The sequence below is a fragment of the Neolamprologus brichardi genome, chromosome 11 (assembly GCF_056152115.1).
Source record: "Neolamprologus brichardi isolate AB-2024 chromosome 11, ASM5615211v1, whole genome shotgun sequence".
Lineage (NCBI taxonomy): Eukaryota > Metazoa > Chordata > Actinopteri > Cichliformes > Cichlidae > Neolamprologus > Neolamprologus brichardi.
Genome location: NC_142114.1, coordinates 23,982,795 through 24,048,015, shown reverse-complemented (window position 1 = coordinate 24,048,015; position 65,221 = coordinate 23,982,795). Strand labels below are relative to the sequence as shown.

General features: G+C 39.3%; 4 protein-coding genes and 1 pseudogene across 6 annotated transcripts; all 5 read right to left on the bottom strand.

Annotated features, from left to right (window-relative positions):
* Nucleotides 1–5,211: 5,211 nt before the first annotated feature.
* On the bottom strand, nucleotides 5,212–9,573 carry LOC148100567 (putative C-type lectin domain family 20 member A). Of its 2 annotated transcripts, none has more exons than XM_087847824.1 (5): nucleotides 9,501–9,573; nucleotides 8,328–8,687; nucleotides 7,914–8,240; nucleotides 5,734–5,834; nucleotides 5,212–5,349 (listed from the first exon to the last, which is right to left on the bottom strand). In XM_087847824.1, the coding sequence occupies exons 1-5, from the start codon at nucleotides 9,571–9,573 to the stop codon at nucleotides 5,212–5,214; spliced, it is 999 nt and encodes a 332-aa protein (XP_087703950.1). The 2 variants fall into 2 exon arrangements, with proteins under 2 accessions (XP_087703950.1, XP_087703951.1); XM_087847825.1 differs by having other exon boundaries at nucleotides 7,899–8,240; nucleotides 9,501–9,537.
* Nucleotides 9,574–15,173: 5,600 nt separating this feature from the next.
* On the bottom strand, nucleotides 15,174–26,781 carry LOC148100566 (C-type lectin domain family 10 member A-like). The gene is made up of 8 exons (XM_087848403.1): nucleotides 26,694–26,781; nucleotides 22,315–22,376; nucleotides 18,851–18,928; nucleotides 16,910–16,957; nucleotides 16,481–16,747; nucleotides 16,229–16,392; nucleotides 15,989–16,101; nucleotides 15,174–15,876 (listed from the first exon to the last, which is right to left on the bottom strand). The coding sequence occupies exons 2-8, from the start codon at nucleotides 22,355–22,357 to the stop codon at nucleotides 15,750–15,752; spliced, it is 840 nt and encodes a 279-aa protein (XP_087704529.1). The 5' UTR covers nucleotides 22,358–22,376; nucleotides 26,694–26,781; the 3' UTR covers nucleotides 15,174–15,749.
* Nucleotides 26,782–34,287: 7,506 nt separating this feature from the next.
* Nucleotides 34,288–40,946, bottom strand: LOC102783502 (uncharacterized; annotated as a pseudogene). The gene is made up of 7 exons (XR_015719785.1): nucleotides 40,714–40,946; nucleotides 39,744–39,818; nucleotides 36,932–37,045; nucleotides 35,606–35,944; nucleotides 35,354–35,517; nucleotides 35,114–35,226; nucleotides 34,288–35,001 (listed from the first exon to the last, which is right to left on the bottom strand). The product of XR_015719785.1 is annotated as an uncharacterized LOC102783502 (transcript).
* A 6,897-nt stretch (nucleotides 40,947–47,843) lies between these two features.
* Nucleotides 47,844–54,158, bottom strand: LOC102783217 (C-type lectin domain family 12 member B-like). The gene is made up of 8 exons (XM_087847823.1): nucleotides 54,092–54,158; nucleotides 49,659–49,736; nucleotides 49,309–49,407; nucleotides 48,839–48,925; nucleotides 48,598–48,762; nucleotides 48,303–48,466; nucleotides 48,096–48,208; nucleotides 47,844–47,979 (listed from the first exon to the last, which is right to left on the bottom strand). The coding sequence occupies exons 1-8, from the start codon at nucleotides 54,156–54,158 to the stop codon at nucleotides 47,862–47,864; spliced, it is 891 nt and encodes a 296-aa protein (XP_087703949.1). The 3' UTR covers nucleotides 47,844–47,861.
* A 7,020-nt stretch (nucleotides 54,159–61,178) lies between these two features.
* LOC102776283 (C-type lectin domain family 17, member A-like) lies at nucleotides 61,179–62,059 on the bottom strand. The gene is made up of 4 exons (XM_035904359.2): nucleotides 61,917–62,059; nucleotides 61,654–61,817; nucleotides 61,413–61,525; nucleotides 61,179–61,296 (listed from the first exon to the last, which is right to left on the bottom strand). Exons 1-4 carry the CDS (start codon nucleotides 61,984–61,986, stop codon nucleotides 61,179–61,181), a joined length of 465 nt encoding a protein of 154 aa, XP_035760252.2. The 5' UTR covers nucleotides 61,987–62,059.
* Between the last annotated feature and the right edge of the window lie 3,162 nt (nucleotides 62,060–65,221).

The following is a 65,221-nucleotide window of genomic DNA, read 5'->3' as shown; positions in this document are numbered from 1 at the left end:
ACATTTGGACTTTGTTAATCAGTCAGTGTCAACATAAGCTACAGAGCAGGAAGAACAGGACAGGGAAAGAAGGAAAAATAAGGGAACCACAGACAACTGTGATAATGCTTTGATTTATCCAGAATATATTTAGTTCAAATATTGTTTTCATCACAGTGGGATTTTGCTGGTTTCAGTGGGAAAAGTATGCAGCTCATTTAAATGCAAAGAGCTGTGAAAAGTTGTCCCATTCATAAAGTGTGTCAATATTTTAAAAGGATGTCATGTTTCTGTATCATCTCTCTCCTGTTAGAGCCTCTTACCCAAAAACCAGCCTGTTTAATGCTCTCATATCTTCAGTATCTTAAGTAGATTATACTGCACAGTTTTCTCATCAATAAAAGAATATTTACTGCATCAGTTTGTCTTCATTTCATCTGAAACACACAAGGATCAAATCTTTGACTTTATTTTGGGGATATTTTCCTTAAATATAACTAAAGCTTTCACACAGGGGTCATAAATACCTTGAATTTTGACTGAAATATCATATTTGATTCCACCACTGAGCTTTCTTTTTCCAAAAATGCTGTGTATATAGTAAAATATCAATAATGTCACTCCTGTTACATTTGTACCATCAAACTGAAATGAGACTAGTGTCAGCAGCTACACTAGCAAACTGTTTTACTTGCTAAACTTAGCATCATTGTTGTCTAAGGGGACTCAGCGCATGGCTGTAATGTTCTCCCATCACACAGAGCTGAAACGACAGTTTTCACATAGAAAACAGTTTAACTAAGAACTGGGTACTTTTCTGTTGAATCGTTTTCATGATGTTCGTTTGTCAGCTGCACTCAGACAGGATGGAAATAAAGGTTTAAAAAGACCTCGAGTCCTTTTTCATGTACTCATGGTGGCTGCAATTACTCAAACCTTCAAAACACAAAACTAAAATGTTGCCAACTGATTTGGTAAAGAGAATTATCCAAAGCAGACTTCAGATTTACCATCGCTTCTCATATTCTCTTGATCTTACACATAACCAGATACAGTGGGGCAAAAAAGTATTTAGTCAGCCACCGATTGTGCAAGTTCCCCCACTTAAAATGATGACAGAGGTCAGTAATTTGCACCAGAGGTACACTTCAACTGTGAGAGACAGAATGTGAAAAAAAAAAAAATCCATGAATTCACATGGTAGGATTTGTAAAGAATTTATTCGTAAATCAGGGTGGAAAATAAGTATTTGGTCAATAACAAAAATACAACTCAATACTTTGTAACATAACCTTTGTTGGCAATAACAGAGGTCAAACGTTTATTATAGGTCTTTACCAGGTTTGCACACACAGTAGCTGGTATTTTGGCCCATTCCTCCATGCAGATCTTTTAAGAGCAGTGATGTTTTGGGGCTGTCGCCGAGCAACACGGACTTTCAACTCCCGCCACAGATTTTCTATGGGGTTGAGGTCTGGAGACTGGCTAGGCCACTCCAGGACTTTCAAATGCTTCTTACGGAGCCACTCTTTTGTTGCCCGGGCGGTGTGTTTTGGATCATTGTCATGTTGGAAGACCCAGCCTCGTTTCATCTTCAAAGTTCTCACTGATGGAAGGAGGTTTTGGCTCAAAATCTCACGATACTTGGCCCCATTCATTCTATCCTTAACACGGATCAGTCGTCCTGTCCCCTTGGCAGAAAAACAGCCCCATAGCATGATGTTTCCACCCCCATGCTTCACAGTAGGTATGGTGTTCTTGGGATGCAACTCAGTATTCTTCTTCCTCCAAACACGACGAGTTGAGTTTATACCAAAAAGTTCTACTTTGGTTTCATCTGACCACATGACATTCTCCCAATCCTCTGCTGTATCATCCATGTGCTCTCTGGCAAACTTCAGACAGGCCTGGACATGCACTGGCTTCAGCAGCGGAACACGTCTGGCACTGCGGGATTTGATTCCCTGCCGTTGTAGTGTGTTACTGATGGTGACCTTTATTACTTTGGTCCCAGCTCTCTGCAGGTCATTCACCAGGTCCCCCTGTGTGGTTCTGGGATCTTTGCTCACCGTTCTCATGATCATTTTGACCCCACGGGATGAGATCTTGCGTGGAGCCCCAGATCGAGGGAGATTATCAGTGGTCTTGTATGTCTTCCATTTTCTGATGATTGCTCCCACAGTTGATTTTTTCACACCAAGCTGCTTGCCTATTGTAGATTCACTCTTCCCAGTCTGGTGCAGGTCTACAATTCTTTTCCTGGTGTCCTTTGAAAGCTCTTTGGTCTTGGCCATGGCGGAGTTTGGAGTCTGACTGGTTGAGGCTGTGGACAGGTGTCTTTTATACAGATGATGAGGTCAAACAGGTGCCATTCATACAGGTAACGAGTGGGGGACAGAAAAGCTTCTTACAGAAGACGTTACAGGTCTGTGAGAGCCAGGGATTTTCCTTGTTTGAGGTGACCAAATACTTATTTTCCACCCTGATTTACGAATAAATTCTTTACAAATCCTACCATGTGAATTCATGGATTCTTTTTTCACATTCTGTCTCTCACAGTTGAAGTGTACCTCTGGTGCAAATTACTGACCTCTGTCATCATTTTAAGTGGGGGAACTTGCACAATCGGTGGCTGACTAAATACTTTTTTGCCCCACTGTATGAGTCAGAGTGCTCTGTCATGTGGATAGTAAACTTTTCCAAGTCCTAACAAGAAGAAAATCTAAAGGTTTCCATCGAATGAAACTAAAAACTGAAAATAAATAGAGGAGCGCTCTCTCCTTCCTATGACGTCGAGCAGAACAAACCCACGCTGACACCTGGCAAAGGTGGACTTCTCCGTCAACATGGGCAACAAGCTCGCATCCGGCTGCCGTGGCAACACCGTTCACCGTGTGATCACTGGGACAGGTATGTCTTATATCAACATCATCACCTGTAGCACATCCAACATTTACTTACTTTCAGTGAAATTTAGTGGTGACTTTAAAATCATTTTATTTGTCTTGAGCCTCCATCTTTGGAACTGGTGCTGTGTGAGACTCTGAAAGCAAGTTTTGCACTTTTAGAGGAGATGCACTAAAACTGTAATATCATTTAAAAAAATACGCTGAAGCTAAACAAACAAAGAATAAAATAAAAACTATTTGTTCTCTATGATTGGAACTGACATGTGAAATGTGTCAGGTTGCGTCTTCATCATCACTGATTTGTTTGGAGGAGTCAAGCTTGAACCCTCTTTTGTTTGAATTATGATAATTACAACATTATTCAAATAACACTGAAGTGGTCGGGCAGAGAATCAGTGCTGTATCCATGCAAACACATGCACAGCAAGCAAACTCGCAAACCTCGACTTTGGATTTAAATGAAGACACAAACATTTCCAAGTGCGTCCATCTTTGCTGATGATGCAGCAGACACGCTGAACTCCAGTCAGGAGGAGAAACATGTTCTTCCACTCACAGAGACTGAAGCCTGAAACCAAACGGCCCGTTGCCTGTGTTTAACCTCAGTCCTAGTTTCATGATTCGACCCCTGTGACATTGTTTAGCTCCAATTCACAGCCCGTTCTGCCAGACGTTAGTCTGTTTGTATCTGTAATAACTTTGAATAAGTCAGCTTCAGTTAAATGACTCTGAGCATCTTTAATCAAATGCACTTTAATGAACACTGGGCTGCTTTCTCATTGTGTCAGGTATGTTATGCATATGTTTGTTTTGGTTTATTTGATAATCTCACACATTCATTATCTGGTATTCTAATAAACAAAATTATGATAATTGAATAAATCTCAGGGAGGCACACTGCCGTGAGTTCTCAGAATCAGCTCCTTGAGCACAAGAAACGACAACATCACAGAACGCAAGTATGGCGAAGCTCGCGGCTCTCCAACGGGGGATTGAGAGACCAGTGTTGGACTGTAGAACTGCTTTGAAATTCATATGAGCTGTTCGCACTAAAGTAAAAAGCACCATCACTTCATGCGGATACCCCTTTGGCGCCAGCTGTGGTCTCGAGGCTGGAGTTGAACAACAACACCCTGATAACGACTGTGTTTAGACTGTTCTTCCCATTCCATGCAAGGCCACCTGGGTTGGCTGGAAGACTGTTTACTTAGCCTAGCAGGGCGAAGGACACTGTCTCAGCTGAACTCTGGACACGCACACACATACATATACACTGATATGCACACACTCATCCCACCTCCCTTTCCAAACGCCTTCGACACTTATTCCCTTCCGATGCTGCACCATTTACCCACCCCTGTTGCTTGTCATGTGTTTCTTTGGTGTATTAAGAGTTTTTTCATGTGCAGAGGTGTTTTTTTCTGTTCTCAAACTGATCTCCCTGTTGGAGCTCAGTCTGGGGGGAGTTTTTTTTTCCTCCTTATCTTTCCTCATGTGGTGCATTTTCCATTGTTATACCTCTCTGACCTGTCTTCCCCATGTGATGTTTTGTGTAATGTATGTATGGTCGGAGGGTAAGATGGCGCCGCCATTGTGTGCATTAGGTCGGCAGCCTTATGAAATTTCCCCTTGTGGGACTAATAAAGGTATATGAAAATCAAAATCAAATAATCACAAAGAAAACTAAATCAGAAAACCTAAAGGCAAAACTAAAGCTAAACCTTGTTAAATGTAATACAGACCCCCAAAACTCAGAACACTATATGTACAGAAAAAGGCAAAAATGTAAATACAAAAAATCCAAACTCAGACAAAAAACTCAGGGTCAATGACAGCTTTTGTCATTTCTGTGTTTTGTATCTTTGTGGGAGATATTACATCTTTAAAAATGTTTGAAAAACCCTAAAATTCATAAACATGGTCAAAAACTTGTATTCCATTGTATAATATTTTTATTTATTTTCAGTCAAAAGTTACACAGTTTTAAACATTTAGTTACTTTGCATGGGTACATTTCTATTTTAAATGCTCTGTCCACAAATGGCCTTTGGTAAGAATTGCTTTACAAAGTCCAGGAACAGAGATGAACAAAAATATGACCTGCCCACCTGCAAACTTTAGCTTCACCAATCAGAAGAAACAAAGAGGCATAAAACAGCTCATCAGACACTCTTTGATCTGAGCTTAGGATAAATAAGGAATATTTCCAACTATCAGTCATGCAAAGCTACGTTATTATAGTCCAGCAGTCAGAGTATAGAGATGGAAATTAGTTGAATTACACAGCAGATCATGTGAGGAACATCAGCCAATAACGTTCAGACTAAACCGACCCACAGTCTTCCTTCTCACAGTAACCGGCTGTCTCCTCCTCTCTGTGGAAAATCTTCCCATCAGGCTGCGTCTTCCACCTCAGCTTCACCTCTTCTCTGATCCCTTGCTCCAGCAGCTTCTCCCTCACCTGAAACACAGTTTTCACACATTAACAGAAGCTCCTCATTAATCAGCCGTTGTTTCCGTAGTGAGCAGAAAATGTTGTTCTTGCTGTTTCTGGGGGAAATGTACTAAATGAACTGGCTGGTGATGAAACTGAAGTTTGTTATTAGGCCTCATTGCCTGTCATTGGGTCACTTTGTCTCCTCACAGTAATCTGACTTCTTCAAGTTAAGAATGAAAAAAGGTTAGATAACAAAAATCGATGGGATTCCATTAAATGAGCCCCGTATGTCTGCAGCTGTGTGCTGTCATGTGCCTGAACTTGGACTGCACAGACTCACTGCTCTCTATCATTTCACAGTAGTCATAGCAGTCTGTTCCTTGTATCGGGGCCTGTGTGTCCTCTGACCTGCTGCAGGATGGATTCTTGCACTGTGGGGTCGTTCAGGTCTGCAGATCCTGCCCTCAGCTGAACCTTCACTGACCTCAAGGCTCGAGAAGATTTGACATCTGCAGAGAAAGAAAAGGCAGAATTTCAATTCAATTTTATATATACAGCGCCAAATCACAACAACAGCCGCCGCAAGGCGTTTTAAACGGTAAGGTAGACCCTACAATAATACATATAGAGAAAAAAACAAGAAATCAAATGACCCCGTATGAGCAAGCACTTGGGAAGGAAAAACTCCCTTTTAACAGGAAGAAACCTCCAGTAGAACCAGGATCTGAATTAAGAAGCAGAAAGTTAGCGGCCATCCAGGTCTTTATGTCTTTAATACATTCCTGCAGTTTAACTAATTGGTGTGTGTTATCTGGCTTCATGGACAGAGAGAGTTGGGTGTTATCAGCATAGCAGTGAAAATGTATGCTATGTCTTCTGATGATACTGCCCGAGGGAAGCATGTATAATTTAAAAGTGCTATATACATAAAATTGATTTGATACTTTACTTAGGCCATCAAATTAAGATAGATTTTTTGTTGTTGGTTCTGAAGATCTGGATGGATATTTTAATGTATTCTTTATTTCTATTTTTCAAGACTTGGAGATTTGCCTTTTTTATATAACTTGGCCTACCCTTTTTAGTTTTGTTAATATTGGCAATAGTGAGAAGTACTATGGTTGGATTCTAATGTATTTAATATAGGGCATCTAATTAAGGTAAATGTCATGTAGGGTTATTTTATTTTATTATTTGTTATTTTGTTTTTCAGTTTTCCCCCTGAGTGATTACCACCTTAATGTGGTCGGGGGGGTTGCGTGACTCAGTGACACTAAGAGCTAAACCTGCAGAAGCTAAGCCTTCAGGGGGGACACCCAAGTTGGTCAGGTTTTAGGGTAGAGTTCTGACAAAGTGCAATCCAATTACATGACAAAAACAGTTATTCAGAGCACCCCACACAACCCTTACCCCTTTCTTGCCTCCGTTGCCACCATGTGCCCCCTTTACATTTCTGTCTGGAGGAGGAGAGGAGCTGCAGAAAGGCGTGTAAGCTCTGCTTCTTGGTCACACCTCTGGATAGTCATATTTTTGGGGGTTTAATAAATTTGTCCATATTTCTAGAAATGAGAGCTGCTCGATCTAAAGAGGGATGGATGCCGTCTCTCCTGACAAGACCAGGTTTCCTCCAGAAGGTTTGCCAATTATCTATGAAGCCCACATTGTCACTCCTGGTCTGATTGGGGAGGGGACCAGAGAAACTACAGAGTCCGACATTGTTTTGGCAAAGTTACACACCGATTCAATATTGATTTTAGTGACCTCCGATTGGCGTAACCGGGTGTCATTACTGCCGACGTGAATTATGATTTTACTTAATTTGCGTTTACCATTAGCCAGCAGTTTTAAATTTCCTTCAATGTCGCCTGCTCTGGCCCCTGGAAGACAACTGACTATGGTTGCCGGTGTCCCTAGCTTCACATGTCTGAGAACAGAATCACCAATTACCAGAGTTTGACCCCTGGCGGGTGTGTCGCCGAGTGGGGAAAAACGGTTAGACACATGAACAGGTTGGTGGTGTACCTGGGGCTTCTGTTTAACACTATGCTTCCTCCTCACTGTCACCCAGCCACTCTCTTTCCCCAGCTGCTTAGGGTCTGCCGGGGAATAGCTAGCGGGGCCTACACTATCTTCAGCTACACCGGCTACAGGGGCCTGGCTAGCTACGGGTGACTCCAGGGTGCGAAGCCGAGTCTCCAATTCAGTAATCCTGGCCTCCAGAGCTGCAAATATGCTACATTTGTTACAAGTATCACTACTGCTAAAGGAGGCCAAGGAGTAACTAAACATCTGACACAATGAGCAGGAAAGTGCACGAGGGACAGGTGAAGAGGCCATGCTGCACATGAAGATTATACTATGAAAACAGAAGTTATCTAAAGGTTTTTAATTAAATTGGTATGCAGATAAGCTATTCAACTACTACTTCCTGTTCCTGTGTTGGAACAGGAACAGGAAGTGATACTCTACCACAGAGAGAGCAAACACCAAATGACAGCGCCACCCAAAGGATCAACAGTGTTGTGCCAAGAGTGTCCAGATGAGCCCAGGAGGACCAGACCGTGCAGAAACACAGAGGACAGACTCACCTCTGGAGCAGAGGAAGGGGCGTTGTTCATTACAATTATGACTGTAGAAGGAGCCCGTTGATGCATTCATTGTGGCACAGTTTTGAGTGTCATCAGGCTGCCCAGGCGCCCACGGCAGGTTTGAGGCTGTGCTCGAGTTTGACCACGTCCAGTAATTTCTATACAGTCCAATCCAGGCTTGATTAGAAGATGTCAACATGTTAGTGGCCATGGTGTTTACATTTGAATCAATCATGCTGCTCAGGTCTATGTATGTCTGTCTGCAGTAAGACTGAGCATCAGGCCAGGTCATCAAGGTCGACACCGGGACGATAATGCCACTCATGCCTGAAAGAAAAAAGATCAGACGGATTCAGACCTGCAGCTCAAATGTTCAGTTTGTCAAACCCTGGTTCCAAAGTTCAAAACATTCACCATTAAAGCAGAAAAAGCTATGTTTTTCTGAGCACTGTCTTGTGGACCATGATCCATCACTAGATATTGTAACACACTCCCCAGTCCCTGGTTGTCCCGGGGACCAGGAATGAAACCAGGATGAATGAACTGGACCGAGGCGAGACCATTTCCAGCCGCTCTTGGAGAGTCCAATCCACACCTCTGTGCTCCCCGACCACTTCTGGGCTTCCTGGATGAGAGCTGAGCTGTTAACGGTGGCGAGGTCAATGTACTCATCTCTGCAGTATTGCTGAGCGTCGTTCCAGGACTTCTGCATGTCAACGAGGTGGAGCTGTCTGACTAACTGATCAGACTGAAAATGGCAGACCATCACGTAACCTGAGAGAGGACACAAGTCAGTCAGCGCGGTCACAGACTCATCTCAGCTTGATTTTACTCATCAGGAGAATTTACAGAGATTTGAACAGTGTTGTGGTCTGTTAATATATGTGTCCTTCAAAAGATCTGTAACTCGTATACTGGTTAAAATGTGTTTTACAATGCCTGTGGACACCTACACACTGGTTTCCCGCTCCAGGGCAAAACTCACACATCAGGTTAAAAAGCTGCTTTAACAGTGTTAAGTTTGTTTTTCACTCTGGCCTTATTGCACATGTATTTGGATGATTTTTCCTCTTCAGTGTGCACAATAAAGGAAAACAACGTGTTAGTTGTCGAGGCTCAAAGCTAAACAACATGTGCACACGGACATGATAAAAGCAGTCAGGATCTTTTTCAGCGAGCTGACGGCTTTGCAGCAGGCTTTCAGTCAGATTTCTACACATAAAATAAAATAAAGACGTGTTTTTCTCAGCAGTGCACACAAACAGAGCCACGTTCATGCACTCTCTCTTCCCTCCTGTCTTTCTTTTTTTACTCTTTTACTTCACTTTATACAAACTGTTACAAACTACCGACTATTAAACTGTCAATCAAACTTTTAACTGGACCCAAAGAAACCTTTAGAAGTTTAGTTGACATGACAAAGATCTTTGGAGATTGTACGAGTGTTTCTGTGACTGCTTGAAGCTTGTTTACAGACACCTTTAAAATAATCACTATGGAGCAGTTCAGTTTGTGCTTTCTTTGATTTTCTGATATCAAAAGTTTTATTCAAACTATAAATGAGGCGACTGAGATGAGTTTACAGACCTGAGAGCAGCAGGAGGATCAGTCCACACCCCTTCATGGCTGAGAGCTGAAAAACTGTGAAGAACGTCCTCATGAATCTCATCTGCAGCTGCTCTATCATTATTAATCATAACACTTAAACCAGCATCAACAAAGAGGCAGATGTCTCTGTCATTCACTTCATTTCTATCCTAATCTAATGATTCAAACAAAACTATCAAACATATATATCATTAGAAATGTTCAACTTTAAAAAATGTTGTCTTTATTCAATTATCATCATTTTGTTTATTAGAATACCAGATAACGAATGTGTGAGATTATCAAATAAACCAAAACAAACATATGCATAACATACCTGACACGATGAGACGTCTGTTAAGCTGTGACACAGTCAGAACTCTTCATCTGATATATATGTCATTCTCGCTCCTCCTCCCATGTCCATCAGAGACTTTGTAAAAGTGGTTTTAGAAAGCAGCCCAGTGTTCATTAAAGTGCATTTGATTAAAGATGCTCAGAATCATTTAACTGAAGATGACTTATTCAAAGTTATTACAGATGCAAACAGACTAACGTCTGGCAGAACGGGCTGTGAATTGGAGCTAAACAATGTCACAGGGGTCGAATCATGAAACTAGGACTGAGGTTAAACACAGGAAACGGGCCGTTTGGTTTCAGGCTTCAGTCTCTGTGAGTGGAAGAACACGCTTCTCCTCCTGACTGGAGTTCAGCGTGTCTGCTGCATCATCAGCAAAGATGGACGCACTTGGAAATGTTTGTGTCTTCATTTGAATCCAAAGCCGAGGTTTGTGAGTTTGCTTGCTGTGCATGTGTTTGCATGGATACAGCACTGATTCTCTGCCCGACCACTTCAGTGTTATTTGAATAATGTTGTAATTATCATAATTCAAACAAAAGAGGGTTCAAGCTTGACTCCTCCAAACAAATCAGTGATGATGAAGACGCAACCTGACACATTTCACATGTCAGTTCCAATCATAGAGAACAAATAGTTTTTATTTTATTCTTTGTTTGTTTAGCTTCAGCGTATTTTTTTAAATGATATTACAGTTTTAGTGCATCTCCTCTAAAAGTGCAAAACTTGCTTTCAGAGTCTCACACAGCACCACTTCCAAAGATGGAGGCTCAAGACAAATAAAATGATTTTAAAGTCACCACTAAATTTCACTGAAACTAAGTAAATGTTGGATGTGCTGCAGGTGATGATGTTGATATAAGACATACCTGTCCCAGTGATCACACGGTGAACGGTGTTGCCACGGCAGCCGGATGCAAGCTCATTGCCCGTGTTGACCGAGAAGTCCACCTTTGCCAGGTGTCAGCGTGGGTCTGTTCTGCTCGACGCCGGCGGTGCATAGGAAGGAGAGAGCACTCCTCTATTTATTTTCAGTTTTTAGTTTCATTCGATGGAAACCTTTAGATTTTCTTCTTGTTAGGACTTGGAAAAGTTTACTATCCACATGACAGAGCACTCGGACTCATATCTGGTTATGTGTAAGATCAAGAGAATATGAGAAATGATGGTAAACCTGAAGTCTGCTTTGGATAATTCTCTTTACCAAATCAGTTGGCAACATTTTAGTTTTGTGTTTTGAAGGTTTGAGTAATTGCAGCCACCACGAGTACATGAAAAAGGACTCGAGGTCTTTTTAAACCTTTATTTCCATCCTGTCTGAGCGCAGCTGACAAACGAACATCATGAAAACGATTCAACAGAAAAGTACCCAGTTCTTAGTTAAACTGTTTTCTATGTGAAAACTATCGTTTCAGCTCTGTGTGATGGGAGAACATTACAGCCATGCCCTTAGACAACAATGATGCTAAGTTTAGCTTGTATTTTCAAATATATATCGTGATATATATTTTTGGCCAGATTGCCCTGCCCTAATTGATAATATTTCAAAGAAGAGGGTTGATAGTATTTTCATTTTGCTGGTTAAATATAGAGTTCAAGCAGAGTTTCAGTTTTACTCATTGATGGATAATTTAACATATTTTTCTTCTCTGTGGTGTTTTAAGAATGTGGTGTGTTCTGTTATAGATGGCCATTTGTAATTCAGCCCTATGTTCATGTGACAGTTTTGTTCTTTGTTTTTTTCCCCTTTGTGACAAAACTTGTGATGTCTTAATGTTTATTTATTGGGAATAGATGTGTTGTTAAAAGTCTTTCTTTCTTTCTTTCTTTGTTTCTTTCTTTCTTTCTGTCTTTAACCAGGAGGGGAGAGAATTTTGTCATGTTTCGTATTGAAGAACTGTGTTTCCTTAATTAAAATAAAATGTTTTAACATTATTCTTTTAGGTTTAAATTGCTTGGGTCAACTTGAAAGCTTTAATTTTAGATTTACAAATCTTATCTGTCTTTCACAAAATAAAGGTCTTGGTATGAAATAATGCCTTGTTGTAGGAGGGTGTGGTTTGAGGCTATCCTGCAGGGAGGGTAGAGATGTGGGTTCACAGTGCCAAGCAAGGCTGGCTGGCACAGCTGATTTTCATCATGCTAACCAAGACTTCCATATTTCTAATAGCTGCCGAGGGCTGGAGGAGCAGAGGCAGACAAGAGCTGAGCTGAAGCTACAGATTCCACAGAGCCTCCAGCTCTCAACACTGTTAATAAAAGTGCACTCAAACTCATCCAACGGTCTCTGAGTGTGTGTCATGCCAGGGTTCTGGTAACGAGTGTTACACTCATGTTGACTGGGGCTTACTAAAGACTGACTAGAATGTCACCCTCCTCCCTACAACCACATTTCCTGCTGGTTTAGTTCTATGTTTCTGGCCTAAACTCTAATTTTATGTAGTTATACACATTGTCAGTTTTTTTTATTAGATCATTACAACTCAAGAAATAATTAAGGTTGAAGAGCTTATCAAATACACATGATTGGGAAATTACATATGTGAAAGAGTGTAAATTTGAAATACAAAGCCCACGATCTGAATAAACTTCAATAATAGTGGATCTCATACTTTTCATACGATGCACAAAGTAATATTAGCTGATCGCATTGAGAGCAGAAGAACCGATGAGTGTGATTGATGGGCAGGCAGACTAACAATCCCGGGGAATTGGACTACTGGGAACCAGTTCTCGATTCCCATCCCTCCTTCCAGTTGTGTTAACAGTAATTTTTTTTTTTTTTTTTTAGTTGTCGGTTTTTTTGTTTTTGTTTTTTTTTATTATACAACTCATCATTTGTATCAGGAGTTTGTTGAGTTGCTGTATTTTCAACCTTCATTTCTTCATGTGCAGCTTCCTTGTCCTGTTTTACTGAACGTTTAAAGGGTAAATGGAGTTAAGCAGTTTTCAAATAACCACAATTTTTGTAGACTTTGGGTCATTTTGAATGAACAAAATGTTTTTGCTCAATGTTGACAGAATTCAGAATCTTAAATCTAATTTGAGACATCATAGCTCTTTTTAAAAATGTATTTTTTTCTCTGGAACTTTGCCTTAGATTCTACAGGGAAAGTTTGCCTGTGATGTGGCAGCACATATCTCAGTATCTGACCCACTGGATTTGCTTACAGTCTTTTTTTACTGTTTACTATTACTGAAGAAAACATCACCTAAACCAACATGACTTGAAACAGTAATCACATAGAGATGCAGACTTTGCTGAGTTTTTTGGGACTTGTACACTGAGCAATAGCACTGTGTTTAAACCATAGAACATAATAATTATCATAATAAACTTCCGCAATAAGCTTCTGTTTTTGCGTGAGAATGTGAGATGTGTTGAATCTTACATTCTTTTATGACTTCACACTGAAGACGGGGTGTTCTTATCTACAAGTCACTAGACACTTCTTGTGGCTTGTACAGTGAGAAATACCACAGAGCATCATAATAAACGTCCTCAGTGCCCAGTCTGTCTTATACCAGCTTCTGCTTTTGCCTGAGAATGTAAGATGACTCCATATATGGCTTCACACTGAAGACGGGGTGTTCTTATCTACAAGTCACTAGACACTTCTTGTGACTTGTACACTGAGAAATACCACAGAGCATCATAATAAACTGCTGCTTCACCAGTGTAACTCTGTCTCTTCTAACTAACCTCTGCTTTTGACATATAGACTCACTGGACACTTTATGTGTCCTGAGATGACATTGGCTTTGCCTTTATAACTCCCTTAATTCTTCAACAAGGTCCAAGAAATATTCCTGAGATTATTATTATTATGATAGCATCTTACACTTGCTGCAGATTTGCCAGCTGGAAATCCATGATGTGAATTCCCCACACCACGCAGAACTAATGAGCCAACCACAAGGCATCAACTCATTGCATTTAGACATGTATATATAGTCAAGACAACCTGCTTAAGTTCAAACTGAGCCTCAAAATAAGGAAACCAACTCCCATGCTCCCTGTTTTTCATGAAAAAAAATCCCAAAATGTTGATGCTTGTGGGGAAGAGAATACATGTGTCAAGGCAAATAAGACACTTTTTAAATCATGTGGAGCAGCTCTCACCATTAAAAACATGATAACTTTAGTCAGCTTAGTCAACTTTAGATTTAGTTGTGTTAATGCTGTGAAGCACAAGATTCTTTATTTCGATGTGCGAGACTCTTGTGGTCCTTCATGAAATTAGCACAAAGTATGTGGAAGCGGTTAAAAGCCACAAAAACATGCAGAAGAAACTAGAATAATAAAGAGAAACAGGAACATTATTGTGTGAATGTTACACATCATTTAAATGTAAATTCAAGCTAGCATTCACAAAATAGTGCTCCACACATTTTTTGGCCTTTGACTACTTCCACATACTTTTTGCTATTTTTATGTAGGACCACAAGAGAAATAAAGACTCCTGTGCTAAATAATAATATTGTGTAATATAATGTGCATCTGTAAATTGATTTATGAATGGGTTTTAAATGATTCTATTTATTTAAACATTAATAAAGTAAGTTATTTTTTAATAATTTAATTTTGAATAAAAACACTATTTATAAATCATCCATCCATCCATTCGCTTCCGCTTCTCCTTTTCAGGGTCACTGGGGGCGCTGGAGCCTATCCCAGCTGTCATAGGGCGAGAGGCGGGGTACACCCTGGACAGGTCGCCAGTCTGTCGCAGGGCCAACACACAGGGACAGACAACCATTCGCACTCTCATTCACTCGTACATTCACACCTAGTGGCAATTTGGATTATCCAATTAACCTATCCCCACAAGCTGCATGTCTTTGGACGGTGGGAGGAAGCCGGAGTACCCGGAGGGAACCCACGCAAACACGGGGAGAACATGCAAACTCCACACAGAAAGACCCCGGCCTAATGGTGGAATTGAACTCAGGACCTTCTTGCTGTGCGGCAACAGTGCTAACCACCGTGCCACCGTGCCCATTATTTATAAATCAATATTTCAAAATGAATTATTCATCCATGAATAAATACTTAAATCAAAAATTGATTAAAAAAATTAACCTCTGAATAAAAACATTTAACATTTAACTCATTTAAAAAAGCTTTTTTCAAATTCCAAATAAAAAACATATTTTCAAAATCTTTTTGAAAGGTTGATACTGGACTGAAATCTGGTGACTGTGGAGGCAGTTTGACTATAGTGAACTCACATAGTGTTTTATCTGGCTGGAATCAGCCAAAAGAATTGTGGGTATGAAGAGATGGACATGTTCAACAATAATACACAGGTGGACTGTGCCATTTTTATTTATGCTGGCATAAATGACCCAAAGTGTGCCAAGAAAATACCCCCCAAACCCTTACAGCACCACCACCAGGCTGAGCTGGTGATACAAAGCAGGATGGATCCATAATTTCATTTCAATCAATGTAAATGAATAAAATCAAAACTTTACTAACAACACTAAAAAAAGTGAAGCTGATATGATAACAATATGCAAAATACACAACATGAGACTTCAATTATAAGCTGAACTTCCTGTTCTTCTCTGCTGCTCTGTAGCTGATGTTGACACTGTGACTGATTAACAAAGTCCAAATGTAGAGGCCAGCTGTCCTTCTTCTACATGTTACAGCAGTTTGAACAGTGTTGTTCTTGGCTTGACTAAAACATTTGTCATTAATATAACATAGCTTAACAATAACTATCATTGCAACATGAAATAATCTCAGTGCAAATACTTCAGGCAACAACTGTTTGATCTGAAGTAATGCAGTGCCCTCTGTTGACCGGTTATTAATATCATCATTAATATTATATTTTGAGACTGAGACTATCCAAAAGTCCTCTGAAGTTTTACTGCAGTATTCAAACTGACAAAGCTTTCTTTTTGCAGATCCATCGGTTCTTCTCATTACAGCTCACTGATTTAAATCCTTGGTTTTTGACAGAGATTGCACAGTGACCATCAGAAGGAGGCTGGTCGATCCAGGAGCTGAGGAAAACAACAATTCTGCTCAAGGCTGATGGACACTGGTACACTGTAATTGATTTATCACAGATTTGGGAAATACTTGAAATTTGTATTGATTCAAAGTGTCTCTTACCTATTAGTCAGATTCCTTCCATCCAGCCACGTCCATTTCCCATCTTCAACTCTCAGACCAATCCAGTATCCTTTGTTTCCATTATATCTCCAACTCTTTTCACTGACAGTTTTCTGAGGACAAAGAGAAAGTTGTCAGAGTTATTTAAACAATTTGCTCTAAGAAAGCTTTCAATCTAAAGAAATTATAATTTTATTTTCATGAAGTCTGTAATAAAGTGTCCCACAGTTTTCTCAGTACCTGTTCTTCTTCATTAATAACAACAGGTAAATCTGAAATCTTTCCTCTGCAGTTTTCTCGAGCTTCTTCCCAGGTTTTCCATTGATCACGGTAAGGGTTATTAACTCCATAGCAGCTGGAGTCAGCATATTCCCATCCCTTCTGACAAGGCTCACATATTCTGTCTGCAAGAATAGAGAACGGTTAATAAACAGCATCAGTGCATATCTATGTTAAATTAGGTAATTTTGTACAAATATATTTGGAACATACTGTTATTTTCTTTGGGACAGTAGGCATCAATGCTCCACTGAGCTCGACTAACATTGAGCTCTTTCAATTGTGTCGTCATCTGTTGTATTATTTCTGTTAGGTTTTTCTTTTCTTTCTCCAGCTCCTCATTTTTCTTTTTGAGCTCCTGGTTTTCTGCAAGTTGTTTTTCCGAGTCTCGTGTCAGGTTCTCCAGCTTCTCATTCTTCTTTTTGAGCATCTGTGTCTCTTCAGTCAAGTTTGCGATCCGTTTTTCTAAAACTGTGGAGACTATAAGGTTACAAAGAACAGCAGTTGGTTTGGGGTTTGAATATATTTATATGTTTCTTGTAAATTAGTGTAACAATAACTGTTACAAAAACACAATCAAATATAAAACATCACACTACTTTGTCCTTACACACGTCAGACCAAAGTGTAAGTTATACTCACAGTAGAATCGAAGGACCATAATTAGTAACAGAATTCCCCAGCATGTTGCTAGTGATGGAAAAGATTTATTACAAGATGACTTTTTATCTAGCAAAAAAAAAAAGTTATTTCAACAACCAAAATTATTCATAGTTTTCTTTAGAATACAATGAAATGTGTCAAAGATCCCTAATTATTTAAGCATTGTTCTGTTATGTACAAGCACAAAATACATATTGGAGGTAGAAAGAAATGATTTAACTTTGGAACAGATCTATAATCACAAAGAAAACGAAATCAGAAAACCTAAAGGCTAAACTAAAGCTAAACCTTGTTAAATGTAAAACAGACCCCCAAAACTCAGAACAATATATATACAGGAAAAGGTAAAAATTTAAATACAAAAGCTCCAAACTCAGACAAAAAACTCAGGGTCGATGACAGCTTTTATCATTTCTGTTTTGTATCGTTGTGGGAGATATTACATCTTAAAAAATGTTGTTTGAAAAGCCCTAAAATTCAGAAACATGGTCAAAAACTTGTATTCCATTGTATAATAGTTTTTATTTATTTTCAGTCAAAGGTTACACAGTTTTAAACATTTAGTTACTTTTCATGGGTACATTTCTGTTTTAAATACTCTGTCCAAAAATGGCCTTTGGTAAGAATTGCTTTACAAAGTCCAGGAACAGAGATGAACAAAAATATGACTGACATCTGGTAATTTATTCAAAACTGTTTTATGAAAAATCTATGTCAAGAACTTATAATATCCAATTAAACATAATGTTGGAGGCAGATCTGATTACAGACAGAATTCTGTATTACTTCAGTTTCCTCAAAGTAGTAAACACATTAGTGCAACACATTAGTGCAACACCTTGATGCACGAACGGCAGTCAATTAAAAGTTATAAATGCTGTTTTAACAAAGATCTTTCCTGCTGTTGTCAGCTTGAAGAAGGAAAACTAAAATATTACAGGAGTCTTTGCTACAATGTCTCCCGATCTGTCTCAGCTGACTGCATGTCTGACCATGGTTTCATCAATTATCACTGCTCAGTCTTCATTACAATATGCATATTGTAGTCAGTGGTGCTAGTTTCAGTCATTATGCAAATGTAGTGTTTTTTAAGTTGGAGAAACCTGCATTCAGCTGAGAATGAAGAAGTCACTTGGATGAGTAATGAAACGTTTTTCTCAATGAAAACGCGACGTCCAGATGAACAGAATCAAGTTTTTTGGATTTCCTGATTGAGCATGCATCAAGACAAGATTGTTCATTGTATCTTAATTATATTATGATTTCCTTTCATCTTGTGTTCTGCTTTGCCCTCAATGTTTATTCTAATTTCATGTTCTTCTGGACAAAGGCCCAGTCAGTCAGTCAGTCAGTCAGTCAGTCAGTCTTTCTTTCTTTCTTCCTTCCTTTCTTTCTTCATGTCTTTCGTTCGTGGAGAGAGAATTTTGTCATGTTTTGTATTGAAGAACTGTGTTTCTTTAATCAAAATAAAATGTTTTAACATTATTTTTGTAGGTTTAAATTGCTTGGGTCAACTTGAGAGCTTTCATTTTAGATTTACAAATCTAACCTGTCTTTCACAAAATAAAGGTATTGGCATGAAATAATGACTTGGTAAGGAAATGGCATGTGTATCAAAATATCAGTGAGAATGTGTGTCATTGTAGCAGGGTGGGCTTTGAAATACAAAGCCTGCGATCTGAATAAACTCCAATAATAGTGGATCTCATACTTTTCATACAATGCACAAAGTAATATCAGCTGATCGCATTGAGAGCAGAAGAACCAATAAGTGTGATTGATGGGCAGGCAGACTAACAATCCCAGGGAATTGGACTATTGGAAACCAGTTCTCGATTCTCATCCCTCCTTCCAGTTGTGTTAACACAGAGTAATTTTGTTTGATTTTTGTTGTTGTCGTTTTTTTTTCTTATAACTCACCATTTGTATCAGGAGTTTGTTCAGTTGCTTTATTTTCAACCTTCATTTCTTCATGTGCAGCTTCCTTGTCCTGTTTTACTGAGAGTTTAAAGAGTAAATGGAGTTAAGCAGTTTTCAAACAACCACAATTTTCGTAGACTTTGGGTCACTTTGAATGAACAAAATGTTTTTGCTCAATGTTGACAGAATTCAGCATCTTAAATCTAATTTGAGACATCATAGCTCTTTTTAAAAATGTCTTTTTTTTTCTGGAACTTTGCCTTAGATTGTACAGGGAAAGTTTGCCTTTGATGTGGCTGCACATATCTCAGTATCTGACCCACTGGATTTGCTTACAGTCTTTTATTACTGTTTACTATTACTGAAGAAAACATCACCTAAACCAACATGACTTGAAACAGTAATCACATAGAGATGCAGACTTTGATTCACATCAATAGCCCTGAGTTTTAGAAAATCTTTTTTGATACACTGCATTTGAAAAGCGTTGCTTACTTGCTGATTGTGTTCATTTGTTAGTTCTTAATATGACCTTCTCCTCTGCCGTAGTTACCGCCCTGCTGCTGAGTTTTTTGGGACTTGTACACTGAGCAATTGCTCTGTGTTTAAACAATAGAACATAATAATTATCTCATTGTATCTCCATTTCTGTGGAGATACAGAAATTATTTTATTGCTGCCATATAATCTGCATCATTATAACTGCATTGATAACATTCTTTACAGCATTATTTCATCTAATAATATTTCTCATAGTATTGATATTGCATTAAAGTTGTTTATTGAAGATGTCCATTTGAGGATCCTTCCATTATGTTAACTTTTATTACAAGTACGGTTAGAAGTATTTCATACACATTGCATATTTGTGCTTATTTCGAGTTGATGTTCGGTTCATTAAGGGTCTTAAGCTTCACTGGCGTGACTGTCCAGGTGATACATGCTGAGGGAAACTGGAACATAGAAGGATAACTGCAATGCATGCTTACAAATACATATAACACATATAATCTAGGAATGTGTCAGGCCTGAGGCCTTAACTCATTTGGTGTCTTACTATATTTTACTCTACTTGGCAACAGATGACCAGAATATATAATTAGCCCCAGAGGTCCTGAGGGCTCGAAGTTTATTACCTTGTATGGAAGATGTTATAGAAAAGATAAGTTCTATGTCTGCTTATAGCTATTAAAGATGTACAAGATGTACGATTAACTGTGACTAATGTCTGGAACCTATTTTAATCTGTAATTGACGCCATGGGGGGGCGTGTACCCCACTGTTTTATAAGTATCCACACAACATGTATTTTGGTCAGAAGACATATGCTGATGTTTTCTCCGGGCTGTTAATAAACTCATCGTTTGATTGCACTTTTCTGGGGCCTCCGTGGTTTGTCTCACTGCTCTACATTGATCGATTTCGCAACAGCTTTGGTGGAGGATGCGGGCAGTGTAGTCTCAGCGGTGTTACTTTCCACGGTGGTCGAGCCGGATTGGTGGTCAGACGGGCAGACGTCACGGGTGGTTCCTTGACTACTGTGGGTCCATATAAAAAGGTAAGCACAAACCTCTTAAACTGAAATTGTGCTGCATTGGATGTAATTCTAAAATTGTAGTCAAGAAGTTACTCGTTGATCTCTGTTTTGAGTTTTGCCTGAGTCAATGTGAAAGTATTAAGTAGTGTTGCATTCAAGGTCGGCTCGTAAGAAACAATACTGAGCTAAAAGTAACTCAAGGCGTTGTTTTAAGGAAATAAGAAAGAAAAGAGACCAATGTGTGATTAAAGAATAAGAGAATATAAGAGTTATTGGTCAGTTTATGGTTTAATAAGTGTCAAGTTCAGAAGTGCAGACTTCCTCCCTACTGGAGACGTCCAGTAGGTGGTCTGGCGTGGCCGTACTGGAGATTGACCATCTACCAAGACTTGGGACCTTGGTTTAAAATAGGTTATGATCAGAGGATCATTTTGAGATATACTTATTTGTGAGAAAAAGAGTAATACCGGATGCAGAGGTCCGGGGAGTTGACATATGATTTAACAGACTCAAGCCAGCCGTGAGCTTGAGGGAAACTTAGTTTGAAGCACGTCAAGGTTTACTGTGTTGAAGTAATTTTGTAATTTTGATGATAATGCTGCAGGGGCTGTAGTAGTTTCATCCGTATCTAGAGAAAGGCATGCTCATTTCGGGATCGTGCCAAATTGAATACTCATGTACAGGGGATCTTCTTTACATGAAATGTATATGTCGTGGTGAAACGGAAGAAACACCTTATGGTTTTACAGTGGCTGCAGAAATAAGACGGTCAGACTTATATAGCTTTTTGTTCCGGAGTTTCCTTATATTTAGGTGCTTGGTAATGTACAGTGCGAGACCCGGCGAAGATCCGCGTGAGGCAGAGAGGGCATTTTCCTCCTTCTGCGAGCGTGCATTTAATGGGTTTGAAATTCAGTATCATTAGATAGGGTAAATTACGCGTTGCTGAATCAGAGAACGACTAGTAGCGTCTGAGGGGAGCTCCGCCGCTCCATATCCGGATCAGCTGTGATCCACAACAGGGGCGATTCTAGGATCAGAGCTTTGGGGGTGCTAAGCACCCAGAGAGCTGCCCAGCCAGGCAAGATAAACTTTACACGTCACAATGAGACTTCTTCCCTGTCTCTGTCAGTCCCTGCATCCTTAAATGTCTCCAGTTGTCCCGAGATCACTATAACTGTGTCCTTGGTGCATTTAAACCCCTGTTCCTCCCTGTCCTCATCGTCTGTTGTCTTTGTCTCCGTTATCAGTCATCATAATTTTACCATCTCTGTGCAAGTCTGCAAATTTCTTTATTAAATCATAAGATTCTTAAATTTATCAAGTCTCTCTGTGCCTGGGTCCTCGTCACAAAACATAACATCACTGTTTTGTACATTTTAACACAACAGTAGAGTTGTGGCTGAACCACATAAAAATATATCATTAATTTTAATCTCCCTGATCAATGATAATGTTATGTTGGAATGTTGTTAAAAAGGGTCTAAAATGTTTCAACCCAGTTTGTTTTGCAGATTTTGTATAGCAGCTTTAATATGGGGAGAACACAACTTCCAGATTGTATGAATAAAATCTTTTCTTTTTCTTTTTGTCAGTTTAATAGTTTCTGTTTTGCCTGTCACTGTTCCCGGTCTGTTTTCTTACCCGGTTCTTCCTGTCTTTGTACTTTCTCCTCACATTCCCCTCTTTCCTCTCTCCCTCTTTGGACTGACAATCATACATAAATAGATTGTATTTAATTAGATGAAAATTTGCATTAATATGGAAAAATACTATTAAGATCACTAACAAAAAGTCCCCTCTCAGTGTACTTTCAACCAAAAGGCAAATAACCAAACCACATGAACATCTAATAAAAGATATACACATTGAAACGCTGATCCAACATTATTCTTGATTGACGGATCATTTGATTTTACACTTTTACCTGAATGTGGCTCCTTTTTTTGAGAAAACGTCCTCATATCCATTATGAACCTGGCTGTCTCTCTGTACACAAACGCACGCGCACACACATACACACACACAACAGGAGTTATAAGGTTAATGGGCATTCAGTCAGTTAGCTAGTTAGTATCCATTTCAAACAGGACAGTGGTAACAACAGCAGGCTGCGGACAATTTTAAGTTTTAGATTTTAAATGGGTTATATAAATTTCAATGGGAGCAACACCAGGGTCAAATGTCGCTGATTTTACTACAGAGCAGGGCGGATTATAGGGTAGCAAACATCGTGGGAAAACACGTTTTCAACACTGCAGGTTACCTGGTGTAATGTTTTTCAGCTAAAATGAAACATGGTCTGACTCCTACCTAACTATATAAAGAGTAACTGAAGGTTAAATGCAGCTAATATGTCCTGTTTTAAGCCAGGCACTAACACCTCCGCTCTGCTGCGTCTCAGCCACCATCGCTCTGGCAGCAACGGCGCTAGAGGTAGAGTAGGGGAGCTGGAACAAACCATTTTGGGAGGGGGGAGGGGTTATGTATACTTTTGTTGTTAAAATCTTACGTCTCAACCAAGTACTGAATCCTTTTTATATTTTTAGTAGTGTGTCACACAAACAGCAAATATTGTCAAAAAAAGGAAGAAATCTTTGGGGGTGCTGAAGCACCTGATCCACAAGTTACAGTTGAAAACAATGACGTAAGAAACTGTCTGAAGTGATCTAAGTGCCGGTGTTCCAGATCTACTGGCGTTTAGATCAACTGGCGTTGGTCGAACAGATGTGTGGCAGTCTTGCGTTTCAGGAGCTGCTACCGACAAACCAGCAAAAAAACGCCAAATGTGTCATCTGTGACACTTGTGAGGTTATTTCGAACACACTCTGTCAGTCTTGATGCCGTTGAACAACAAAATGTTTACAAATGTTTCGAGTTTACCTGGTGATATCCTCATGCGCGACGCGATCGCGAAAACAGCAAACAATTAACACCACGCCGATGTTGTTCACAGGACAGCAAGAGTAAACGATCGGGAGACTCTTGTCGTCGTTATCGTCCCCCTCGCACGTTTTATTTCTCCGGTTTCAGCGTTTTTGCTTCACAACTACAGCGAGCAGTTTACTTTGTGCACTAACATGGAGTCGAGTCAACCAGCGCCACCTCTGGCCAAGTGCCACAACCTACAGCCAGATCAACTTGTGACACACATCTGCAGCACGTTTGAATTCGTTTCATGCACAACACATTTGTACCTTTCAGTTGTCTCTGTCTGTGCGTCATGCAAATAAACCTTTGAAAAGAATGAAATGATATCATGTATGTACTATCAGGCTACATTTCTACAAAATGCCAAATTATATACACAAAGTCATAAGAATCACCACCCCTGTTCATCATGATATCAATACTTTTGCCCATAAGAAAAATGTCGTGAACAAATATAGACACACTAATATTTCACCAGTGTTGTAACATCACATGTCGTTAGCATGGGTAAGATAACGAAATCAATACCTCAGATGGAAGCACCTTGACTGGGTTACTTCAGCATCACTGGGTGACATGTCACTTTGATGCACCGACAGTGGAATTATAGTTCAGGTGACCTGCATGCCTTTGCACTTTAAAGACACTAGAGCACCTAAAGGACGCATGTAAACATCAAGTGATACACAGATAAGACTGTTGCACAGAAATATGCAGTATCTGCACACTGTAACATGTTTAGTTGCTTTACTCAAGAGCCTGACTTCAGATGAATGGCTCTGACAATCTAATTTTTCTTGCAGATTGAATGCACCTTCTATGGGAAGTGGTACCACACAGTGTGTGTGGACTTCCCCTCTGCAGAAGGCGACTACAAATGTTGTGGTTGCTAAATAAACAGAAAAAATTGATCCCTGTTGTGTTCGCTTACTGATTGTTTTTAGTGTTGACAATCCACATTGCTGGGATTGCATCTTTCAACATGTTTGTGGGTAGATCTGAATGTAAGTGGGTAAGTGCAGCCACTCAGCCTCTACTCAATGTGATCATAGCAGCAGGTGCAGATGTGTCACAAGTTAATCTAGTAGTAGGCTGTGGTATTTGGCCACAGGTGGCAGCAGTGGACTGACCTGCATTGGAGACTGCTCTAGCTGCTATGTGATAGTGGATCTGCTACAAATTGAAGATCACATGCAAGTATTGGAAATTAACGCTTGTATTATGTTGAAAAACAAAAAAGTGACATTGATTTTGTTGCGGGTCATTTTGACCCGTACTGTGTAGATCCACTCAGAATTGTCAAGAAACTGCAATAAAACAATAGCAACTTTATTTCCCATCAGATAAACATGTAGAACACAGACATACAACAGTTAGACTTTCCATAAGTATTTTAGGAACAATTTGGTTTTTTGCTCTTACAAACATATTTCTTTTGAACCTGCCCAACGTTCTCAGTTTTTCAATGCTCAACATTTTCAATTTTGTCCACATGATGGACAGAATGTAACTGTGTGCTTTCTGCAGATGTACTTCTTACATTTCTCACACAAAATGCTTGTTTTACAACAGGAATCTTCCTAACTAAGATTTAAAACAAAAGATTTCTACGTCTCTCCAGTCCCAAAAACAGATGACAAACCAATCGCCACACCTTGGTCACTGACTTTCTTAAATCCACTCACTCTCACTGGCTCTGTTTATTACTAATCACTGTGTAACTGCTGTGAATTCACAGTAACTGCCATCTCCTTACAAATGTTCATTAGATTACCCACACTTATACAGACTGTATATAACCACCAACTCTCCAGCCATGTTGATGGATTGCCTATATTGGCTGGAAATATTCATTTCCAGAGAAAAGACACAGGCAGACGATGCTTACAGGATGTGATGTGACAACACTGATGAAATATTGATATGTCATATTTGTCCAAGGCGTATTTCATTGTTATGGAAAAAGAGAATATTAAAATCATGATGAACAGGGGTGGTGATTTCTATGACTTTGTATATATAATTTGGAATGTTGTACAAATGTAGGCCAATAGGAAATATATGATATCATTTCATTCTTTTCAAAGGTTTATTAGCATGACGCACAGACAGAGACAACTGAAAGGTACAAATGTGTTGTGCATGAAACGAATTCAAACGTGCTGCAGATGTGTGTCACAAGTTGATCTGGCTGTAGGTTGTGGCACTTGGTCAGAGGTGGCGCTGGTTGACTCGACTCCATGTTAGTGCACAAAGTAAACTGCTCGCTTTAGTTGTGCAACAAAAACGCTGAAACCGGAGAAATAAAACGTGCGAGGGGGACGATAACGACGACAAGAGTCTCACGATCGTTTACTCTTGCTGTCCTGTGAACAACATCGGCGTGGTGTTAATTGTTTGCTGTTTTCGCGATCGCGTCGCGCATGAGGATATCACCAGGTAAACTCGAAACATTTGTAAACATTTTGTTGTTCAACGGCATCAAGACTGACAGAGTGTGTTCGAGATAACCTCACAAGTGTCACAGATGACACATTTGGCGTTTTTTTTTGCTGGTTTATCGGTAGCAGCTCCTGAAACGCAAGACTGCCACACATCTGTTCGACCAACGCCAGTTGATCTAAACGCCAGTAGATCTAAACGCCAGTAGATCTGGAACACCGTTGGCTGCAGGCGGTGTGTGAGAGGCTTTGAAGTAGGAAGTCCGACAGAAAACACCTGGTGCTGTCAGGATGTTTAAGTGACAGAATTTCAGAAAATCGAGTCAGAAATGGTTTTGTGGCTCTTGGTAAACTGATTTTGAAGGAAAATCAGTGTTTATTGTGCTGAAGTAACAGATCCGGCGTGGTCTGAAGGGAAGAATCAGCTGTACAATTCTGAGTTTGCAGCGTTGTTGATATTAACAGATCCGGTGTCGTGCCAAACTAGGTATCCCCGACAGAATTTGTTTCCCCTGCATCGGGAGCACACGCTGGACTGTCCAAATCACAGACAAATAGTATCCCACATTGTTGATTTTTAGTTTACAAACACTTCTTATAATTACGGAGCCCCGCAGGGGACATGGGAGAAAACAAATTAAGACGGACTTTTGCGAGATCTCGCAAAAGTTTTGCGAGATCTCGCAAAACTAACTCGGGATCTCGCAAAAGTTTTGTGAGATCTCGCAAAACTAACTCGGGATCTCGCAAAACTTTTGCGAGATCTCGCAAAACAAACTCGGGATCTCGCAAAACTTTTGCGAGATCTCGCAAAACAAACTCGGGATCTCGCAAAACTTTTGCGAAACAAATTCTGTCGGGGATACCTACTTTGGCACGACACCGGCGTGGTCTGAGGAAAAGAAATAAATCGGTGAATGGTTGATATACTTACATGAATTTGGTGGATCCGCTGAGGTCCAGAAGAATAACCAATGCGGACTGTGTTGGCTTGAATGTTGATAAATGATCCAGGAAGAATTGCCCTGGGTCTGTGTCTGTGTGTGTGTTGTTGAGTAACAACATGCACAGTTAAAATTGGGCGCTGTTCCTTCCTCTTTTTAGTTTCAAAACACGAAGGCTGTTGGTTTCATTTTAAGGTTGGATTAACCCTTGGATGCACAACCTACCAATACCTACACTCTTCCACGAGTGGGGTCAAAAATGACCCCAAATAGAAACAATGCATTTTGCTATAAACTCGGTTGTTATTCTTCAAAATCTTTAAAACTAAGACTTGTAACATTCTTATATTTGAGGTATTCCTCATAAAACATGTTTGTGACATGAGGCCCTTTGCATTTTTATTTATTTTTTCATTAATTTTAAGAAATTGCAGTTTTTGTATCACTTGTATCACTTTTGTATGCTTGCTCTGCATATACTGCAGAAGCTGGGTCTTCCCTCTGAAAGGCACAAGTTGTTCATCCACTGTAACACAATCACTGAGGATGAATTTCTGCCTGCAGTTGACCAGGAACAGGCCCCATATGTAGCGGAGAGCTGCCATGTGGTTTGTTTTCAGTCGGTAGGCTCTGGTCCTCTTGTCATCAAAGTGCAAGAAATGGCGAATATCTTCAAATCTATGAATTGACATAGTGGCCTTGTACAATGGGTTATGCAGAGGACTCCCAAAAACACACCAACTGGTACATCCCAGTTCTTCTCACTTCCTGCAAGAATGGTCAATCAAATGAAGGCCAGGAGCTTATGTTTGATTACATTTTTCCACTCTTTTCCCCTGTCTGTGGCTACTCTTCGTGCCTCCATGTTTGTGCATGTCAGCACCTCTTCTATTATATTATCAGACATGAACATCTTCCATGCATCTATTGGGGAGACAGTACTAAACCCAGGTGCAAGCCCTGGCCGACTAATTCAGAATATTGTGGCTAGAGCAGTAAGAGGGGCTCATTCTGTTAGACTCAATATCCATTTCCTCTTCAGAGGACTCATCAGAGGACTGCAGGACCCGGCGAGGTCCATATGATGAAGTTCTGGGGCAGATAAATGACAGAAACAGTTTCTGAATTTTGAGGAGAATTCTGAAGCACTGAGGTTGAATTTTCTCTGTGCTTGGTGCGCTGTATGGACTTATATCAGAGTTATAAGTCCAAAGGTTATGACCTGGAGGTCATTCATTGTGTTTAAAGAAGAACAGGAATTAGAAAAGAATATTTAATGTCATATTTTGTGTAAAGTGAGGAAAACTCACCATATATGTTCACCTTTTCTTTGTTTGAAGGGACACAGACATTAACACACACACACAGTTCTTGGGTGTGCGTTACTTCCTCTTTTAATTTTAAACTGCGACACATGTGTTCATTGAACTAGAACTTCAGCAGTGAATGAGACAGGATTTAGATTAGGTCTAGTTCTGGTAAAGTAAAAGATTATGTTCAAAGTTTTATGCCCTGGAGGCCAAGAGTTGTGTGTAGAGAAGAACATGACTTAGAAGCGGACATTTAAGGTCACATTTCGTCTAAGATGGGGAGAATTGTCCCATATGTGTTTATTTCTTTTCTCTTTTAAGAGGACATACGCACTTAACTGGGTGTTGTCTAATTCCTCTTCTGAGTCTAAAAAGCAGGTTTGATAAAATACTCGTAGGAAAACGTATTTTGAGTGATTCTAAGTGTGTGAATGTTGTGAGTATTCGATTTGAATGATTCTGTGTGATTTCTACAAAATAATAAATAAGTAATAATAACTCATAGGAGAGTGCGTGAACAGAGGAAGTCTGAGAGAGAAGTGTGTGCGTAGACAAACTGCAGAGTGTGTGCGTCAAACGGGAAGCCTGATTACAGCTTGTGAGCTGGTGAGAGACGTTGCAACATGAAAACAGAGGAATTAGAGACTGAATGTTTTAAGAAAAGAAATGAAAATGATATTAATTGTATGTTTTAGTGTGTCAATACAAGGGACTCTCCTCAACCTGAAGACATGAGAATAGCGGGAAAAGGATGGATTAACAGAATTGGGTTGAAATTGAAGCCTGAACTCATGATGGTTTAGAGACATCCACCACGTCACAAACAAACAGATAAAAAAAAAAATTAAAATAAAGAGAGAAAACAACTGACAATTACATTAATGAATAGAAAATGCACGTACACAAATTGTCACATGTAAAATTATTGTTGGAAAGAATCAGAAGTGAGATAGTTTAATATACACATGCAATGAAGAAAGCAGCTTACACTCCTTTAATTTCCAGAGCCAGAGTGTGTCCCCTCCCCTCATAGCACCCCTGCCCATTTGGCCCCTGTATCAGGCGAGTATGGAAGGCTGGATAGCCCATGACGGGTAAGATCCCAGCTCGAAACCCTGGGACAACCTAAGGCAGGCACAGTCACGATTACTCGGCCTCAGTCCCTGTGAGCTCAGACTCACTGGTGAGATGAAGTGAAGAAGATGGGACTTCAAGGGTAAAGCCGCTGGGCTGAGGTGGAGGGGGAAATGTTATTAACAATGACCAGTGATGAGCCAAAGAGAGAAAACACTCCCTCTCTTTCTGGTTGAACTATTCACAGCGCCATCTCTCCATAAACCTGACAAGTGGGCCCTAACTTCTGGCTGAGGACAAGGAATGCTGTTATTTAAAGTGGGGAATCAAAATTTGGGTTAGCAAATTTGGGAAAGAGAAAACTGACTGTTTAACTGGAAAATTGTGAAGGAGTCTGAAACACCACAAAAAGAAACATATACACAATCACACACACAAATAGAAAATGCATTAAACTTAGAATACAAGAAGAGCTCATGAAGATTAGTCAGCATGTTGAGCATATGAGTCTGTTTATCATCTTGTCCAAATCGCTTAGTGTGTAGTAGTTTTTAGAAAAGAAACTTAGAATTCAGTGATGATGGTGTGCAAGTTGTGTGGTTTTTAACAAGATTTTCTGTGTATTGAGCAGGTGAAATTAGAAAGAACCTGAGGCCACTGAAATATGATGTGGGGAAAATGAACAGATGGAGTGATTTAAGTCTGATTTCAGACTATGTAAGTATTAGTTAAACCAAAGTAGGGCAAAACTTTTGTGACCCTGAAGTTCTAATCCCAACAACATATGGATAGATTAATAAGCAAAATGTTCTGTGTGTAAGATTTTTGAGGTTGTTGTTGTAGTGATGGGTTGCTTCTGTCGGTTAGGTTTGTGTTGTTTTCTTATTTTAATAAAGGGAGTTTTATTGAACATGGACATGTCTAACAGGGGCCCATTATTTTTGTAACAGTGCACTTAGAGAAAACCTGTCAGGTGATTTTGTTTTGTGCTTTGATGAGCTAACAATCAGCTCTAAGCAGGCCTGGAAGTGTGAATAACAGCGCTGTAAAAATTTCCGGGAGAACAAACATAAGGTGTAGTGATGGGATTTCCGGCTCTTTATAGAGATCCGGCTCTTTCGACTCGGCTCACTAAAAAGAGCCGGCTCTTTCGGCTCCGAACCGGCTCTTCAGGTTGTTTTGTTGCTTTAATTATTTAATCATTAACAATAATATAAAATTATGCCGAAAAGGAATTACTAATGTAAAAAAAAAAGTGGTTTTATTTATATATGTTTATATATGGCCCCTACAGACAAAGCACATACAAACTCCAAAACACATTTCTAGCTTTAACTGAACTTCCAAAACAGAGCTACCTAGATCACTTAAATTACACAATTGAAAGCATGTGTGTATTGTTTGTGTATTTATAGACAAGCACTCATATTTATTCAAATAATTAAAAAAAAAAATTCATTTACCTGTTACTACCATACACCAAATCCGGTTGTTGATACTACCTGGCTTGTGTAGCCACTAGGTAACAAAAGCTCAACACTGCGCCCGAGCATCCTGGAGCACTTCTGTTGTCTTTTCTACGTGCTTCTGAGATTTTACGTGTTTTGGAGTTTGTACGTGCTTCTGAGTTTTTACGTGTTTTGGAGTTTGTACGTGCTTTGTCTCTAAGGGCCACCATAAATATACTTTATTTATTCACTCCACATAAAATGTAATAAATAAATCATATAATACAAAAAACAACTATTTACATTTTAAACTTTTAACTATTTAAATTTTCAGCTTTTTCCTTTTAAACAAATTTAACGTGAAACAACACAAAACACTGCAAACCACAACACAATTAAATATAAATTAAAATATTAAAACAAAAAGAAGATGCACATTCTCTGTCATATGGGCCTGCATGATTTCTGAATCCTTTATCATCTGCAACTGAAAATAGTGGATGATTACTATACCTTTCTAATGTGCAGTTGTTGTCCCTCGCTCTCTTTCTCTCTGGCTCTGTTCCTGTGCTACTGCGAGTGTAACTAACGCCCCTCCCCCCTCTGCCCAGCGCAAAGTACAGGCCGCGCATGCGGAGTTTAAAATGCGAGAGAGAGGGTGAGAGAAAGAAGAAAAAAAAACAAAAACAAAAAAAACCTCACGGCTCCCAATAAGGGGCCGGCTCGCGTTGTTCACTTCAAAGATCCGGCTCTAAGAGCCATTTCGTTCGCGAACGACCCATCACTAATAAGGTGGGTTTTCCAGATTACAACTGGCTGAGGAGAAGGCTACCGGTGGGGACCTGATCAGATTGAAAGTCCCTGTCTAAAAGGATTGCCGCGAGCCAATCCAGTCCAAAAGCATAAAGAACCATTTTCCTAGAAAAAAGTAAAACAAATGAATGAGCTCATGTTGCTGAGAGGGGAGAATCTCAGCGCGGGAGTCTCCACTATCAGCAATACCTGGTGTGAATGAGTGTGAGTGAATGGGTGTGACCGGACTAAGATTGGGATGAATAAATGTGGACAAACAATTTACCATGCCAGAAAGAGAAAGGGGATACTTTGCTTTGTTTTGTTTTGCTTTTGCCATGAGCAGGAGAAGTGGAAGACTTAATTCTGGGGATGCTGATTTGGGGTTGCTGATGTTTGCTTTGAGAAAGTTTCTGTTTTATTGACTGGGGTTAGATTATGGTATTACATTATATTGTTGGGATAATGCCGAATGGTAAAGGGAAAACATTTTTGATATAACTCATGTTACCATGAACTGAAGAAACACATGACTGATAACTGTTCTGTTTTAAGTTTTCTTTTTTATAACACAGATTGGATCATGGGGAAAACTGAGTATGAAATGTGAAGTTGGGGTTAACATACAGGTTTTGTTTCTAGGAAGTTCCAAGGATGCAGGCTGTTGATGGAGCCAGGAGTTTGAAAAGACTTGACATGATGATTAAATTGATTTCATTCCTTAAACACAAGTTTGCAGGGCCGGAGCAGATATACCTGAGAGGAGGATTGCTGAGGTGTTTGGAGAAATGATATGACTAACCTTTTCTTTTAATTTCCTAAGATCGGGTGAAGCATTTTGAGTTTGTGACACATAAGATGTGTCAAAAAAGGGGGATTTAAGGTTTAATTTGAAATGGGTTTCAGGATCATTTTCTGACGTTTGGGGTTTTTTGATAATATAGATATTGTAAAACTGAGGCAGAAATTGTTATTTTCAGGTTTAAGTTAAAGGATTAAAATGAACTAAATCCTGTGTAGAAGAAATGCCGGTGTGCATAATAAGCTGTATACCAAACTTAAAGGGAAACTGTGGGACACTTTGAAGAAAAGATATGCTTTGGGGAAAACTAGCGAAGATTTTAGGAGTAGAAAATGTTTGATTTCTTTTTGATTTCTAGAATAAGAGGTTATAATTTAGGCTTACACATACAGATATGTAAAAGGAAAATCGTGTATATGTGATCAGCTACATGAAATGTATTCTTTTAGGATCACTGAGCAAATGTCTATGTAACTTTTCACCTAATAACTTTTGTGATGATAAACTTATTTACCAACTAGCAGCTTCCTCTCTTCTAGAACATACACATAGAAAAGGGGAACCTCAGCTCTGGGTTCTGAGAATAACTCTGTTATCTTTGTACACACACACACACACTGTGACGCCATGGGGGGGCGTGTACCCCACTGCTTTATAAGTATCCACAACATGTATTTTGCTCAGAAGACATATGCTGATGTTTTCTCCGGGCTGTTAATAAACTCATCGTTTGATTGCACTTTTCTGGGGCCTCCGTGGTTTGTCTCACTGCTCTACATTGATCGATTTCGCAACATAAAAAACCTCCGCTATAAGCTTCTGTTTTTGCGTGAGAATGTGAGATGTGTTGAATCTTACATTCTTTTATGGCTTCACACTGAAGACGGAGTGTTCTTATCTACAAGTCACTAGACACTTCTTGTGGCTTGTACACTGAGAAATACCACAGAGCATCATAATAAACGTCCTCAGTGCCCAGTCTGTCTTATACCAGCTTCTGCTTTTGCCTGAGAATGTAAGTTGATTCTATATATGGCTTCAAACTGAAGACAGGGTGTTTTTATGTACCAGTGACTAGACACTTCTTGGGACTTGTACAGAATGAGAAATACCACAGAGCATCATAATAAACTGCTGCTTCATCAGTGTAACTCTGTCTCTTCTAACTAACCTCTGCTTTTGACATATACACTCACTGGACACTTTATTAGGCATGCGATGCTTGTCCTGAGATGACATTGGCTTTGCCTTTATAACTCCCTTAATTCTTCAACAAGGTCCAAGAAATATTCATGAGATTATTATTATTATGATAACATCTTACACTTGCTGCAGATTTGCCAGCTGGAAATCCATGATGTGAATTCCCCACACCACACAGAACTAATGAGCCAACCACAAGGCATCAACTCATTGCATTTAGACATGTATATATAGTCAAGACAACCTGCTTAAGTTCAAACTGAGCCTCAAAATAAGGAAACCAACTCCCATGCTCCCTATTTTTCATGAAAAAAATCACAAAATGTTGATGCTTGTGGGGAAGAGAATACATGTGTCAAGGCAAATAAGACACTTTTTAAACCATGTGGAGCAACTCTCACCATTAAAAACATGATAACTTTAGTCAGCTTAGTCAACTTTAGATTTAGTTGTGTTAATGCTGTGAAGCACAAGATTCTTTATTTCGATGTGCAAGACTCTTGTGGTCCTTCATGAAATTAGCACAAAGTATGTGGAAGCGGTTAAAAGCCACAAAAACATGCAGAAGCAACTAGAATAATAAAGAGAAACAGGAACATTATTGTGTGAATGTTACACATCATTTAAATGTAAATTCAAGCTAGCATTCACGAAATAGTGCTCCACACATTTTTTGGCCTTTGACTACTTCCACATACATACAAAAATTGATTAAAAAAATGAACCTCTGAATAAAAACATTTAACATTTAACTCATTTAAAAAAGCTTTTTCAAATTCCAAATAAAAAACATATTTTCAAAATCTTTTTGAAAGGTTGATACTGGACTGAAATCTGGTGACTGTGGAGGCAGTTTGACTATAGTGAACTCACATAGTGTTTTATCTGGCTGGAATCAGCCAAAAGAATTGTGGGTATGAAGAGATGGACATGTTCAACAATAATACACAGGTGGACTGTGCCATTTTTATTAATGCTCAGTTGGCATAAATGACCCAAAGTGTGCCAAGAAAATACCCCCCAAACCCTTACAGCACCACCACCAGGCTGAGCTGGTGATACAAAGCAGGATGGATCCATAATTTCATTTCAATCAATGTAAATGAATAAAATCAAAACATTACTAACAACACTAAAAAAAAAATGAAGCTGATATGATAATAATATGCAAAATACACAACATGAGACTTCAATTATAAGCTGAACTTCCTGTTCTTCTCTGCTGCTCTGTAGCTGATGTTGACACTGTGACTGATTAACAAAGTCCAAATGTAGAGGCCAGCTGTCCTTCTTCTACATGTTACAGCAGATTGAACAGTGTTGTTCTTGGCTTGACTAAAACATTTGTCATTAATATAACACAGCTTAACAATAACTATCATTGCAACATGAAAAAATCTCAGTGCAGATACTTCAGGGAACAACTGTTTGATCTGAAGTAATGCAGTGCCCTCTGTTGACCAGTTATAAATATCATCATTAATATTATATTTTGAGACTGAGACTATCCAAAAGTCCTCTGAAGTTTTACTGCAGTATTCAAACAGACAAAGCTTTCTTTTTGCAGATCCATCGGTTCTTCTCATTACAGCTCACTGATTTAAATCCTTAGTCTAGGACAGAGATTGCACAGTGACCATCAGAAGGAGACAGCAGGTTGATCCAGGCGCTGAGGAAAACAAGAATTCTGCTCAAGGCTGATGGACACTGGTACACTGTAATTGATTTATCACAGATTTGGGAAATACTTGGAATTTATATTGAGTCAAAGTATCTCTTACCTATTAGTCGCATCTCTTCCATCCAGCCACGTCCATTTCCCATCTTCAACTTTCAGACCAATCCAGTATCCTTTGTTTCCATCATATCACCAACTCTTTTCATTGACAGTTTTCTGAGGACAAAGAGAAAGTTGTCAGAGTTATTTAAACAATTTGCTCTAAGAAAGCTTTCAATCTAAAGAAATTATATTTTTATTTTCATGAAGTCTGTAATAAAGTGTCCCACAGTTTTCTCAGTACCTTTTCTTCTTCATTAATAACAACAGGTAAATCTGAAATCTTTCCTCTGCAGTTTTCTCGAGCTTCTTCCCAGGTTTTCCGTTGATCACTGTCAGCATCATTAACTGCATAGCAGCTCGAGTCAGCATATAACCACCCATCCTCACAAGCATTACATTTTCTGCCTGCAAGAATAGAGAACGGTTAATAAACAACATCAGTGCATATCTATGTTAAATTAGGTAATTTTGTACAAATATATTTGGAACATACTGTTTTTTTTGGGACAGTAGGCATCAATGCTCCACTGAGCTCGACTAACATTGAGCTCAATCCATGGTGTCCTCATCTGTTGTATTATTTCTGTTAGGTTTTTCTTTTCTTTCTCCAGCTCCTTATTTTTCTTTTTGAGCTCCTGGTTTTCTGCAAGTTGTTTTTCCGAGTCTCGTGTCAGGTTCTCCAGCTCCTCATTTTTCTTTTCGAGCTGCTGGTTTTCTGCAAGTTGTTTTTCCAAGAGAGTAGAGTCTCGTGTCAGGTTGTGAATCTGGAGAATGAGGTTGGTTTGGTTCCTCCTCAAGTCTTCAGCATCTGAGCTGAGTTTGCAGTATAGATCTATCAGTTTGTGATTGGCAACAGTTAGCTGTTTGGTTTTCTTCTAACCGCTTCAGGCGAGTTCAGTAATTGTCGATTAATAATGTGCAAACTCTAAGCCCCTAAAGAAATCCCATTATGTTATTTTATTTCTTTTTCCATTTTGTTTCTGTAATTTTATCACTGTTCAAAACATCTTCTGTCTGTTCTAATTCAGATTTCCCAAATTTCTGGGCATTAATAGCTATCTTTGTGCTTTTCAGATTTGTCAGATGAATTTTAAATAAAGAACAAAAAGAAGTAAACCACAAACCCCATACTCTGTCTTTTATCACTGCCGATATCTGGCATGCAATTATTCATTATTTCGAACCATGCATTCATGTATTTCACACTACATTTTCATGTAAATACTCTGACAATAAAAAGTATATATTTTGTTGGAGCTATTTGTTCTTATTATTTTGAAATTGGTTAAAGTTTGTTGTTAGTTTACTTATATTTTGGGGTTTATTTGTTGGTTAATATTTTGTTTCAAAGTTTGTTTGATGTTACTTTGTTAAATTAGTCAGGAAGAGCTGTAGGGCCATTTTGTTTTCTATAAATAAAGCGACTGGTATAGGACCAGCATGCACTGGGGTGGACCTATGGTTTTTTACCAGAGCAGGAGAAGCAGCAGGAGGTAACAAAAAAAAAAAAAAAGGATCTTGTTATTGCTTGCCAAGCTGGATAAATAAACCATCAAAACGCAACTTTCAAGTTTGGACAATGGACTTCTTTTGCCTGCGTACAAAATAGTCTCTCAGTGCAGCAGTGGCTTGTGGACTTTTGATTGTGGGATGTTTGATTTGTCAAACAAAGGAACACTACATATTTGTTTTGAATTTTATTTTCTAGCTGAAGATAGGTTGTGTCAGCATAAGTAATTTGTATAACAACAACAATACTACTAATAATAATGATAATAAACACATCTTTTATACATGAAATGATCTTTTTCATACTTACGGTAGACAGTGACTGCTATGATGCCCAACACCAACATGACACAAATGATTCCCAAACAACAAGCCAACTGTTTATAGTGGCGATGTCTGCTCATAGTTCTGTCTGATGTCTTGTCTGGCAAAATATTTATAGTCTTGAGTTAGTGAAGACTTGATAAAAATGTCATATAGTTTAAAAGTGGACATGAAAAACATTTATTGGAGCTAATTTACACCATGGAGCCCATATGTAAAAAACTATAATAGATGTAACAGTGTCTGTGAAGCCAAAGAAATAACTGACAAGAAATAACTGTTTGAAGTTAGAGATTTTAAGAACATGTTTAGCGGGATCTTGTGCCAGTACAGAACGTGACATCACTGCGCTGCTTAGCTGTTGTTAATAGACTTACATTAGTTTATCTTAGTTAACTAGTGACAGAAGTGATATCTCAGTAGAAAACAAGGACACTAAAACAATAATAAAAAAAAATGTCTTAAAAAAACTCTTTGTGGCAGCCCCTGGCATGTTTTATGTCGGACGTGATTGGAAGTCCTGACAGCATGTCAGCATGAAAAAAAAAACCAGTGTTTACAATCGAACTTCGCTTTTCCTCACTTCTATTGTTAAGAAATACGCACAGTGAGATAATGTGAGATAACGATTTCTAAATCTAAATAAGAAATTAAGGTTTCCAAAAAGTGTGGCAATCAATCTTGTAGGCAATCTTTTCCCTGTGGACATGCTGATGGATGTTAGGAATTCCCGATCACACTTCGGTGAGAAACTTAGTTTCTCACCGATGGTGTGATGTGCATATGGTAATCAGTTGTGCCATAAACTGTCTACATGTGTTTTGGGAGAGAGAGAACACTTTATTGCATAAATAAAGTGCTAATCGCTAACCAGCAAACAACTAAAAAACTACTTCTTAAGAGATGGAGCTTTGTTTTCTTTTGTTTTTAACATAAAGCTCATTGCAGACAAGGTTGGGAGCAACCATTATAAATAGTTGTAATTCTAGTGTCCTTGTTTTCTGCTGAGTTATTGGTCACTAGTTAGCTGACACTGAAATTAACCAGTAACGTGTCTTACTATAATAAGAAACAAGAGAACGTTTGGATTTCTTCTAATTTATCAGATTTCTTAACATGTGAGAAAGAGAAATTTCTGCCACTGTTACACAAAAACAAGACGGTTTATTATTATTGTTGCTGTATGTGTCATGTGTTTACCAAGAAGATGCGTTTACCCTCATGCTAGTGCAATGAAACATTATTCTGTCATCACTGATAGTCACCTGTCACTCTCATTCTGTCCTTTCTAGACATCTTTAAAAATGTCTTACAAAATATTTATTCTGTTAAAGTGGAAATCCAAAGTGGAAACTTTAAAAAAATGTATGTAAGAGGCTAGCAGTTAAAACAAACCTTTGAATATATGACTTATGGATGTACAAAGATTGAAATACACATACCTCACTATGATATATAAACTATTGTAGCTCAATGTATTTTTGAAAACTAATGACCAAAGATGCAGTTTTGTCATTTTTTATTCACACATGCTTGCGGAGCTCTTATGGAAACTAGTATAAATCCTGATAACCCACGTGACAGCCGTGAATTATGAACCCTGCAGACACAACTTCGCAGCAACCAACCCAGTGACATCATGTTCTATGCTGCCACAAGATGGCGCTAAACATGCTCTAAAATCTTTAAACATTTAGTTGTTGAATCCAGATTTGTAGACAGTGCTAAATCTATGATCACTTTTTTTTTTCTTTAGAGAGAAGGGTGTTTTTTCTTTAGAGAGAAGGGTGTCTCTCTTGGGGCGACCGTGGCTCAGGGGTTTGGGAAGCGTATCTGTAACTGGAAGGTCGCCGGTTCGATCCCCGGGCTCTCTGTCCTGGTCGTTGTGTCCTTGGGCAAGACACTTTACCCTACCGCCTACTGGTGTTGGCCAGAGGGGCCGATGGCGCGATATGGCAGCCTCGCTTCTGTCAGTCTGCCCCAGGGCAGCTGTGGCTACAACCGTAGCTTGCCTCCACCAGTGTGTGAATGTGAGAGTGAATGAATAGTGGCATTGTAAAGCGCTTTGGGTGCCTTGAAAAGCGCTATATAAATCCAATCCATTATTATTATTATTATTATTATCTCATGTCCACTTTAAAATGCATATTGTAACATTGAAATACTTATTTTAGTCATGTAGGGCAATGAAACTGAAGTAAACGTTCTTCTTGTCTGGCATAAAAATCTAAATAACAGAAATATATTGTTTTATCTATTTGCTTATTGGTTAATCGATTATTCAATGTTGCTATTTATAAGTCCAACATTTCCTTTTTGTCTCGCTGTCTCAAATGATGGTATTTTAAACACAGCGGTTAGTTAAAAAAACAGGAAGCACTTCATTTGAGTGTCTGGAACAGCTGAAGCCACATATCAGCTTTGAAATGTGCGTTTACACAATGTAACTCATGCTGTTCTCTATCTTTTGGAACGTTTACCTTATAAGGAGCATCTCTTAACTATTATGAGCATGAATGATAAAAGCATTTTATTATTAAACTGTTAAATACCACTTGTCCTTCAAAAACCTTGGTAAAAATGGTTGTAAGAGGAGAACGTCCACCGTTTGAATCTAATTGTAAAACTCAGGATGCTTCATGTCTCTTCATTAAATCCCTGTTAGGGAAATGCTCCAGTTTGAAAGACACCCAAACTGATCAGTACTCGTCACACCTTCTTGTACTGACAGTTTTGGAAATTTTCACTGTATTGGACATTTATTTACAGTGGATTTGTGTTTTCTTTTTTCAACTCACCGTTTGTGTCCGGAGTTTGTTCCTTTGCTTCATTTTTCACCTCCACTTCATCATAAACAGTTTCCTCCTTTTTAACTGAAAGGTTGATTGGCATTCATAAGTTATCATATAACAAGGCTTTCTAAACCTTATTGTATTGAAATATTGCATGTTTGCTTTCATGCAAATGCTTATTTAATTCTTTTGGACAGCTATTTGTTCAGTGTTGACACAATTCAGTGTCTTAACTGGGCTTGTGCTGGGAGCTGTCCAAGCAGAGATGCACAGACCTCTCTCTCAGCCACCTCCTCCATTCCTTTTGGTGGAAAAAACAGGATGTTCCAAGCAAGCTGAGACGTAAACTCTCCAGTGTTTTCTGTGTCTGTCACAGAGTTTAATGCCAGAAACAACTCACCTAAGAGGCATCTAGGACAGCGGTCTCCAACCTTTTTTGCGCCATGGACCGGTTTATGCCCGACAATATTTTCACGGACCGGCCTTTAAGGTGTCGCGGATAAATACAACAAAATAAAACTAGTAGGTACCAAAAAAAAAGAAGATTTATTCATAACACACCCAGGAAAACCGAGTTAACGATAAAAACGATAACAAAATAACGCTGAAAACCGATAAAAACCCTGAAAACCATACATTTCACACCTGAGCCTCAACTCTTGCGGCCCGGTACCAAACGACTCACGGACCGGTACCGGTCCTTGGCCCGGGGGTTGGGGACCACTGATCTAGGACACATTCAAGTCAGATTCCCAAGCCACTAGTTGAAGTGGTTCAGGCACCAAGGTCTTAAAATATCAGTGTAAAAATCCTACTTTGCTCAAGATCTTATTTGCTGATTTCTACTGATATTTTGTCTAATCATTGTTACTGCAGAAAACTGTTTAAAACAAATCAACATTGAGTAAATTTGCAATTTTATTCATCATAAGTAGCTTAGAATATATTTTTGATGGAGTGCATTGGAAAAACTTACCTTTTGATTGGGAATCTTTCTTCTTTTTGAATTTGACTGTGGCATAGCTAACTTCCTCCTCTGCCATCCTTGCAGACTTTCCGTTGAGCTTCGTGTAACTTCTAGACAGAGAAATAGCCCTCTGTAAGAGCCACAGGGAACCAAAATAAGAGACAAGGTTGAATCTTCTGACATGTCATGTCTGTTTCTATTGCCAACTTCTGCTTATGGGTGTGAAAATAATTTGCATGCATGTCATGATCAGTATAAACCTCAAAGTTCTGAAAATATACTGGAGGCAGTGTACATACTGGAAAGTGATTTCTGTAACAATATATGCAAAGCAGAGTCACAACACCATCAAAAATATGTTAGAGTCAAAACATAGCATGTTATATAATAACTGTTCAAATAAAGACATTATCACTTTAGGGACTGGGATTATCTCAGGATAGACCACATGAGTCACCAGAAATTCTACTAAATACACTATGTGGTGTACTTTTCCTCCAGTCTTTCCCCTGTGTTTGTCTTTTGTCGCTGTGTCAAATTAATATATTTCATTACAGTTTTTCTCTTCATCTTGTTTGTAGACTTTGACAGTAATACACCTGCCTTGCCAAGAATTTCTTGATGTGCAGATGTTAAGCTGTTTTTCTTGACAATGGAAATAATTCTGTAATGCATTTTCAAGCTTTGTTCAGAGCTTGGAAAGAAAACATTTTTAAAGAAGTCTTGTCTCTTTGCTTCCCAAGCTTCTGATTAACATGACATAGATGTCTGAGAACCTTCATAGACAATTCTGTAATGTACTTTAGTTGTCTTCTGTTGTCTTTCAGCTCTTTTGGTGTTGCTGAGTTGGTCAGTACAGCATAAATGGTCAGTACTGCCTTTGAATCTCTTTGTACTGTGTACAATGACAATTGTAGGAATTAAGAACAATTCAATGTAATTCAAATCTTGCAAATCCTGACAACTTGACATCTTCTCTTCTACTCTTAGCATCTTCATCACTGTCACATCTTCTAGCTGTCTTTTGGTCACAATGTTGAGGTGGTATGTGTAAAATACGCATCCACATGATTGGTTGACCTCAGTGGCTTCTAAAACTGATGAAGCTGTCTCCCTGTATACATATTTCTTGATTTGGACTTACTGTTCGTTTTAACTACCTACGAAGTGCAGTTAATGTCCCCACATAGCAAAATTAGTATGGCCCGGATTTGGCCCACAAAATGTGCTTACACATGGCCCACATACCACAAAGAATGATGGCCCATTGGTGGCCCAGATCTGGTTTGCTAGAATTAATGCAGACATGGGCCAGCACAAAGCCAGTTGCAGCCACACTGGTGGTCCTGTGCTGGCCCAGAACAGTTTCAGCTCTGGCCCCAGGTGTCAGCCTAATGTGTACCTTAATCAAGCCATGTAATAACAACATGTGCCGGAACATAATAGTGCAAAAGTAACACGACGAAACTCTGTTCAGACAGTGAACACTTTTCTGACAGTATAACACTTTTCTACTCTCCCTGATTACTTAAAGTGCTCTATACAACATGTCACATTCACCCAATCACACGCTTTCTCTTCCTAACTAGATTTGTACACATTCACACTCTTGACAGAGATCCAGAGCCAGGGATCAAACCACTAACCTTCCAATCAGTAGGTGACCTGCTCTAGCTCCTGAGATACAGCCACGCAGTGGTAAACACGAGTAAACCGTCACTAGGTTTTGGATAAAGTGTACACTCACAAACCTGTCAAACCTGCATTTGAAACGTTTGCTACCATAGCAATATAGTATTGAAACATGGCATTTGGGTCTTCTAACTAAAATAGGAAAATAGGAACATAAATAGTGCCATCATTGCCAGACCTGGCCCCCATCTGGGCGACATACACCCTGCCATGACACCAGTCAATCAGAAGTGCCAGCTTGATGCCAGATCTGGGGAAGACCTGTTTTCTATGAGCCTGGGCCACATAAACCAAACCACAATCGGGCCAGATGTAGCATACCATCAAATAAACAGTGGCATCATTGCCAGACCTGGCACAGATCTGGTTGACATACCACTTACCATGCCAGAAGTCAGCCAGCAGTGCCGGCTTGACACCAGATCCTTTCTGTTGAGCCTTTTGTGAATTCTACTCAGAGACGCCACAGTGTTAAAGCCACAGAACATCATAATACAAGAAGTTATTGCTTCTTATCTTTCTTAACTGACTTCTGTTTCTTGTAGCAACTTCTGCTTTTGACTGAAAAAGGAAGTTGCCTCATTTTTGTCTGTTAATGCTGCACTTTGTGTTACATATACACTCACTGGAAAATGTATTAGATACACATTGCTAGTACCAGGTTGAACCACCTTTTACCTTTTTTGGAGTAGATTCAACAAAGTGCTGCAAACATTTTTTCTGAGATTTTGGTCCACATCACACAGTTACCACATAAGAGCCAGGCGTTAATAAATAAATAAGGTTTGTACACTGTTAGGGGACTTTGGCTTCTTTGTCAGAAGATGTTACCTGCTTAAACATGTATGTGTCACCTATTCATAAAATAATATATATCCTTGTGGCTTTTAATAGCTTAAATATGCTTCAGAAATATTTCTGCTCATGTTAAAAAATCTTCTGCACATTCAAAACATGTCACACAGGTCTCTGTTTGGGAATCAAGCACATGTCATCAATGCTACAGAGTATGACTGAAAACAAGAAGCCGAGGCAACATCTTAAGATTACATCACAAACGGCCCGGAGGCCAACACGAGGAAAGTACCCAGATGCAGACACAACATAGTCAGTATTTACAACACAGATCTTGACTGCTTACATGCAGTGAAGCCGATTTCCAGCTTGGGGAGGGGATTGTAGACTGAGCAGCTGAGTATTTGACCAACCTGAGGTTTAGTGTTTCCAGCGAGGCAGCGGGCAGGACGACAGGCGGTAGAGGTGAAGAGAATCCAAGTTTAGATGGCAAGGTTCAGTGGTGGGTGAGATTTCTGGCTGGGAGCTGGGTGCTTACGGTGTAACTGATGAGTCAAAAACTGAGAACACAAGGAGAAGCAGGTAAGGCAAAACATTGACCCGAAAGGAAACACAGAGAGATGCAACTTGTTACCACCATTGGCTGGCAAAGGAGAGGTGACGACACTGGGTTTAAATGCAACCTCTTAATTGCAGCTGATGCACCACAGGCGAAGGAGATTACCTGAGCTACACCTCAGGGCGGACCCAGGGGAACAGTGTGTGAGGAGACAAATCCAACACTCGCTTAGATTAGATGGAAATCAAGCAAAAGCACATCTAAACTAAAATATACTAAAATAAATCAATAAAACAACATGATTTTCAGATCTTTTTAGTAAAATTTTCATTGTTGCCGGTATTCTTTACAAAGTATTTCACAGAATTGTCTATGAAGGTTCTCAGACATCCAGGTCATGGATGATTGTCAGCCTTCACATTTCTTACAGAAGCTTAAATAAAGTTGTTGTTTGCTTAATTAAGACTTTTGTCAAAAAGATAAAGGTTAACGACAAGGTTACATTCTATTAAATATTAGAGATCAACACTAAAAATCTACATTCATAACAATAACTATCACCCAACATAAAAATATCAGAATTGAGATACAGCACTTCAGACAATAATTCTTAATCCAATTCCAGAAAGAATTACGAACTACCTCTATTTGGTTTAACAAACATTTTTCCTGCCCTTATCAGCTTGAAGAAAATAAATACAAAAGTAAATCTATGTTAGGTCTTTACTAAGATATCTGCTGATCAAACAGAAGGTGCTACCAACCTAATACCACCCAAACAGCTCTTTGGTGATTGACCCTGGATCTCTGATAGTGTTTGTTTTAATCCAGGATATTTGGAGCTAATAAACTGAGCCCTGTGTGCTACTGAATGGGACCTGAAACACTACATGTATAAGCCCAAATTTACACCATGGAGCCCTGCTCTCAAAAACTGAATTGATGTAACACTATCTGTGGAGCTGGATTTAAGAAGCAGTTTTTAGAGCATGTTTAGCACCATCTTGTGTCAGTACAGAGCGCCATGTCATCAGGTTGGCTGGTTGAAGTCACTTTCACCCTCTGTCTCTTAAGCAGTAAGTGGTTCTTTGTTTTGTTAGCTGCACTGAAATGGGACAATCAAAGCATGATAGGGAATCCTGACATCTTCCAACATGTCTGAAGGGAGAAATAAAAGTCCACATTATACAGGATTTTCCCATTTCAATACAGCTAGCCAAACAATGAAGAACCATTTGTTGCTTAAGGGTGAAAGTGGACAGTATATCCTCGGTTTATTAACATAAAACTCATCTCTGCAAAGAGACAATACAAAAGTGTGTAATGTAAGTCTGTTTATTGCAACCAACCAACCTGACACAAGATGGTGCTAAATATGTTCTAAAAACTTTAACTATAGGCACTTACTTCTTAAATCCAGCTTCACAGACAGTGTTACATCTATGCCAGTTTTTGAGAGCAGGACTCCATGTTGTAAATTAGGCTTTATGTGTCACGGCTGGCGGGGTGAGCCGTGTGGTGTGGAGGAAAAGGAGGACCCAAAATGCAGACAGCCGATATGGTGATATGAGTGAGGGTTTATTTACAGTGCACAAATAACACAACTGAGGGCAGGACAGAACATAAACCTAAACTGGGTGAGCTAAATAACAAACCGGAGATCATACGAACGAGGTGAGTGGCAGAGAGACGCAGACGAGGAACAGGACACCATGAAACACAGACGACGCGACGAGAAGCACAGGCAGACACCAACTATAAATACACACACCAGGTAATCAGGAAATGGCACACAGGAGGGCAACACAGCTGGGAGGAATCAGGGCTGACGGGACAGGGGAAATGTAAATTGAACATACTCACATCAGACAGAGACCTTCACAATAAAACAGGAAACTCAGACACGAGGACTAAACAGACAGCTTCACAAACAGGCAGGGTGACACGATAGACAGACAGAGACACAGACGCAGACTCAAAGGCAGACCGAATATAACACATAGAACACAAACAATAATAATCAACATCATCATAATAAACTAGAATGATAATAAACTGAAAGCGCTGGGTCACCGACCCAGGACCATGACATTATGCATGCAGTCCATTTTAATGAATCAGGCTTATTCTGGCACAACTTGCAGATGCATGATTGGATTTGAATCTGGGGAGTTTGGAGATCAGGTAAACCATTTGAGCCTCTTATTGTGTTTCTTAAAGCTTCCTTAGTAGTTTTTGTTGTATCATTTAATTCATTGCCTCATAGGAAGAGGCCACTTAGAGCCTTTTGTGCCATGTGTGGGCTCAATGGATGCACAAGGCCTCACAGCCGGTGGGGCACCCCTGATTTTCAAGCTCCGCCTCAGTATGTTTGGAGAGAATTAAAATTACTTGTGTTCATTTGTAGCTAGACAAGCTCCTTCATGTGTTTACTGGTTAAACATTAAATGTAGTATATAAACTGCACTGAAATGATAGGGAAACTTTAGTTTGTGTTTGTGGTATAATCAATTCATAATCATCAGTGAAGACATCTATAACCGTCCGATGGGTTGATTAATTCTCGCGTCAAACGTTAGCCTGAGCCAGTGGATACCTATGCAGATGGATCAAAAAGCCAAACTTTGACCAACTTTTCTAAAAAAGGTAAAAAGGTGTGATCATTGGCATATGTGACATGTGAACATAAATTTTACTCATGCTGTGGTTTAGCTTTTATTATTTTCATTTGAAAATAGAAAAATGTTTATTGTACTTTATTTTATATCCATATTTTGCTGTCATTTGCACATTCATGCTGGATAAATTTGTTTCCTAATGTATTTTCTATTTATCTAGACAATGGCCCAGTTTATTTTCATTTTTGTTTTTATTTTTAGGTGGGAGGTGAGAGAATTTAATAATATGTTTCATGTTGAAGCGCTTTGTTTTCTAAATCAGATTATTTTTGCATCCAAGTCTGTGATTGGCTGGTTTTGTGGCACAAATATAACGGTGTACAGAAAGCGTTGAGCGCGCACGGGCAGAAATGTTGAGAGCGCAAGCAACACATTGCGAGCAAGCGCAAATGCAAAAACTGAGCGAGAGGGGCTGCTATTGTGTGTTTGTGTATGGATAATAGCAAACACTGAAATACATGTTTTGCACGCAGCAGTGAATTTTGTTCACGCAAATTTACTTCGCTCAAAATAAATTTATCCTCAAACTGCAACACTTGCACCTGTAATTTTTTTTTTTTTTTTTTAAGTGCCCTCAATTTTTTTTTTTTTTTTTTTACATGCGCTCAAAATAGTGGCACAAAAATAATGCCATATGGGGATGGGTGTTTTCTCTCTCACACAGATAAACAGACTTGATAAAAATGAATTAAAAGATGTGAGTGGGCGCTAACACCGACTCAGACCTTGCCTCAGTTGATCTCAATGGGTAACATTATAGGGTAAGGCAAGGTCTCACAATGGTTTCACCCAAAACCTCTTGGCTCTCCACCATTTGGTCTTAAACCTGAAGAAGCTTCCAGATGACAAGTAAAATGTTGTCAAGAAAAGTCCGCTGTTTTTCTTTCCAAGCTCCTTAGATGACCATGGCTTGATAACGTGAGAAGCTACACAGACTTATACCAACTGTATCTTTTCAAAGTACAATGACTTCAGTGACACAAAGAACAATAGCTGAGTGACACTTTAAACCTTTCACTGCGTTTTTCTAAATACTGATATGTGGATGTGGAGGGTGAAGGTGACGGTGGTCCCAGTGGTAATCGGAGCACTAGGTGCGGTGACTCCCAAGCTAGGCGAGTGGCTGCAGCAGATCCCAGATTCTGTTCAGAAGAGCGCAGTCCTGGGTACAGCTAAGATACAGAGGACCCGAGCTTGAAGGATGAACCGCCCCCAGGGGCGAGCTGGGTGTTGTTTTTATATTAATTATTAGTAACTTATAAATAATAACAGCTTGACAATAAAAAAAACCCCTTATAATTAACTTTATTTATTTAGTAATATTTCAAAACAAAACCTGAGTAGAAGTTTCCATGGTAATATTTACTTAATATATTTATGTAATTATATTTACAGATCACAAAAGTCTTCTGAAGTCTAAGTAATTCAAACAGTTAGGGTCTCTTTTTACAAATCCATTGTTTCTTCTGGTCACAGTTCACTGATTTAAATCCTTCGTTTTGGACAGAAATTACACAGAGACCATCAGAAGGAGGCTGCTGAATCCAGGAGCTGAGGAAAAAAACAAGTTTGATTAAAGCTGATAATTATTGATACAAAACAAAATTGATTCATCCCAGATTTGGAAAAATATTTTTAAATTGTTAGTGATTCAAAGTTTCTCTTACTTATCAGTCAGGTAACTTCCATCCACCCATTTCCATTTCCCACCTTCAGCTCTCAGACCAATCCAGTATCCATTTTCTCCTGAACTCTTCCAGCTTTTCTCACTGATATATTTCTGATGAAAAGTTATCAGATTCTGTGTGTTTAGATCAAAAGAAAATGTATTTTCGTTAAATAAATCTGTGCTAATGAGCCACAGTTCTCATTACCTTTTCTGCAGCATTAATTACAACGGCCAAATCGGAAATCTTTCCTTTGCAGTTTTCTCGAGCTTCTTTCCAGGTTTTCTGCTCATGAGGTTCAGCATCATTAATTGCATAGCAGTTTGACTCAAAGGTGAGCCAGCCCTCCTGACAAGCTTTGCACGCCTTTTCTGCAAGTATAAAAATCAATTAATAAAGATCATCAGTGCACATTTATTTGACATTACCTATTTTGGTAGATGATAGATTTGGAGCCTACTGTTATTCTCTTTGGGACAGTAGGCATCAACACTGTACTGACCTGGACCAAGACTGAGCTCCATCTTCATGAGTTTTATTTGTTCTGTTAGGTTCTGGTTTTCTGCAATGAGGTCTCTGATCTGTGTTTCAAAGGCAGTGGAGGTGTTTGTCCAGTTGAGTTGACTCCTCAATAAGTCTTTGTTCTTATGAATTAACAATGTGGTAACTGAAAAACACAACGTAACACTTCTTTGGCTTTACACGGACATTGCAGATGAACAAATTTTAAAGGTTATACTCACAATAGATGCGAAGGGCCATGATCAGTAACAGAACACCCCAGCAAATGGTTACTGATGTACAAGATTGTATACATGCACACTGCTTATCTAGGAGAAATAAATACTTATTATAGCAATCAAACTAATTCTTACGTTTAAGATTTTAAATTGCTTGTGTCAACTTAAAATCATTAATTGGCTTTTTATAATCATAAAACCATTCTAATTAATGAACTTTTTAAATTATTGTCTAGGGAAAAACATAACAATCTGTTTGAAAAAGTTCAGAGGCAAAACCAAGGTGAAGCCCATATTATGGATCAAACTTCAATAACAGTGAATCCTGTACATATCAAAACGTGATTTGAGAGGATGTTGTCATTAAGCTCTTGTAAGGAAAATGCCAACATCACACTTCCAGTTTCTAAGCAAGTTTCATATCAGTTCCTGTCGTAAAAGTAGCAGTTTTGTATTGTCTTTGTATAACTCACCATTTGTGTCAGATGGTTGTTTAGTTCCTTTGTTTTTCACGTTCATTTCTTCATATAAATTTTCTTCCTGCCTTCGTACTGAAAGACTTAAAGGGTAACCTTGTAGCAGAAGACAAAGAATGATTTCATGGCAAGAAAAAAAATGTAGTCAATCTAATTTGGTGGATGTCAAGTCTAATTTGTTAGTTAAAGTGACTGCTGCTATTGTTTTTCTGTTCAGGTCACTGTCATTTGCAGATTATGAGGCACCAAATTTTCTACCCTTCCAGTTTGTAAGACAGGCTGGTTAGTACTTTGCATGATGCCTTGTAGTAAAAGTAGTGGTTCTGCATTTGCTTTGTATAACTCACCATTTGTGTCAGAAGTTTGTTTAGTTCCTTTATTTTTCATGTTCATTTCTTCAAACACGCTGTTTTCCTTCGTTTTAACTGAAAGAATTGAATGACAATGTTGTAACAGAAGACAAAGACTGTTTAAATGGCAGGTAAAAAAGAAATGCCTGGTTAAGAAAGGTTAGTTAATCTGAGTAATATGATTTTTTTTTTGGTTAAAGGGTAGTTGGATTTAATTAGTTACTAAGTAACCACAATTTATTTATTTATTTATTTGCAATGCACAAAAGTCTTCGATTGTTTGTTGAGGTTTAGACCCTCACCTTGCATTATCAAGGGAAATTTTGTCTTTTGTGGAAGCACTTTTAGTAAGCTTAACATCTTGCTTGTCTATTTTTTGTCAGGGTTTTTTTGCATTTAGTATTACAGTAAAAAAACAGTACAAGAAATGTACTGAAATGATTAAAACATAAAGATCTAGGCTTTCATTTACATGATTTACAACCTGAGTTTTTTCGAAATTGCAGACAGTCCTCAAGCAGACAATCAGTAGGTAGACTTGGATAAGAAGTGAAATGTTTAACTGCAAAGCTATGGACTTTTAGGTATCTGAAGAAGTGAGTCTTTGGGATTCCAAAATCTTTAGATAACGTTTCAAAAGGTAAAAATGATCCTTTAACAAACAAATCTAGAGAAACAGATAATTCCCCTACTGTGCCAAACCTCAAACCCTGCATCACTCAGAGCTGGTAAAAAAAAAGATGATTTGACGCAATAGGGGAGCAGACAAGCGACCACCCCAGACCGAAATGTTGTCGACACTGAAACCAAACATTAAGAGAGTTTGTAACCACAGGATTTTTAAAATTAACATTGCGACTGACTGGTAGGCTTGAACACATTATTCCAACAAGGGATGTAGTGAGATTTCCATGTAGCTCCATGGTGGACCAAAGTGGCCCAGTGCCTTCCCTAAAAGCCCACATCCAGGTGGATAATTTCACAATATTGGCAGACCAATAATAATACATAACGTTTGGTAGGGCCAAGCCCCCTTCCGACTTAGCACACTGTAAAAGGGGTTTACGGATTCTTGGAACTTTTTTGTCTTAAATGAAAGATGATATGAGTCCATCTAAATGGTTGAAAAAGGTTTTAGGAAGAAAAAGGGTTATCATCTGGAAGAGATACATGAATCGAGGCAGGACTAACATTTTAATATTGCTGACCCGCCGAGCAAAAGAGATGGGTGATACTGACCAGCGTGCCAAATCTGATTTTGTTTTCTCTAATATAGGGGTAAAATTTTGTTTAAAAAGGTGAATAAGGAGTATTTCAATGTAAAATGAAAGGTTGAGTAATCAGCCTCCTTTGCCAGACGGTTAATAGGAAATAGTGTACTTTTAGCTAGGGTTAATCTTTAACCAGACAGACGGCCAAAGGATCCAATGAGGTCCAGAGCTGAAGGATTTGATGCCTCCGGGTCTGTAATGTACAAAAGGAGGTCATCTGCATACCAAGAGCACTTGTGAATAGTATTTCTCCCGGTGATCCCACTTATTTTTGCTCCCAATGCTACCGTCTGTCATGGTGAATGTGCTGTGTGAAGGCAAGCAGGAAAGGACCCAAACGCAGGACTAACAGAGGCAGTGACTTAAACTAAAAAAACAATAACACAGCTTTATTTGCTGGCAGGGGAAAAGCATACAAAACAAAACTATACTGGGAGATCTAAGTTCAGGAGGAAGCACCGGGAGAGTAACACACAGCAATGAGGGACGATACGACTCTGAACACTATAGGATAAATACACAGACATGACAAAAATAAAAATCTGGATCTCCAGACAGGAGCACAAGAGTCCAAAAACATAACTCCGGAGACCAAAAGCACAAAATCCATAATTCAGTAGTTCAGGTGGTCACCCCGGTGGACGGCAGCACAGAACTCCAAAGTCCAGATGTTCCAGGGGCCGACTGTGTGGAAAGCAGAAGCGGCCTGGACACAGGAGAGAGGTCGACCACATGTAAGGCAGTGGCGGCGACAGAGCAGGTCTGGAAGCCAGCCGAGTGGAAGGCGGCGGCAACAAAACAGGTCCGGAGGCCGGCTGTGTGGAAGGCTGTCTAGACCAGTGAAAAAGTCCAGCCAGAAGATGGGAAGGTGGCCGCCCACGCCGAGCTAGACATGGTCGAGGTGGTGCCGTGGCAACCGCTGGACTAGACGAGGCAGGACCAGGACTAGGACCAGACAGAATGGAGTCCTGTGGCTGAGACAAAGCACCTGGATAAACTGACGTGGCTTGATGCTGGCTGGGCTCTCCAGAACCCCCAGCTCACTTGACATGATGCTGGTTGGGTTCTCATAAACCCCCAGCTGGAACAGACGAAAGGCCAGATGGTACGGAAACACCTGCTGAGGTGAAGTTAGTTTGAGCTGCGTGAGACAGCCAGCCAGCTCGGGTAGCTTTTCAGGCTGCAACCAGAGCTGGCTGGCTGCGGGAGACAGACAACCAGCTCGAGCTGCAGCCTGAAAAGCAGATGGGACGTCATGTACACAGATGGCTGAGTACATGACTGCACTGGTGACTGAACTAATGAGTGACCTGGAGACAGAGTTGATGTCTGAGTCAAGAACTGAACAAGTAACTGGGCGGGTGACAATGCAGGAGCCTGAACCGGTGACAAAGCTAATGACTGAGCTATTTTGTGCAGTGCAGTGGATGGCTGTAGCTCAGGTGGCAGAGCAGGTCAGCCACTAATCAGAAGGTTGGTGGTTTGATCCCAGGCTGCCTCCTGCATGCCAAATATCCTTGGGCAAGATACTAACCCCATGTTTGCCTACTGGTGGTGGTCAGAGGGCCCGGTGGCGCCAGTGTCCGGCAGCCTCGCCTCTGCCCCCAGGGCAGCTGTGGCTACAATGTAGCTTGCCATCGCCAGTGTGTGAATGTGTGTGTGAATGGGTGAATGACTGAATGTAGTGTAAAGCGCTTTGGGGTCCTTAGGGACCAGAAAAGCGCTATACAAAATGCAGGCCAGTCAATGTATCTGTTTGTTCTTTCAGCTGCGCCAGGCCCCTGCTTCGATTGGTGCGTGGATGTACAACTCCGTCGTGACTGGTTCCAGCTGCAGGACCCGCCCATTAAAATGAGGCTGTAATGCCGGGGCGGGGGAGGTTCTCGCATTTCTCCTCATGACCCAGCAGTATACCCGTGGCAGCAGCTGGCTGCAGTGCTGTCTTGACAGTTGTGGAAGTGGAGTGGGTAGGGGTGAGCTGCTGTTTCTTTTGATCACCAGTTTTCTCCTGTTTTGAATTAGTTGAGGAGGTTAGACCCTGTCTTTATTTTTGCCTTTTGTTTTGGTCAGGTCAGCGGTGTGGGAATCAGTTTAGATTTGTTTTGTTTATAATTTTGGCCTTGGCTCACCCTGAAGTGTTGACACTCCTGCTTTGTTGTCCCTCTTTTTATCACTTTGTAAATAAATCTCATTATAAAGAACGGATTTGCTTCCTGTCGCTGATTGGGTCTTGGGGGGGGGGGGGGGGGGGGGGGGGGGTCTAGACAGGTTGTAACATGGTGGTAGTGATAGTGAAGGGGGGCCACCAGAATCCTTAAATGTCCTGGGGGAACAGACAATCTCTTCCCTCAGAGAGACTAAGTTACGGCCTGTAACCTCCGTCCCTACCAACCGCTTGGGCCCCTGCTGAGAAACAAGAGAATCCAAGTCCGACTCTGAATAATCAGCACAGGAAGTATAGAGATCCTGATCAAATAGCTTGAAAGCAGCATTAATTCCGTCAGGGTGTGTTACCATCTTACCTGTGTCTAACTGTAAGTGGGGTATAGATTGGGCTGTAGTGGATTGACGAAGCTGATGTGAAAAGATGATGTTTTTTCACCATGCTCGTATACATGATGTCTTTATCTAAGTGAAAAGCTTCTTGGTTTCTTTAATTGAGAGGGTGTCAAATTCAGACTGAAGCAGTACCCTCTGCATTTGGCCCTCTGCATTTGGCCGGTGGCATATTGTGTGTCAATGTTTGCTATAAGCTCTGTCAGTTCTCGGAGCTGTTCATTTCGCTTTTTATTCTTATAAGCAGAAAAAGAAATAATTTGGTCCTGCAAATATGCCTTTAGTGACTCCCAAATTATAGATTTTAAAACATCTGGAGTGTTATTCATTTCTAGAAAAAGCTCGATGTGGTATTCAACTTGCAAATGAACTTTCAAAACTCATCTGACATTAATGCTGAATCAAATTTCCAGAACCATTGCCTTGCGCACACATTGGAAATGAGATATCAACCCACACTGGTGCATGATCAGTAATTACAATTGTATGGGATTTACACATGGTGACCCTTGGAACAAGGAAATGATCAAAAAGAAAATAATCAATCCTCGAATACGAATGATGCCCCGGTGGAGAAGAAGGAATAGCATTAGTTTAGCTTACCTTCTGACTGGTGTTGCTTTTTAGGTTTTAGATTGACTGGTGTGTTGTTAAACTTCTGCTCTGCCATCGCTGAAATCTTTCTGTTGAGCTTCTCATAACTTGTGCACCAAAAAATAGCACTGTGTTAAAACTAAATAGAATCATAAAAAAAATGTGTTTCCACGCCTTTCATTTCTCTCTTTTCGTCCAACTTCTGCTTTTTACTGATATAGATGATAGGCAAGGTCAGAGAGTTTTTTTTTTTTCACAGCGTTGGTGTGACAGGATATATATTTAGCAGTTTTAACTCAGTGGAAGTGTCTGCAGCTTGTTCTCATTTACTTCGGTTGTCAGCTGTTCCTTTCTTGGTAATACCTTAAAACAAACAGACACTTTTCCTTGTCAATGCAACAATTTGTCAGTGTTTTTTTTTTTTCAATCTTTGCAGATATGGTGATGGTCCAGCATGTACTACATGAAAAGCAGAAATATAATGTGGTCCATACCTGCTTCATGCCCTGGGGGACAGGGCTATGGCTCCCCACAATACCTAGCAGATCATTACATGGAGAAACCTTTTGAATACAAGCGTGCCGATCCAGACAGGTGTACACACTGGCTTTCACAGACACAAACTACACCTTTCTTGGCTGCTACCTCAAAGCACATTGTGCGCTGTCGATCTTGCGTCCTGCACAATAACATGTAATACTTAGTATCTACTGTTATCTACTGTTAGCTAGTTTATTGTGATGGTGTTGTATTTATTATGTTGCTCTTTTTTGTTTGTTTTCTCGTCTGTTTTTTTCTTATCCCCATACAGGTGATCCAGGTGTTTTCTTTTTTTCTCTTCTCCCCTCTATTTTTCTTTCTCTCCCTCTCTTTCTTTCATTTTTTCTCCCTGTCCTATCCTCCAGTCATGTTTGTCCCGTCTGTAACAACCTAATCAAATAAACACACAATTATAATAAAGGTCAATAAAATGGACCAATATGGCAAGGCCATGATGATCCAATTGGTAAAGTAAATCCGCTTGGCATCTTTCTTGGCCTTCAGACAACAATTCTGATGGCTAAAGATCCAAATGGGACAGGCAAAAAAATATAATGTGGACAGATGATCAATACAGAGCAAAAAACATTCAGATATACAAGAGAAACTAGTGTTAACATGTAAAATCATATTATGTCAGCTCAGAGGACAGGTTCCTTTTTCTTCACAAGATGTCCAGCAAAGAAACTAAACCTAATGATATAGTTTTAGTAGCTATAAAAGACTAAACTTGCTTTATAATTTGAGACTTTATTATATTCCCGAGACTTCCGAGAGCCCTAGTGTTTCTATTGTAAGGTAGAAACCCCACAATAATACAGAGAAAATCCCCAAAAATCAAATATTCCCCTTTGAGGAAGGACTTGGCAATAGTGGGGAAGAAAAACTCCCTTTTAAGAGGAGGAAACCTCAAACAGTATCAAGAGGGGCAACCATCATCCAAAGACAGGACAAAAAAACAAAAAAACAAACTATGGAAGAGAGCCAGAGATTAGCAATGCAGCGCTCACTATTGGCCAAACAGCAGCAACAGCTTACAATGTCCATGTTTTAATTTACTTAATATCTCCTTAGGCTATCCAATAGATTTCGGAAGTTTGCATAATTCACTGGTTCATGGTTCACCACGGCTTACTGGTTTCCATCAATTACTTTAGACAGAAACTGCACATCTTCGTTCTAACAGTTACAGAAGCACTTCTTCCATCAAATGCTTGGTCTTATATCTATAACTCCCTCACACCTACATACATACAGCAGTTGTTCTGTTTTTGAAGTGTAATTCAGTCATTGTCTTATAGAAGATGTCACTGCCACCAATAAGCGATGTTGCACTGTTGCGTAGGCCAGCTTCTGCTTTTGGCTGAAAAAAAACAACTTGTCCTACAGCATGTTTGAACTTTACACTGTGTATTCTTTTACACACACACACACACACACACACACACACACACACACACACACACACACACACACACACACCAAAGACTTAGTGATGCTAGTACCATGTTGGGCACCTTTTTGCACTCAGAACCACCTTAAATCTTCTTAGCATGTATTTATGTATATTTATTAAGTATGCACACAAAAAACAAAAAACAAAACAACAACAACCACCAAAAACAAAAAACAACCAAAAAACAGTAAACTTGATTTGACCAACAATATGTGTAATATGCACAATGTGGGACTATACTAATAAGTTTCCTTGCAGCTCTGTGCTTGATGTGAACAGTATGAGTGAATGAAGAGTACAGATATAGAGGACAGCTCTTCTTCTTCCCCATCTTAATTAAATACGTGCAGCTTGAACAGTGTTGTTCTTGGCTTGATTAGAAACTTTTGTCAAAATTCCACAATATTGTGACAATAACTTGATTCAATATAATCCACTTAAGCTAAGAATACGGTCAGATACAGATATATAAAAACACAAAAATACCAGAATACAGATACTTCAGACAACAGCCTTCTTGTTGTGAAGTAACTCATCGCCCTCTGTTGGCCAAACAGCATCAATACAGGGAACAGAAACTCAGTATACAAACTGCACCGCAGAAACCCCCTTTAGTGACACAAATGGAAAAACCACAGAGTGCCAATTTAGATCTTACTCTGTGTTGTATTAAATGCCATCAGCAGACCTACTCTGTGTAAAGTAAAACTTCTTCTATAATTATGAACTTTGTGAATTAATTGTAAACTTTCATAAACACACACGTACACACGTTCACATGCACGCACACACACCAGCTGAACAATATGCAATTACCATTACCCAAAATTATGTCTTTTTGTAGCCAATTGATTTGGAAAATACTGTTGTTTTCTTTGGGACAGCAGGCATCAATGCTCCACTGAGCTCGACTAACACTGAACTTATTCCATGATGTCATCTTGTTTCGCATTTCTTCGGTTATGTTTTCTTCAGTTAGTTCTCATCAGCTTTTCTAATAGGCGTGTGCTAAGTTGAGATTAGTTTTCATTAAAAGTTCATTTATATTAATTAATACAAACAAAGGCAAACACACAAAACCCCCCAAACGAAACATTAAAACAAACAAAAGGCACATTTTACTTTTACTTTACACACATATTGCTAATGAATGTAATTTTTAAACTTTATTCAAAGAATAGTAGAATGACCATGATTAGTAAAAGAATTTCCCGGCACATTACTACTGATGGACACGATTTAACACAACATCTAGTCTTATCTAGCAGAAAAAACAGTTAAATGTATTCATACTCTTAAGATTTTTGTGGGTTTTGTATGAAACGCAATGATTAAATGAAACGGCTGGGGCAGCAGTCGTGCGGGGAAGTGAAGGAGGACAGACAGTGGCGGTGATGCAAGTGAGTTTATTTACAGTGAACGATAAATAATAAAAACAAGGGCAAAACTAAACGTAAACCTAAACTGGGAAAAACTAATGACAAACAAACAAAACCTGAAACCATAACTCACAGAATCACATACAGGGGAAACCATAAGGAGGTTACGCAGGGGATGGAAAGCAGAAAGAGGACCAGAGAGCTGCGGAGATTACCAAATAACACAGACGAACCGACAAGGAACACAGGCAGGCACACACTATAAATACACACAAGGTAACGAGGGAATGACACACCAGAGGGGAACACAGCTGAACTAATTAGACACAACAAGACACAAACCTTCAAATTAAAACTCACAGACAGTTTTGCAACACAAATTCAGGGACACGAACAGAGCAGGTAGAAATAATAAAACACAAGCCCCAAACCATAAGAAGTAATACAAAATAAAAATTAAAACAAAACATAAAATGATACCAAAATGAAACACAAAACACAGGACCATGACATTAAATTATTATATTTAAATGAATGTAACATATTTCTTTTATGTGCAACTATATAAAAAACGTGTTTACATCCTTCCAACAGAAGACGCATAGTATTTTCAGGCCAAGAAACAAAACAGCCTGGTTAATGAAAAGTTAATAAATCAAATCTATTATGGTGGTTTAGAAAGGCTAAATAACCGATGCTATAGTTTTTCTGGTGAGGACACTTATTTGCAGAATTTGAAGTATATAAAAATCCAGGATTTATTCAGCGGCGGGTTTCTGGTACCAGCAATAATAAACAGCACGATGACAGAACACTCAGAATTTCTTTAAAATCACATTGACAGCATTCTTTGATATTAAAGAAATTTGTCTTGAACTCAGGACCTTCTTGCTGTGAGGCAACAGTGCTAACCACCCGGATCTTGTATGTTTGGTTCTATATTCTCTATTATTTAGACTTCTGGTTTGGGTGTTATGTTTTGGTTCCTGGGCCTTATGATTGGTTTTGTGATCTGTGCCTTTAGTTCCCTGATTGCATAGTTGATAAGTGAATTACCTGTCAATCCACTTTTATCTCGGTGTTTGCTATCATCTGTCACTGTGTCAAGTTCGTATGTCTTTGGTTTTGGTTCTACTTCCCGTCCCCTTATCTGTGATTAGTGTCAGCTGTCCCCCTACCCTTTGCCTGTTGCCTCATTGTCATCTCGGTGTAAATATTATCTCAGTCGTCACTTGTCATGTTTCCCTTTTGCTGTGTGCATTCTGTATTCCTCCAACTTTGATGGGGTCCTTGATAGAGTGACAGTTTTTGGTACCTGTGTTTGACCTTCATGATTTTGTACTTTGTTTGTGTTCAACAATAAAGCTGCTTTTCAGTTTGTTCCTTTTTTCCCTTTTCCTGTATGTTTGAGTCCAATTCCTACCTGCCACACACTGAACCTTTAACAATAATCTTTATTTCTATCAGAAACAGAAACTAGCAGAGGCGTGACTTATAATTTGTGCAACGCTGGCTTTAGAGAAGGTAATGATTCAGTAAAAGGACTAGATGTTACAATCTCTGATAATGCATTGCTTTAAATGGAGAAAATCTTCAGGGATGGCTGTTATGAGGAAAGCAGGCCAGAAACTTTACCAGCGGCAAACATTGTTGTGTGCCTCAACTTTTGGTCTTTTACCCAAGATAATCTGACATTTTTCCTTGGTTAGGTTTAGGGATTAGAGATCTGATCTACATTATCATATTAAAATTTTGGACACATCATCAGTAGTGGACCTTGGATTCATCAGGTGTTTCGGCCATTATCACTAGACACCCTCATCCAAGGAGGCCCTGCCAGGGTTGATCAGGCCCCAGAGTGTGTCAATGGTTTATGTTAAATTGTTATTCTCTTCTTCATTCTTCTGTTTAGTTTTCTACTGTTTATTTTCTTCTATCGATTCACTGCAACTGAGAAATAATACTTATCTCTTTAGCCTTTATAGAGCCTGTTAGGTTTATCTAGGCACAAACCTATTGCTGGAACAACTGAGACAATCTACTGCAGTGGCAAAAACAACACACAAGACACCAGAGCTCTTTGTGTGATTTCGTGCATGAGGGAGGTGACCGAGACCGAGCGCTGTTCCTGCCGCTTGAACCCCGTCACTCTCGGTCAGCCCCTCCTTAGCACTGCTCTTTATTGTGGTTACATGAATATGCAGTTTCATTAACATATGGCATCTTAAACAGGCATGTGTGTGAACAAATAGTACCAGTCTGTGTGTACGTGTAGGTATGTGGGTGTATGTGTGTACATGGGTGTGTACATGGGTGTGTGTGTGTATGTGTGTGTATGTGTGCGTGTGTGTGTGTCAAAATGTGACCCTGTGAATGACTCCCCAGATAGGGAGCCAGGGAGTCCAGCAGTTCACCTAAACAAAAGTCTCTTATACCTAAACAGATACAATGTGTTTGCCATACCATATACAAAAAAGAGAAGATACGACCTCTGTCGTGACCTTAGGATGTGTGTGGTATGCCAGAAAACTCTGGAAAAGGAGTGAACGTACTCTCATCTCATGGTACACAGAGTCTTAAAGACCTACTAAGGATGAGACATTTTATCAATATGCAAGCGATTATATACCTCTAAGCATAAATGATTATATGTTTCTAAGTACAAATGACAATCATAAAATATAACCCTGACAGAGCCTCACTTCTTTAAATGGATAGAAAAGGTGATAGAGAGAAGTAAGGCAAAAGGGACAAGACAGGAGAGAGCAGAGAGGAGAGTCAGAAGGGGATCGGGCTGTACGCTCTACCTCCCCACTGCCTCCCAGAAAAGGGAAGAAGAGCAGAGGGGAGAAGAGCGGTTAGCTGACTGCCTTAGCTGCCCAAGTGATGTCAGCCCTTTTTAGCCATAGCCAGTGACTGGTTCTCTCAGCAGTGTTAGCTAATTCTCTTATAGCCTGCCGTTGTGCCTGTCCCCTGAACCCAATCTCTCTAAGCAGTTTTGCTGTTGTACTGGCAACAAAGCCCCTGCACCCCACTTCCACCAGGCGCACCTTGATCTTCCAGCCTCGGTCCTCTGCCTCAGCTGCCAAGTTGGCATACCGCAGCTTCTTACGTTCAAATGGTTCCTGAATTGCTCCCTCCCGTGGTACTGTCAGTTCAATGACGTACGCATGTTTTTGGGAGTTAGACCAAAGGACGAGGTCTGGTTGCAGAGCAGTTGTTATGATCTCTGTGGGAAAAATTAGCCTCTGATCCAGCCTCTGAAACAATTGACATTTTAAAACAATTGTAAATCTTTTGTATACCACAATGGCAAAAAGCATTTTTCTAAAGATGAACCTGTTTACAGACTGAAATATGAATTATCATGATGACTGAAGTTAGTAGTAAACCCATGCATGTATCACTGTAATGCATGTATGCCAGTCAATGTAGAATATTGGTTTAAAAGACATATTTCCTGCCCTTGTCAGCTCATGATATCTGCTGATCAGTCACAAGGCACTCTTAGTATGCTTTCGTCATGTTATCAAAACAGCCTTGAGCCATTTGCTCATAGATATTGGACCTCTAGTGAATAGAGGGTGAAAGGGCGGCACAGAAGGGAATAACGAAGGGAGTCGACTTTCCACCGGATTGCCAAGTGAGCTATTTGCCAATATGCAATTATATTTACAGATTACAAAAGTCTTCTGAAGTCTATCTGGGGTAATTCAAATACTTAGAGTCTCTTTTTACAAATCCATTGGTTCTTCTGGTCACAGTTCACTGATTTAAATCCTTCATTTTGGACAGAAATTACACAGAGACCATCAGAAGGAGGCTGCTGAATCCAGGAGCTGAGGAAAAAAACAAGTTTGATTAAAGCTGATAATTATTGGTATAAAACAAAATTGATTCATCCCAGATTTGGAAAAATATTATTAAATTGTTATTGACTCAAAGTTTCTCTTACTTATCAGTCAGATAACTTCCATCCACCCATTTCCATTTCCCACCTTCAGCTCTCAGACCGATCCAGTATCCATTTTCTCCTGAACTCTTCCAGCTTTTGTCACTGATATATTTCTGATGAAAGAGAAAGTTATCAGAAATACTCAAATACTTTACTTAAGGCACTGCAACACAGAGTGTGATCAAAAGAAAATGTATTTTCATTAAATAAATCTGTGCTAATGAGCCACAGTTCTTATTACCTTTTCTGTTGCATTAATTGCAACGGCCAAATCGGAAATTTTTCCTTTGCAGTTTTCTCGAGCTTCTTCCCAGGTTTTCTGCTCACCAAGTTCAGCATCATTAATTGCATAGCAGTTTGACTCAAAGTGGAGCCAGCCCTCCCGACAAGTGTTGCAAACCTTTTCTGCAAGTAAAAAAAGAAGTAAAAATAAAATAATAAAGATCATCAGTGCACATTTATTTGACATTACCTATTTTTGTAGCTGATAGAATTGGAGCCTACTGTTATTTTCTTTGGGACAGTAGGCATCAACACTGCACTGACCTGGACCAAGACTGAGCTCCATCTTCATGAGTTTTATTTGTTCTGTTAGGTTCTGGTTTTCTGCAATGAGGTCTCTGATCTGTGTTTCAAAGGCAGTGGAGGTGTTTGTCCAGTTGAGTTGACTCCTCAATAAGTCTTTGTTCTTATGAATTAACAATGTGGTAACTGAAAAACAAAACGTAACACTTCTTTGGCTTTACACACACATTGTGGATGAACTAATTTTAAAAGTTATACTCACAATAGATGCGAAGGGCCATGATCAGTAACAGAATACCCCAGCAAATGGTTACTGATGTACAAGATTGTATACATGCACACTGCTTATCTAGGAGAAATAAATACTTATTATAGCAATCAAACTAATTCTTACGTTTAAGATTTTAAATTGCTTCTGTCAACTTAGCCCCTCGGCTTTTTATAATCATAAAACCATTCTAATTAATGAACTTTTTAAATTATTGTCTAGGGAAAAACATAACAATCTGTTTGAAAAAGTTCAGAGGCAAAACCAAGGTGAAGCCCATATTATGGATCAAACTTCAATAACAGTGAATCCTGTACATATCAAAACGTGATTTGAGAGGATGTTGTCATTAAGCTCTTGTAAGGAAAATGCCAACAGCACACTTCCAGTTTCTAAGCAAGTTTCATATCAGTTCCTGTCGTAACAGTAGCAGTGACTGCTGCTATTGTTTTTCTGTTGAGGTCACTGTCATTTGCAGATTATGAGGCACCAAATTTTCTACCCTTCCAGTTTGTAAGACAGGCTGGTTAGTACTTTGCATGATGCCTTGTAGTAAAAGTAGTGGTTTTGATTTTGCTTTGTATAACTCACCATTTGTGTCAGAAGTTTGTTTAGTTCCTTTATTTTTCATGTTCATTTCTTCAAACACGCTGTTTTCCTTCGTTTCAACTGAAAGAATTGAATAACAATGTTGTAACAGAAGACAAAGACTGTTTAAATGGCAGGTAAAAAAGAAATGCCTGGTTAAGAAAAGTTAGTTAGTAATCTGATTTGTTTTGTTGGTTAAAGGGTAAGTAGTTAGTAACTAATTAACGCCAAACTAACTAAATAACCACAGTTTTCCAAAGCATCTTTTGATTATTTTCAATGCACAAAACAGAATTCAGCAAATCTGTTGACATAATTAAGCTTAAATATATTTAAGCTCTTTTTAAAAGAATGCACAGATCAGCTGGCTGGGTTCTTCACGAAGATCTTTAACGCTTCGCTGTCCCAATCCTGCATCCCACCATGCCTGAAGTCAGCCACATTCATCCCACTGCCTAAACAAACCAACATTAGCAGCCTCAAAGACTACTGATTAACTTGCTCTACGACCTGTTATAATAACGTGTTTTTAGAACTTGGTCTGGTGCCAGTTTTTACGTGTTTTGGAGTTTTTAGGTGTTTTGGAGTTTGTACGTGCTTTGTCTGTAGGGGCCACCGTAAATATACTTTTATTTATTCACTCCACATAAAATGTAATAAATAAATCATATAATACAAAAACCAACTATTCACGTTTCAACTTTTAACTATTTAAATTTTCAGCTTTTTCCTTTTACAAATTTAAAGTGAAACAACACAAAACACTGCAAACCACGACACAATTAAATGTAAATTAAAATATGAAAACAAAAAGAAGATGCATATTCTCTGTCATATGGGCCCGCATGAATAATCTTTCTGAATCCTTTATCATCTGCAACTGAAAATAGTTGTGGATGATTACTATACCTTTCTAATGTGACGTTGTTGTCCCTGGCTCTCTTTCTTTCTCTCGCTTTCCCTCCTGCTCTGTTCCTGTGCTACTGAGTGTAACCCCCTCCTCTGCTCAGCGCAAGCACAAGGCTCGCGTGCGGAGTGAAGCGGAAAAAAAGTGCGTGAGAGAGGGTGAGAGAAAGAAAAAAAACCCCACAGCTCACGATAAGGAGCCGGCTCGCGTCGTTCACGTCAAAGATCCGGCTCTAAGAGCCATTTCGTTCGCGACCGACACATCCCTAGTACTGACATACTGCATCTCTGTTTGGTTCTCCAGTTGCACCATGGCACATAAAAAGGCACTACCAATTGTTATTATGGCCCCCAAAAATCATTGGTCATCCTCTTCCCTCCCTGATGGACCTGTATAGAGCTTGCTTTCTCAAGAGGGCATGCAGCATCTTACAGGATTGCACACACCCAGGACACCGATGCTAAAGCTGCTGGCGTCTGGCAAGAGATTCAGGTTGCTGAGGTCACTGACAGCTTTTATTTGATATTTATTTTATTTTTTGAGGTTTAGACCCACACCTTGCATTATCAAGGGACATTTTGTCTTTTGTGGAAGCACTTTTAGTATCTCATCATCTTACTTGTCTTGGTTTAGGTAGTTTTTTTTTACATTTATTAATAATGCAGAAAAAAACATTAAAGAAAAAACATTGCTTGAAATGATAAAAACACAAAGATGTTGGTGTCAGCAGTCATATACTTTGTACAAGTAAAACATCTCCTATAATTATTAATTGTGATGTTCATCTACATGATCTACAGCGTGAGTTTGAAAATATCTTTTGCTGATGCACTGTATTTGAAAAGCTTAGCTTACCTTCTGACTGGCATCGCTTTTTAGGTTTTAGATTGAATGGTGTGTTGTTAAACTTCTGCTCTGCCATTGCTGAAGTCTTTCTGTTGAGCTTCTCATAACTTGTGCACCAAAAATAGCACTGTGTTAAAACTAAAGCGAATCATTTAAAAAAAAAAAGTTGTTTCCACGCCTTTCATTTCTTTCATTTCATTTCTACCAACTTCTGCATTTTACTGATATAGATTTTGTTTTCACAGCGTTGGTGTGACAGGATATTTATTCAGCAGTAACTCATTGGGAATGTCTGCAACTTGTTCTCATTTACTTCTGTTTTCATCTGTTCCTTTCTTGATAATACCTCAAAACAAACATGCGCTTTTCCTTGTTAATGCAACAATTTGTCAGTGTGTTTTTTCAAATGATTTCCACAAATGGTGGTGGTCTAGCATGCACTGCATGAACAGCAGAAAGAAAATCTGGACAGATGATCATTAGAGAGGGAAAAACATTCAGATATACAAGAGAAACTAGTGTGAACATGTAAACTCATACTTTGTCAGTTCAGAGGACAGGTTCCTTTTTCTTCCCAAGATGTCCAGCAAAAAAATAAACCTAATGATATAGTTTTAGGAGCTATAAAAGACTAAACTTGCTTCATAATTTGAGACTTTATTAAATTCCAGAGGC

Coding starts and splice junctions, on each gene's coding strand:
- LOC102783217 (XM_087847823.1), bottom strand. CDS start 54,158: ATGGCAGAGCAGAAGTTTAACAACACACCAGTCAATCTAAAACCTAAA. Junction 49,737..54,091: donor AAAGCAACACCAGTCAGAAG/GTAAGCTAAACT, acceptor CAATTCTTTCAG/TTAAAACGAAGGAAAACAGC. Junction 48,467..48,597: donor GGAGCTCAGTCTTGGTCCAG/GTCAGTACAGTG, acceptor TTATACTTGCAG/AAAAGGCGTGCAAAGCTTGT.
- LOC102776283 (XM_035904359.2), bottom strand. CDS start 61,986: ATGAAGATGGAGCTCAGTCTTGGTCCAGGTCAGTGCAGTGTTGATGCC. Junction 61,818..61,916: donor CTGTCCCAAAGAAAATAACA/GTAGGCTCCAAT, acceptor TTTTACTTGCAG/AAAAGGTTTGCAACACTTGT. Junction 61,297..61,412: donor GGAAGTTATCTGACTGATAA/GTAAGAGAAACT, acceptor TTTTTTCCTCAG/CTCCTGGATTCAGCAGCCTC.
- LOC148100567 (XM_087847824.1), bottom strand. CDS start 9,573: ATGAGGACGTTCTTCACAGTTTTTCAGCTCTCAGCCATGAAGGGGTGT. Junction 8,688..9,500: donor GATCCTCCTGCTGCTCTCAG/GTCTGTAAACTC, acceptor GTCCTCTCTCAG/GTTACGTGATGGTCTGCCAT. Junction 8,241..8,327: donor TAGCTTTTTCTGCTTTAATG/GTGAATGTTTTG, acceptor TTTTTCTTTCAG/GCATGAGTGGCATTATCGTC.
- LOC148100566 (XM_087848403.1), bottom strand. CDS start 22,357: ATGGATATGAGGACGTTTTCTCAAAAAAAGGAGCCACATTCAG. Junction 16,958..18,850: donor ACAAACTCCTGATACAAATG/GTGAGTTATAAG, acceptor TTCCATCACTAG/CAACATGCTGGGGAATTCTG. Junction 16,748..16,909: donor TATGGTCCTTCGATTCTACT/GTGAGTATAACT, acceptor GTAACCTTATAG/TCTCCACAGTTTTAGAAAAA.